Consider the following 72,089-nt stretch of genomic DNA (forward strand, 5'->3'; position numbering starts at 1 on the left):
GGTTTAAGGGGTTATGTATCCATCCATCTAGAAATGTCTATCCAGATTCCCCACAAGGTAATGGTAATCCATTCTCTGGCTCTGCAGGCTGGTTATTTTAGTTAAATGGTTCCATAGTTATAGGAGGAATATATCCAGATTCTAGCCAGTAATTCCCAGTTTTTCAGCAGGTGTCATCATTCATTTATTTATAAATCTCAGCAAATGCATCAGCATAATAATATGTATATTAAAGTAAAAAGTAAATTGTTGTAATAATCACATTGCAGTGGACTAAATGTTATAGAGCTCAACCAACTGTGCATAGAACTGAGGGTGTTGTCTCTAATATTGTTGAGCAGCTGTGTGTGTGACTCTGTGCACAAAAATGAGAGTTATGAACAGCCAGTATTTAGCACATTTATATAAATGCATCTCAATAAGCAAATGACATGGGGAAATATGTATTGATGATTCTAAGGTAACAAATATTTTTTTTCTATTAATGACATGAGTGCATTTACAATTATTACAAAATTAAGGTTGTGAGTGACCTTTGAGCCCCTATTTATGTTTAGTATATGGGCTTCAGTCTTTGTGCATTCAACCAAGTTCAACCCAAATTAGCAGATATGTAAACTACTGACTAATACTGTAATAAATAATCAGTATGGCTGCCTGGAAATGGTCTTTATTAGTGAGCAATTCATACTCAATTATCAATCAGCTGTACATTAATAATGTTTTTAAATAAGGTTAGAGCTGTACGATAGGTTAAATAAAATAGTCTGTTCTATAAGCACTCATTATTTTCTGTCCGCCGCCACAAAAAAATCTGGAATTGACCAGGCTCTGGATCCGCCACTGCCTAAAACCCTATCAGTCTACCTAGGTTTACTCTTCAACAAAGGATACCAAAAGAACTACCCATAATTTATAATGTAAGTAAAATGAAAAGTTGTTTAACACCTTCAGGACTGGGAATTTTAGAGAAAAGCTTGCCCAAAGTACCGGAGAAGTTACAGCATTTCTACAATCACTGTATTTAAACAGAAATATAGAATTTTTTATTTACCTGTCAACACTATATTTATATATTTTTTTAGTAGACATCCCAAGGTATTGATCTAGGCCCATTTTGATATATTTCATGCCATAGTTTCACCACCAAATGTTATTATATAAACAAAAATCGGTAATTTTTTTCACAAACTTTGGGTTTCTTACTGTAATTATTTACATACTGCTTGTACAGTCATAACAAAAATGGTTGTAAATGCTTCTCTGGGATCTCCTTTGTTCAGAAATAGCAGAAATGCATGACTTTGGCATTGTTTCTTGTTAGAAGGTTGCTAATTGCAGCTGCGTACCACACTTTTAATATTCCCAGAAGTGATGGTGTTAATCAAGTAGCTTGTAAGGTTAATTTTAGCTGCAGTGTAGATATTTCCTTCCCACCTGACATCTCCTACCCTCTGATCTCTATCTGATCCCTCCCAAACAGCTCTCTTCTCTCCCTCACCCTCCCGCAGGTCACCACCATCTTAGGTACTGGCAGATGTTTGCAGTGCTGCAGTCGTTGCTGTCAAACCTGACAGCGGGGATGGCAGCACAAGCCAGATGTTTGGGTGTAGGTACTACATCAACAGGGTATACTGGGCAAGGTACTCTATGATGTAATACCTATATCCAAATGGCTTAAGGGGTTTAATTCCATGCTCTAGCAGAATTGACTTTACTGTCCCTTTAAGAGCTGTTTATCTTGCTATGCAGGATTCTGGATATGAGATACTCCAACGTTACAATATAATGCTCGAATCCCCCAAAGATTTTGAGCCTTCTGATAAATAAACTCACCGGCATGGAGAGAAATCTTTTCTTCAGCAGTATATTGAAACATATGTGAGGTCTATTCAAGAGGTGACTGTCAGGCGAACTGAAACATTTAAATTCCTGCCATTAACTATGCATTATCAAGTGCCAAACCCAGTGAGTATCTCCTTCAAGAAGAACTGAGTAAAGCCTACACATTACATAGTTAATGCTGTGTACAATTCACCTAAAATAGGAGAATGTGCAGGGGAATTGTATGCAACATTAATTATGCATTGTGCAGGGCTAACTCAGTTCTCATTACAGGAGATACTCATTGGATTTGGTCCTTAAGAATGCATAGTTAATGAAAGATTTTAAATCATAATTTAGCTCCAGTTCTTCTCTTTGTGAATAGAACCCTCCATAGCTAAATAAACAGCTCTCTTAGGGACCTTGTATTACTGACAAGATAAATTTTCGCCAAAGTGGAGAGCTTTAGATCAAGCCAGTGAGTTATTGCAGAGCCAAGCATACTATTGTCAACTAGTTTGCTGATTATTGTTTTATTTAAACTTTGCCCTAACATTAGTTTCAACAAGCCATGTAATACAAATTACTAATTGTAACTTGTAATATTCATAAACATTTCCAAATATGGAACATTGCCATTATTTTAGACAGCATATCACCTCAAGACATCATATCACCTTTTGAAACAAAACAACAACAAAAAAGACTTGTTTACATATAAGGCAAAAAAAGGACTTACCTTGTTGAAATTCTGGAATTAAGTCTTCAGGAGAGAAAGAATACTCAATAGTCAGACACAGGTTGTAGTCAAAACTGGGAAAGCTGAGTCAGGTGTCAAAACACAAGGAGTATTCAGAATAGTAAGTCAGTAAACAGTTCAGTTACAGTAAATCTGTCAGGAACTAGATATCATGGTAAAGGGAGCAGGCAAAAGGATAGTCAAATGCACAGCCCCAGGGTCAGCAAATCAGAAAGCCAAACAAGGACAAAGCTTGGAACATTAACCAGGATGTATGCAAGGGTCAAAGCCAGGAACAAAGAAGCGTATCAATAACGCCTTTATTTCCATAGAATAACCAAGCACTATAATGACGTAAGGAAAGGCCTTTTAACACTTCCGCAAAGGTCATGGTGCCAAAATTACAGCCAGGTCACTTCCGACATTGAACTTTCAAATAGCGCACCCCAAGCTAACTCCTAAACACAGCCACGTGTCTTCAGCTTTCACCGCACAGCCCAAAATCTTTGGATAAGCATGAACTTTACTGTGCCTAGGTAAGAGTCGTAAGCCCTTTCACTACATCATAAAATTGGGGGCATGAAAACCTTAGTATCAAAGTTGCAGGGGGTACTGATGGGGACCTTATCTTCTACTATCCATTCCTACCTCTGGAATGAGCTCTGGAGATACAAAAAAAGGTTCCATCATGCAAATTAATTTGTGAAGTTTGATGGTGATACTATAATGAATGGGAGTGCATAGCAACCCAAAAGAAATTACACATTTGCATAAATATGTATTTGAAATGTCTAGAGCTTTGTGTACCTTTAAAGGTTTATATAGTGATGCCATACACATATGAATGAAAAAATAGTTCTTGTATTACATAAAATACATTTTATTTCATCAGTTGCTAGCGGTGCCGAATCAATACTTGTTATTTTATTAGGCATTGTCTATGTGGACGTTTCAAGAATAAACAATAATTGAACAAATGTATGTTTCTTCCATTGAAGTTTGAATTAAAAATCAATCCTGTTACTGAGTAGCATAAATGAGGAACTCAGAACAGAACTGAAATGGTAATATAGCTCCAAGCAAAACTGTGACATGGTTGATTTGTCTCAGTCTCTTTCTATCCAAAGATTATTTTTCATAATTTGAAAGTGCTGCTCATTTGTAGCAGAACACTCATAATTAGATGCTTAAATAGAACCAATATGTATATCTGCCATTGTGCATACATTACAATCTCATTTTATTCCCAGGGCCTAATTATGCCCTGATTAAGGTCTAATTAGTATCCATGGGGACCTCACATTATTATTAATATTCTGATCAAACATTCCTAATGACAATAACAAAATATTTCAGCATTGCATGATTTATTGTTTACAGATGGGGCATTATTTACCAGTCTGTATATCTAAGGTTCAGGTCAGAGTAGATCAAAAAGAATAAATATACAGGGAGTGCAGAATTATTAGGCAAGTTGTATTTTTGAGGATTAATTTTATTATTGAACAACAACCATGTTCTCAATGAACCCAAAAAACTCATTAATATCAAAGCTGAATAGTTTTGGAAGTAGTTTTTAGTTTGTTTTTAGTTATAGCTATTTTAGGGGGATATCTGTGTGTGCAGGTGACTATTACTGTGCATAATTATTAGGCAACTTAACAAAAAACAAATATATACCCATTTCAATTATTTATTTTTACCAGTGAAACCAATATAACATCTCAACATTCACAAATATACATGTCTGACATTCAAAAACAAAACAAAAACAAATCAGTGACCAATATAGCCACCTTTCTTTGCAAGGACACTCAAAAGCCTGCCATCCATGGATTCTGTCAGTGTTTTGATCTGTTCACCATCAACATTGCGTGCAGCAGCAACCACAGCCTCCCAGACACTGTTCAGAGAGGTGTACTGTTTTCCCTCCTTGTAAATCTCACATTTGATGATGGACCACAGGTTCTCAATGGGGTTCAGATCAGGTGAACAAGGAGGCCATGTCATTAGATTTTCTTCTTTTATACCCTTTCTTGCCAGCCACGCTGTGGAGTACTTGGATGCGTGTGATGGAGCATTGTCCTGCATGAAAATCATTTTTTTCTTGAAGGATGCAGACTTCTTCCTGTACCACTGCTTGAAGAAGGTGTCTTCCAGAAACTGGCAGTAGGACTGGGAGTTGAGCTTGACTCCATCCTCAACCCGAAAAGGCCCCACAAGCTCATCTTTGATGATACCAGCCCAATCCAGTACTCCACCTCCACCTTGCTGGCATCTGAGTCGGACTGGAGCTCTCTGCCTTTACCAATCCAGCCACAGGCCCATCCATCTGGCCCATCAAGACTCACTCTCATTTCATCAGTCCATAAAACCTTAGAAAAATCAGTCTTGAGATATTTCTTGGCCCAGTCTTGACGTTTCAGCTTGTGTGTCTTGTTCAGTGGTGGTCGTCTTTCAGCCTTTCTTACCTTGGCCATGTCTCTGAGTATTGCACACCTTGTGCTTTTGGGCACTCCAGTGATGTTGCAGCTCTGAAATATGGCCAAACTGGTGGCAAGTGGCATCTTGGCAGCTGCACGCTTGACTTTTCTCAGTTCATGCGCAGTTATTTTGCGCCTTGGTTTTTCCACACGCTTCTTGCGACCCTGTTGACTATTTTGAATGAAACGCTTGATTGTTCGATGATCATGCTTCAGAAGCTTTGCAATTTTAAGAGTTTTAAGAGTGCTGCATCCCTGCAAGATATCTCACTATTTTTGACTCTTCTGAGCCTGTCAAGTTCTTCTTTTGACCCATTTTGCCAAAGGAAAGGAAGTTGCCTAATAATTATGCACACCTGATATAGGGTGTTGATGTCATTAGACCACACCCCTTCTCATTACAGAGATGCACATCACCTAATATGCTTAATTGGTAGTAGGCTTTCGAGCCTATACAGCTTGGAGTAAGACAACATGCATAAAGAGGATGATGTGGTCAAAATACTCATTTGCTTAATAATTCTGCACTCCCTGTAGAAATAAAGGTCTCTTGATAGCAAAAGTGTGTTGGAAACTAATTTAAAATATATTATCATTTAAAATAAAGCTTTACATTTATTCTGCATATGATAGCCAGAGGAAACGGTGCTGTGTCACTGAGAAATGGGTTGCTATTGTTTTAATTGAAGTTTTAATAAACTTTTACACTTCAAACTGCTGCTGTTATCATTCTCTTCTGGATCCACTGTTGTTAATCCAGTTGGGACTCTCTACTCCACTGTCTGCTGCCAGCGTGTTGTGGTTCCCTGGACTCCTTCGATTGTAGGAATAGGATTATCCCTGTTGCTGAGCTGTGTGTGAGTCTGTCGGACGGCTTTTTGGATCCGGCCTGCCTTTTGAGCACTGGTTGTGCTTTCCCCCATGTGAGTAGGATTGATTCACCCTGTTATCTCTACTGTGTAATAAACTGATCTGTACCATGAGGCGCATTTTATTTTTTGTATCTTAGAATCATCTTTGTCTGACATCCTAGAAGAGCTGCCTGAACGTTTTTGGTACCCTTTGCGAACTGGACTGGACACCGTTTTTACTACTTAAGGGACTCTGGTATGTCACTGGACTGCTCATATACCATTTGTTTCTGTGTATTTCATATATATTTTTGTGTTCATTACTTTTGTGTTCATTATATTTTGACATATCAGTGACATATAGATGTGATACTAGTGATCTATTGGTAACCTATTACTGTGTATTAGTGCTTCTCTAGTTTATATATTATATATAGATAATCCTATTGGGTCTCAATCTGATAGTACTCTATCATTTCTTTTATACTTGATTTGACGCCTCTTATTGATATAGCCTTAGATACATTGGTTGTGTGGGCGTATCTTGTTTATCATTGTTTATTCTGCATATTAATGCATGCTAATTTATACGATTAATCACAAACAGTATTTAAAAAAAGAGAAAAGAAAAAAGCTGATGACCCTATAGGGACTTTATTTATCAAAATCAGATTAGATAACCTGTAGGCCAAAGATTCCCATCTAGAGATTATGTACACCCTAAGGGGCCCATTTATCAAGCTTCGAAGCAGGCTCGCCAGAAACACCAGTTATGAAGCAGCGGTCTAAAGACAGCTGCTTCATAACATAGACATTGCTGCAATTCAACCCGATCGAGTACGATCAGGTTGATTGACACCCCCTGCTGGCGGCCGATTGGCTGTGAATCTGCAGGGGGCAGCAATGCACCAGAAGCTCATAAGAACTGCTGGTGCAATGCTGAATACGGAGAGTTTATTGCTCTCCGCATTCAGCGAGGTCTGTCGGACCTGATCCGCACTGTTGAATCAGATCCGACAGACCTTTGTTAAATAGTCCCCTATGAGGTGTCACAGTACTTTTCTAGAGGTGTCATTAAATTAAGCCTAAAGGTGAAAAAAGTCCACATTGAATTCAGTACCTTTTCTGGTACACTCAAACTCTTCAAAAGTTTTTAGAGGCACACATTGTGCCACATTGCTTTATTTATTCTTATTTTTCCATCTGACTGCCCCTCGACCTGTTAAAAGTGCAACTTGAAATCGTATCTTTACAATTGAGGACTAGATTACAAGTGGAGCGCAATCATTCACGCCATAGTGATAAGTGGTATATTGCGAGGGTTTGCGGTCATCGAGCCTACCACTTGTATTACAAGTTGAAAGTAAACGCGATCGTGTGAAAGCAATCAGAATTTACTCTAGAATCATTACCGCAATTTTAGAGCTGTGGTTAACTGGCAAAAATAAAAAGTTGCACAAAACACTTTATAACACTGTCTAATAAAAATTGCTTAAAAAAATATTGCATTAAAAAGTTATAAGGGCTCAAAGATATGAGATCTCGGGTGTTAAAAAAAAAAAAAAAGCTGCCAAAGGGTTTTTAACATAGAGATACATACATATACATGTCTAAAGATGTATTTTATGTATGTTTGTATATATATATATATATATATATATATATATAGGTACATGTATATAGATATACAGTATTGTATATATATATATATATATATATGTACATATGTATTCATGTCTTTATATGTGTATATGTATTTACAGACATATATACACATATAAAAACATAAAAATATATGTATACATATACAGACATTTATATATATATATATATATATATATATATATATATATATATATATATATATATATATATATATATATATATATATATATATATATATGTACATTGGAGCCCTTAGCCGTTAAGTAGATGAAAACATGTAAAAGCATATTTATTTGCTGTAAATATGTCACATTCCAATGTTCTGTACATAACAGAAAACGTTTTAAATATTTATAAATAGTTAATCCTATATATATATCTGTATATATCTATACCTAAAGTATATATTATCATCTATATATACAGTATCTCACAAAAGTGAGTACACCCCTCACATTTTTGTAAATATTTTATTATATCTTTTTATGTGATAACACTCAAGAAATGACACTTTGCTACAATGAAAAGTAGTGAGTGTACAGCCTGTATAACAGTGTAAATTTGCTGTCCCCTCAAAATAACTCAACACACAGCCATTAATGTCGAAACCGTTGGCAACAAAAATGAGTACACCCCTAAGTGGAAGGGGCCTAGTTATCAAGCTGTCAACCTCAAATACGCTGGAATTCCGCAGCGTATTTGTGGCGAGGCTGATTCGCCTTAGTTATCAAAGGCTAGAGACCGGCAAAAGTAGAATTTTGTGACGTAAACTTCGATCCGCCGGACTCAGTCCAACACAGATCGATTCTTACATCATTCCAGATGTTCCGCACACAAGTTCGGCACAATCTGACTACTTTTGCTAGTTATCAAAAAACTAGCAGGTACGCTTGGCACTTTTCCGGTCCAGCGTACCTGGTTTTCAATCCGCCACCCTGGAGGCGGCAGATCCCATAGGAATCAATGGGAGTCTGACCATAGCGAAAGTACAAGTTTGCTGCTGACAGACATCCCATTCATTCCTATGGGAGCTGTCTGCACCTAACACCCTAACATGTACCCCAAGTGTAAACACCACTAATCTGTCCCCCCTACACCGCCACAACTAAATAAAGTTATTACCCCCTAAACCGCCGCTCCCGGAGCCCACCGACACTACTCTATACATATTAACCCCTAAACTGCCGCTCCCGGAGCCCACCACAAGCTACTATTTAATAACTACCTAGCTAAAAGAAATACAAAATTACCTGTAAAATAAATCCTAACCTAAGTTACAATTAAACCTAACACTACACTATCATTAAATTAATTAAATAAATTAACTACAAATAACTACAATTAAATACAATTACATAAACTAACTAAAGTACAAAAAAAAAAGCTAAGTTACAAAAAATAAAAAAAATAGGTTACAAACATTTTAAAAATATTACAACAAGTTTAAGCTAATTACACCTAATCTAAGCCCCCTAATAAAATAACAAAGCCCCCCAAAATAAAAAAATGCCCTACCCTATTCTAAATTAAAAAAGTTCAAAGCTCATTTACCTTACCAGCCCTTAAAAGGGCCTTTTGTGGGGGCATGCCCCAAAGAATTCAGCTCTTATGCCTGTAAAAGAAGAATACAACCCCCCCCAACATTACAACCCACCACCCACATACCCCTAATCTAACCCAAACCCCCCTTAAATTAACCTAACACTAATCCCTTGAAGATCATCCTACCTTGAGTCGTCTTCGCTCAGCCGAGCAGCGATGGAACTGAAGAGGAGATCCGGAGCGACAGAAGTCATCATCCAAGGGGCGCTGAAGAAATCTTCCATCCGATGAAGTGATCCTCCAGTCAGCGCTGAAAAAGTCTTCCATCCAGGCGATGTCATCTTCCAAGAGGCGCTGAAGAAGTCTTCTATCTGGGCGATGTCATCTTCCAAGCCGGGTCTTCAATCTTCATCCCGCCGACGCGGAACATCCTTCTTTACCGACGGACTACTGACGAATGAAGGCTCCTTTAAGGGACGTCATCCAAGATGGCATCCCTTCAATTCCGATTGGCTGATAGGATTCTATCAGCCAATCGGAATTAAGGTAGGAAAAATCTGATTGGAACAGCCAATAGAATGCGAGCTCAATCTGATTGGCTGATCGGAACAGCCAATAGAATGTGAGCTCAATCTGATTGGATGATTGGATCAACCAATCGGATTGAACTTGAATCAGCCAATCAGATTTTTTCCTACCTTAATTCCAATTGGCTGATAGAATCCTATCAGCCAATCGGAATTGAAGGGACGCCATCTTGGATGACGTCCCTTAAAGGAGCCTTCATTCATCGGTAGTCCGTCGGTAAAGAAGGATGTTCCGCGTCGGCGGGATGAAGAGTGAAGACCCGGCTTGGAAGATGACATCGCCCGGATAGAAGACTTCTTCAGCGCCTCTTGGAAGATGACATCGCCTGGATGGAAGACTTTTTCAGTGCCGACTGGAGGATCACTTCATCGGATGGAAGATTTCTTCAGCGCCCCTTGGATGATGACTTCTGTCGCTCCGGATCTCCTCTTCGGTTCCATCGCTGCTCGGCTGAGTAAAGACGACTAAAGGTAGGATGATCTTCAGGGTATTAGTGTTAGGTTATTTTAAGGGGGGTTTGGGTTAGATTAGGGGTATGTGGGTGGTGGGTTGTAATGTTGGGGGGGTTGTATTCTTCTTTTACAGGCAAAAGAGCTGAATTCTTTGGGGCATGCCCCCACAAAAGGCCCTTTTAAGGGCTGGTAAGGTAAAAGAGCTTTGAACTTTTTTAATTTAGAATAGGGTAGGGCATTTTTTTATTTTGGGGGGCTTTGTTATTTTATTACTATTTTTTTTATTTTTTGTAACTTAGCTTTTTTTTTGTACTTTAGTTAGTTTATGTAATTGTATTTAATTGTAGTTATTTGTAGTTAATTTATTTAATTAATTTAACGATAGTGTAGTGTTAGGTTTAATTGTAACTTAGGTTAGGATTTATTTTACAGGTAATTTTGTATTTCTTTTAGCTAGGTAGTTATTAAATAGTTAATAACTATTTAATAACTATTCTAACTAGCTAAAATAAATACAAAGTTACCTGTAAAATAAATATAAATCCTAAGATAGCTACAATATAATTATTATTTATATTGTAGCTATCTTAGGGTTTATTTTACAGGTAAGTATTTAGTTTTAAATAGGAATAATTTATTAAAGTATAGTGTAGTGTTAGGTGTAATTGTAACTTAGGTTAGTTTTTATTTTACAGGTTAATTTCTTTTTATTTTAGCTAGGTAAGCTATTAAATAGTTAATAACTATTTAATAGCTATTGTACCTAGTTAAAATAAATTGAAATTTGCCAGTACAATAAAAATATATCCTAAGATAGCTACAATATAATTATTATTTATATTGTAGCTATATTAGGGTTTATTTTAAAGGTAAGTATTTAGTTTTAAATAGGATTAATTTAGTTCATAATAGAAATATTATTTAGATTTATTTAATTAATATTTAAGTTAGGGGGATGTAAGGTTAGTGTTAGACTTAGGTTTAGGGGTTAATAAATTTATTACAGTGGCGGCAGTGTAGTGGGGGGCAGGATAGGGGTTAATAAATTTATTATAGGTGGCGACGGTGTAGGGGGGGCAGGATAGGGGTTAATAAATTTAATATAGGTTTCTGCAGGGTCAGGGAGCGGCGGTTTAGGGGTTAAACTATTTATTTAGTTGCAGCGAGGTGCAGGATCAGCAGGATAGGGGTTCATAACTTTATTATAGAGGGCGACGGTATAGGGGGGGTAGGATAGGGGTTACTAGGTATAATGTAGGTGACAGCGGTGTCCAGGAGCGGCGGTTTAGGGGTTAATACATTTATAAGAGTTGTGGCGGGGTCTAGGAGCGGCGGTTTAGGGGTTAATACATTTATAAGAGTTGCAGCGGGGTCTAGGAGCGGCGGTTTAGGGGTTAATAACTTTATTTAGTTGCGGGAGGCTCCGGGGGCACCGGTATAGGGGGTAGAACAGTGTAGTTTAGTGTGGGTGCTTAGTGACGGGCTATCAATAAAGCTGTGAAAAAGCCGAAGAGCAGCGAGATCGGATGAGTGATAACTCTCACAGTCCGCTGCTCATCGCCCTGTACTTGGTGCGCAGCTTTTTAACAGCTTTTTTGATAACTTAGGCGAATTTTTGCAGGTCAGCGGCGGCGATGTGAGGCGAGCTTAGGCGGGCGTATTGGGCCGGCGAAGGCAGGAAAAGTAGACACGTTGATAACTAGGCCCCGAAATGTCCAAATTGGGCCCAAAGGTGCTTGGCCAGTCCATCACCTTTACCCTCAGCTTCTTTAGCAAGGCAGTGGTTATCTTGGAAGTGTGTTTGGGGTCATTATCATGTTGGAATACTGCCCTGTGGCCCAGTCTTCGAAGAGAGGGGATCATGCTCTGCTTCAGTATGTCACAGTACATGTTGGCATTCATGGTTCCCTCAATGAACTGTAGCTCCCCAGTACCAGCAGCACTTATGCAGGCCCAGACCATGACACTCCCACCACCATGCTTGACTGTAGGCAAGACACACTTGTCTTTGTACTCCTCACCTGGTTGCCGTCCCACACACTTGACATCATCTGAACCAAATAAGTTTATCTTGGTCTCATGTCCTTAGTCTGCTTGTCTTCAGCAAACTGTTTGCAGGCTTTCTTGTGCATCATCTTTAGAAGAAGCTTCCTTCTGGGAATGACAGTCATGCAGACCAATTTGATGCAGTGTGCGGCGTATGGTCTGAGCACTGAAAGGCTGACCCCCCACCCATTCAACCTCTGCAGCAATGCTGGCAGCACTAATATGTCTATTTCCCAAAGACAACCTCTGGATATGACGCTGGGCAAGTGCACTCAACTTCTTTGGTCGACCATGGCAAGGCCTGTTCTGAGCGGAACCTGTCCTGTGAAACCGCTGAATGGTCTACCATGCTGCAGCTCAGTTTCAGGGTCTTGTCAATCTTTTTATAGCCTAGGCCATCTTTATGTAGAGCAACAATTATTTTTTTCAGATCGTCAGAGAGTTCTTTGCCATGAGGTGCCATATTGAATTTCCTGTGACCAGTATGAGAGAGTGTGAGAGCAATAACACCAAATTCAACACACCTGCTCCCCATTCACACCTGATATCTTGTAACACTAACGAGTCACATGATACCAGGGAGGGAAAATGGCTTATTGGGCCCAATTTGGAAATTTCCACTTAGGGGTGTACTCACTTTTGTTGCCAACGGTTTCAACATTAATGGCTGTGTGTTGAGTTATTTTGAGGGGACAGCAAATTTACACTGTTATACTGGCTGTACACTCACTACTTTACATTGTAGCAAAGTGTCATTTCTTCAGTGTTGTCACATGAAAAGATATAATAAAATATTTACAAAAATGTGAGGGGTGTACTCACTTTTGTGAGATACTGTATATATAGGTATAAATAAATATTTGTTTTTAAAAAAAGATATTTATTTATTTATGAATAAATAGAAAATATTCAGTTACATAAAAAATATTGGAATACAAAATATTAATATTTTCATGTTGAGTTAGCACTAATGAGAATATGCAATGGTGTTTGCGCGAGAGTGGGGTGTTTTTTTCCACTTTTTTTCTCCATTGACTTCTATGGGGGAATACTTGAACGCGCACGTGATATTCTAAATTCTGATTTTTGCACTATTGTCAAATATGACATACGCATTTAAGACCTAGCCCCTCCTTTCTCTAACCTCACCTATTTCAGGCAAGCTTTCCAATCACTCTTTGCTTGATTATTGCAAGCATTTCAAGTATCAGCTTACTCTCATCAAGCTCCAGCCTTCTCTCTGAACCTACTTCTTACCTGCAGCTGCAGTTCAGGATCAACGGACATCTCTTCTTACCGGAGCTCTGCTTTCATCATCAAACTGAGCCTCTGGCTTCCCTGCACCTCCTGTTTGTTGCAAGGCTCTGATTCAACACGGATCACCTCTCTCCCTGTTCCTCCGGTCCTGCACGGATATCCTCTCAGGTCACTGCTCTGGGAACCATCACAACCAAAAGCAAGTATACTCCATACAGAGTCATTCCTTCTTCTTGCACAAAACGGAACTGTTATATTATTGTTGAGCTGAATACTGGAACATTTCTACTTTTTTGTATTAAGTAATATAATTCTGTCTTCTAACTTCAATGTTACTGGAGGTTATTTACCTTTATTTCCACACAGTTATGCTGGATATCATATGAAATTACTCTGTTTGTAGCTATTCATACAAGTTCTCTCCTATCAAATATACTCAGCACTCTCTATTTTAATATACTTCAGCTGATCCCTACCACTCACTGTAGCTGTTAATTTCAGCTCCTCTGTCTCATTATTTTAACTTTGGGAATTCTCCTGTTAGCTTTTCCCTAAGTAAATTCCCTCTGATAAGCAAACCATATTGCTACTAATTGGTTACACGGTTCTTAAACCAATTATTAACTGTTACACTTAATAGCTACATTCCAAACAAGAAAACTCACAGCATATTGTTCTACACTAACTATACAAACTAAGTGTAGTTAAGGTGTTGCACTATAATCAAGCTATAAAAATGTATAGAGAAAGCCATGGATCCAAATGAAGTGGCTAACCATATTGCTACCCTTAATAAAAAAGATGATATATTAGCTCAAGGCTTAATCGAAATACAAGTCCGCTATAGTTCTTTAAAGGATTTGATGAAAGAAATAATAGGAGCAAAAACTTCAGACACTTCTGAACCTCAGGTTAATCCTCCTACACCTTTCTCTGGTAACAGGGCCCACTTCAGGGAATTTAAAAATGCTTGTGTTTTACTATATTCCCTCAAACCCAGAACCTATAACACTGAGAGAATAAAGGTTGGCACTACTATCTTCTACTTGGCTGGAGAGCCTAGAGCATGGGCAAATCGCTTTTTTGAAAGTAGTGATGTGTCAGGGTGCCAGGAATCAGACTGAGACGAGAAGTGCAAAAATAATCACACCTTTATTAATAACAAAAAAATAATAAAAAGTCCACAAGTCAAATAACAAGCCAGGAGTCAAAACCAGAGCTGGTAGTCAGACGAGCTGAGTCAGGAGCCAAAGCAAATAGTCAGATGAGCCTGAATCAGGAACAAGGAAAACAGCAGAGTCAGGAACAAGCCAGGGATCAGGAACCAGGAAAGACGTCAGACAGCCAGGTAATACACAGGAACTCTCACAAACAGGTCTGAGACAATGCAAAGGCAAAGCATACTGAACAGAGGCCCTTTAAATAATAAGTGATGACATCATAATTCTGAGACTGCATCCTGTCTCACACAGATGATGCACACCAGTCTGGCCATAAAAGGAAGTGCAGGAAATGAGCAGCATCCCCCACAATGCACCATAGTCAGCAAGAGAGGTGAGTAAAATGGCTGCCATCAGCACATGGCAAACAAAACAGGGAAAAAACCCTGACAGTACCCTCCCCTCAACGACCCCTCCCCTGCGGGAGGACAAAAGGCTTATTGGGGACACTGGCATGGAAGGCACGGAGGAGGGCGGGAGCATGAACATCAGAGGAGGGAACCCAAGAACTCTCCTCCGGGCCGTAGCCCCTCCAGTGAACCCAATACTGTACACGGCCCCTGGACATACGAGAGTCAATAATGCTGCTGACCTCATACTCCTCATGGTTGTCAACAAAGATACTATGGGGACGAGGCAACACAGTGGTAAACCGATTACAAACCAATGGTTTCAAGAGGGAGACATGAAAAACATTGGAGATTCACTTTGCAGGTGGAAGGTCAAGAGCGTAGGCCACACGATTGACCCATTGGAGTATTCGAAAAGGACCAACATAACGGGGAGCCAGTTTATTGGAAGGCACACAAAGGTTCAAGTTGTGGGAGGACAGCCAAACTCTCTCACCAACCTGGTAGGAAGGCGCGGGCAGACGCCTACAATAAGCCTGGAACTTCTGGCGCTGCATAGAACGATGAAGGCAATCCTGAATCTGCACCCACGTGGAACGGAGTTGCCAGGGATGCTCCTCCAAAACCAGAATACCCTGAGACATGAATGAATCGGGCAACAAGGATGGTTGAAACCCATAATTCAACATGAACGGGGATAACTTGGAGGAAGCATTAATTACACTATTACGAGCAAACTCTGCCCAAGGTAACAGTTCAGACCAATTATTGTGGTGATCTGAGACATAACAACGAAGGAACTGTTCCAGAGCTTGATTAGACCATTCCGCAGCCCCATTGGATTGAGGGTTATATGCCGAGGAGAAGGAAAGCTGGATCCCTATTTGAGCACAAAAGGAACGCCTAAATCTGGAGACAAACTGGCTACCTCGGTCTGACACTATCTCCTTGGGTAACCCATGTAAACGGAAGACCTCCCGGGCAAAAATTGAAGCAAGCTCCTGAGCGGTAGGCAACTTCATCAAGGGAATACAATGTGACATTTTAGAAAACGGTCAAGCACCATAAGGATAACAGTATTGCCATTGGAAACAGGGAGCTTGACAATGAAGTCCATGGAAAGATGTGTCCACGGATGCTCACCATTAGCAATAGGTTGAAGAAGACTGACAGGAAGACGTCGAGGAGTTTTATTCTGTGCACAAACTGAGCAGGAGGCAACATACGCAGCAACATCAGAACGAAGACCTGGCCACCAGAATTGTGGAGTGACAGACCAAATCATTTGGTTCTTGCCTGGTTGACCTGCTGCTTTAGGATAATGGTAAGTGTGCAAAAGTTTAGTTTGAAGATTCTCAGGAACAAAACACTTACCACTAGGTTTCTCAGGAGGTGCATTGGTTTGTGCATCTAGGATCTCCTCCCCCAAGGGAGAAGTCAAATTAGTACGTATGGTAGCTAAAATATGGTCAGGAGGTATAACAGGATTAGGTACAGACTCCTCCTTGGACAGAGGCGATAATTGTCGAGAGAGGGCATCAGCCCTAACATTCTTACTACCAGGCAGGTAGGAGACAACATAATTAAACCAAGACAAAAATAGCGCCCATCTGGCCTGTCGGGGCGACAAACGTTTTGCTTCAGATAGATAAGTTAAATTCTTGTGGTCAGTAAGAATGAGCACTGGCACACTAGTACCCTCGAGAAGATGCCTCCATTCCTTGAGTGCCAAAATTATAGCCAGTAATTCCCTGTCGCCAATTTCATAATTGCACTCCGCTGGAGACAATTTCTTAGAGAAGAAACCACACGGATGCAAGGAACCGTCAGGCATAGGACGTTGAGACAAGAGGGCACCTACTCCAGTCTCAGACGCATCGACCTCAAGAATGAAAGGCAGGACAGGGTTAGGATGAGCCAGAACTGGAGCGGCAGCAAAGGCAGTCTTAAGACTATCAAAGGCCTTAATGGCAGTAGGTGACCAATGGAGTGGATCATTCTCTTTACGGGTCATGTCTGTGATAGGTTTGACCAAGGAAGAAAAGTTTTTAATAAACTTTCTATAGTAATTGGTGAACCCCAAAAAACGTTGAATAGACTGTAGACCAACTGGGCGAGGCCACTGCAGAACTGCAGATAACTTGGAGAACCCTGCAACTGAGATAACATAACGTAGGAAGGTTACTTGAGTCTGATGGAACTCACATTTCTCGAGTTAACAAAACAGGCCGTTCTCACATAGTCTCTGAAGAACCCATGTAACATCAGAACGATGAGCCTCAAGTGTGGGTGAGTGTATGAGGATGTCGTCTAAGTACACCACAACACACTGTTGCAACAAATCTCGTAGGACATAATTAATAAATTCTTGAAAAACAGCAGGAGCATTACATAGGCCAAAGAGCATTACAAGATACTCATAATGCCCGCTCCTGGTGTTAAATGCTGTTTTCCATTTGATCCACTACAGTTTGCATACAGATCTAAAAGATCTCTGGATGATGTGATTAAGCCATTTTTATATTATATTTTACATAATTTGGATAATCCTATGTTTTATGTGTAGATGTCAGCTCTGCTTTTAATTCTATTGTTCCTGATTTACTTTTTGATAAATTCAAACACTATAAACTATAGGGCCAGATTATGTGTGGAGTGCTATTTAGTAAACTTTTTGTGTGCTTTGGGTAACGCTCGTATTACAAAAAGCAAGTTAAAATATTACATGCACGATAACCTATTCCCCCATAAAAGTCAAAGGAGAAAAAAGTGGATAAAAACCTAACACCCTACTTCCATCCTACTTCTAAAATGTGCTAATTCGACATAAAAATATGAATATTTCACATTCCAATGTTCTTCACATAGAAGAATATGTTCTATTTATTCATAAATACATATTTCTACATATATCTGATGCTTATTTGGTACAATATATATTGTATAGATGATTATATATAGGTATAGCTATATACAGATATATATATATATATATATATATATATATATATATATATATATATATATATATATATATATATATAGGCATACTTAGAAAACATTCTGCTATGTGCAGAACATTGGAATATGAAATATTTACTGTAAATACATAGTTAAAACCTTTATTAGATGTAAAGATTGCATAAATACGGCAGCAAAAAAGAGCATAAAGTCCAACACAAGCCTCTTGAAAAAAAAAACATGCAGTACTTTACTTTATAAAATTTAAAAATGTTAAGGAGGTAATGGAATAGAATCCGTAGCAAAGAGTCAGTAAACAGTAAACAGTCTGACCGGTTTCGGTCCCAGAGACTGTAATCATAGACTTAAAATAAGCCATCTGTTCATACCTTATAAAAGAAAGAAAACTCTCTAATTGGTTAATGATAAAAACACGTTGGCTCAATAATTGCACGCAATTAAAGGGAACAATCCTAAATATAACACAGTATATGCTGGAAATACAGATGCAATCCAAACGTGCTTAGAGATAACATGCAAACATACACCTAGATTACGAGTTTTGTGTTAACAGGGGTGCGGTGCTAACGAGCAGTTTTCCCTCACCGCTCACCTACAGACAACGCTGGTATTACGGGTTTTTAGAAACCTGGCGTTAGCCACAGAAATGAGCGGAGAGCAAAATTTAGCTCCACATCTCACCTCAATACCAGCGTTGCTTACGGTAGTGGTGATCTGGCAAAACGTGCTCGTGCACGAATTCCCCATAGGAGTCAATGGGGGAGAGCCACTCTCAAATTATTGCGGGGAGAGCGATTTTCGAGGTCGTCGAGTTTATCCTGCAGGTCTGTGTCCTGACGCTCCAGTCTCTGTATAGTGATAGAGGAGGAATGTTGAGAGTCCTCAACATCTGAGATTCTTTGCTCTGCTTGTTGCATTCTGGTGGAGTACTACTTGATCTCTGATGTGAGGGTATCCATACCCGCTTACAAAGACTCCATCTTCGGCAGGAAGAATGTTTTTAATTCATGTAACAGTGCTTGTGGAGGTTTTGGCCAGGGTCTTTGTCTGGGGGGGCAGATGGGTCCACATGAATCTCTGCAATGTGTCTTTGCATTCTATCTGTGGATTTGTGTTTGCCAGACATGATGGGTATAGCTTGGGAGGCAGTGACTTTAAAATATTTGTCGACTTTCATAAGGTCTGAAAAGAGAAGAGGAACAGGGCTGGTTCATCAGGCTATAAAACAATGTTACAAACACTTGCTACATATAAAGGATAAAGCCAAAAGGGGCTTGGTCCTGAGGAGCAATTAATTAATCAGTAAAGTGTTAACACCTGTGTTGGTAATCAGTTGGTATAGCAACCTCTATATACAAAAACCCTCACAGACAGAATTAAAAACATTTGACAGCATTAATACAATTCAGTCATATATTACTTTCAGATCATTAGAAATTGGCATACATCTCTAAACATTACCTATATAGGTTTGTATCACAATATGCACAAATACATTTTTATACAAAGTACAGCAAATTATACCAAAAGTGTAATAGTGTATATAAATATCGTAGTAGTCTATTGTCTCAAAAGATCCATTCTCTCTCTCCATGCTAGTGCCCTAGAAGTGTTCTAGTTATGTTACCTATGCTTATATTGACTAAATATAAAAAATTGTCTTAATAAAATACCCTTATAGTAATAAGATGCTAACCTTGATAGAATGATACATTAGCTTTTTGATTGATCCGTAATCTCAAAGTGTCAACACCATTACAGATTCCTCTGTTTGAAATCGTCATGTTTTATACCATATAATGGCTGATTTAAAATCCAATAGTATTGATCACAATGTTGATAGTTGTCTTTTTATTTATTTAAAAGACAGATTACCCTGAGTTTGCTGGACTTTAATAATGGACACATTTTTTCATTGTGGTGTCCGTGAGCCCCGCCCACTTGCGTGGCCTAAGGAAACACAACTATTCGTCAGATTACCCGTAGGCCTACGCCCCCCCCTGCGTGACTGCAGGGGAGTGCGTGTGACATTAGGTACTCTTTGGGCCAATCCCAAAGGAACAAATTACAAGACCAGAAACAGTAGTAGATGGACCAAGCCTCCCCCTTGCACCAAGGTGCAACAACACTTTAATGATTAATTAATTGCTCCTCAGGACCAAGCCCCTTTTGGCTTTATCCTTTATATGTATCAAGTGTTTGTAACAATGTTTTATAGCCTGATGAAACAGCCCTGGGGTGGGTGAGAAACACGTCGCTTGTTTTTAAATAAAGAACTTTTTATTATACACTTGCTACTATTATTGTCCTAATTTGTGGGGGCAGAATTTTTTTGTTTGCTGGATTTTTTTATTCAAATTGGGATCACCTTCATCCTGCCGGCTGGAATCCGCAGTGCACTGGGCGGCTGAGAGGTCCCAGTAACGCTGATATTGCACCTGGTGGTGCTTTGCCTCTTGTAAGTGCAACTTTTAAATATTCTATCTTCCTGGCTTAAACGGTACTGGGCTATGTGTTTGTGCCTTCTTCCATTTCCAGGACTTAACCAATAGGCCATCCTAAGGATCACCTGGTTTCGGACCTCTAGCTGGTTGTGACGTGAGCTGGACCACGTATATAGTTCCAGTCTGCTACAATAGCACCATAAGGGTGCGCCTCACTTGTGAGTATATTTCTATCTTGTTGGTCCTGTGTCTTCTGGTGCCCTGACGTTACTAGGCCATGCTTGGCGCCTCTATTCCTCTTCTCTTTTCATACCACGTTACAGCAGGATGACCGTCCTATGACAGAGAGCTGCCTTTATTCCTATTCTAAGATTTGTTGTGGACTTTGTGTGATATCTGCATATATTCATATGCCCTTGATCCACTCATTCGGGTTTGACTTTTCTTATTGATTGTATAAATTGTGTAATTGTTAATAACTTTAGCTATACCTATTGTATTTTTATGCTGCAGGTGTTACACACTAGTTAGGGCCCCCTACAGAGAGTGGTGTGTACTAAGTGCACACCACTCTCTTTTCTTTTTGACTTTCATAAGGCACAGTACTAAGTCCTTGGTGTTCCAAGAGGAGTGCGGATCTGTTTCCCCTGGGCCCTGATCAAATCACCCTCACCGGGTTGCCAGGCCTCCTTTGATGTTTCCAGACAGTATAGTGTGTTTTAGGCACAGAGCTCCAAGATACATGCTGTCCAGGTATGTAGGTGGCGTGTATGTGCTATCTCTGTTCTGGCCTGATCTCCATCTTTTCCACCTGCTGTTTTGAGACAAGTATGAGATGCTTATTTTAAAGATTATTGGATAAGGCAAAAGCAGTATTTTACAGGGTGAGATAGCTTGTTATCCCTTCTTTTTCCTGCCTGTAAATACCAGCCCAGGTATTTTGTCACTGCTCTAGAAGTTGCAATGTTCGGCCTTGAGGTGATATTTTTACCCTCTGTTAAGTTGGATGTGTAGCGCCTGATGCTATGACTCTGGCCTCTAATATGGGATTAGGTGGCACTGTAGTGTATATTCATTAACTGCCAGGGATCCCCCATTGAAAGTGTTCACAGTACAATTAAATGTATCTATGGCCCTGGAGATCATGAGCCTATGTCCATGTGTCCCTTACATTGTGGGCAAGGGAGATCTGTGTCAGTGCAATCTGCACCATGTGCAGTCTCACCCCTCTTCAGCGTGTTCTGTGTTTTTGTCACTATGGTTGAGGTTGTTCCAGGGGCCTATGCTGTTCTATTCTGGTGTCCCTCCAGTGGATCCTCTATGAGGGTTGAGTCGCCTTTAGCGTTGCTGGTCAGGATCTCTGCCCCACAATATGGAGCTGAATGGCCTTTTCGCTCGTTATGTGATTAGCATCTTCACGGGGTAAGAGCGATGAAAACTAGCCCTGCACTCTGTTGAGGGTTTGTAGAGATGTCTTTACACAATAAGGCAGTAGCGTGGGATGACTGGTTGGGCACTTTTGGCTGTGTTATTAGTGCAGAGTTTACGGAGCTCTAACTCCGTGCTGTTGACCAGTAGCTCCGCCCATTAGAAGTCCCACAGAGGATATTCTTACTCTCACATATGTTGCATTTCCTAAAGAACCAAAGAGAAGTGTTTCTTAGTCTGTAAAGTAGAACAACAGGTATAACTGGCACCCAGAGCTGCCATCAGTACCACACAAGTAACCAACATGGGCAGCAATGCCAGCCAGAGTAGAGGGACCGCTAAAGCTTTCATATCCTCTAGGAGCACAAGGTCAGCATCTGTGCTTAGAGGTAGGGATGGGGTATCAGTCAACCGTTGAAGAACTTGGGGAATTATATTCAAGGCTCATTTTGAAATAGATTACCAAAAATAGCAACTTCCTAGAAAATGATCTAGTGCTTCTGCACATAATGCTTAGGGTTCAGTCTGTTTCACAATGTGCCTGCACTGTTGTCAGGAGAGAGTGGAGCTACTTCTGCTGCTACTGGCAGTTTACCTAGAGGGTTTCTTTAAAGTACTACCCTTCTCCCTTTCACAGTATGCCCTTCTTAGCCTGCAGCTTATGCATCTCACTGACAAATTTACCTGGGCAATATTGAGAGTGTTTTAACAGTGGGCTTTTTACTCCAATGTTATGGTTTGGACCATGGAGTGAATTACCCTTTGCTGTCCTAGCAGCTGCTCCAACATTTACAATTAAGAGATCCATCTTGTCAGCACATCTTGAAAAATATGGTGCTGGGGAGATCATAACTTTGTTGCTTCTCCTTGAGCTGATGCATTTCTTTATCTGTGGTAAAATTGCCCCATGATATTTCTATACCGCTTAATTGTGCAAGAAAACATGCCCCCTTTTTTACAAATATGGGCAAAATGTGTGCTGTGCAGCAAATGCCAATAAACTTGCCTTTTTAAAGCCTAAATTGTGTTCCAATAGATATATAGGTACAGATATCTATTTTATATTAACATTAACAGATCTATATATAGAAACATATTTAATAATAAAATTACATTACATGTAAAATATGCATAAGATGCTTTAGGTCTAACATGGTTCCAGGTTAGCAGTGCATAAATAATTAGAAATCTTAAAGTGCGTTCTTGAAATATTAAATATAAAATATTAAAACATTTTCGGCTAGATTACGAGTTTTGCATTATGGCTTTTTCACTACCGCTGGTATTACAAGTCTTGTAGGTATAGCTGTACCGCACACTTTTTTGACTGTAACGCAACGTAACTACCGAGCCTTTCAAAATGTTCCTTTCTTTCATGTAATTAGCAAGAGTCCATGAGCTAGTGACTTATGGGATATTCATTCCTACCAGGAGGGGCAAAGTTTCCCAAACCTTAAAATGCCTATAAATACACCCTTCACCACACCCACAATTCAGTTTTACAAACTTTGCCTCCCGTGGAGGTGGTGAAGTAAGTTTGTGCTAGATTCTTCGTTGATAAGCGCTTTGCAGCAGGCTGGAGCCCGGTTTTCCTCTCAGAGTGCAGTGAATGTCAGAGGGATGTGAAGAGAGTATTGCCTATTTGAATACCATGGTCTCCTTCTACGGGATCTATTTCATAGGTTCTCTGTTATCGGTCGTAGAGATTCATCTCTTACCTCCCTTTTCAGATCGATGATATACTCTAATATACCATTACCTCTACTGATTCTCGTTTCAGTATTGGTTTGGCTATCTACTATATGTAGATGAGTGTCTTGGGGTAAGTAATTCTTATTTCTATTTATGACACTCAAAGCTATGGTTGGGCACTTTATATGTAAAGTTCTAAATATATGTCTATAAACTTATATTTGCCTTGATTCAGGATAATCAGTATTCCTTTAAAATTCAGACTGTCAGTTTCATTATTTGGGATAATGCATTTCAAATAATTTTTTCTTTACCTTAAAAATTTTCATTTGACCATTTTTTCCTGCGTGCTGTTAGGCTCGCGGGGGCAGAAAATTTTTCTTTTTATTGCGTCATTTTTGGCGCTGACTTTTTTGGCGCAAAAATTTGTCATTTCCGGCGCCGTAGTTGACGCCGGAAGTTGTATTCTTTTAACGTCATTTTTTGACGCATGCGTATTCAGATATGTTGTGCGCCAAAAAATGTGGGCGTCGGTTTCGGCATCAGAGGATGTGGCGTCATATTTGGCGCCAAATATATGGGCGTTGTATTTGGCGCCAATAATGTGGGCGTCGTATTTGGCGCCAAAAATGTGGGCATCTTTTTTGTTCCACTTTTTTTCTTCACATTATTTAAACCTCACTTTTTTATTGCTTCTGGTTTCTAGAAGCTTATTATTTTGCATTCTTTCCCATTCCTGAAACTGTAATTTAAGGAATTTGATAATTTTGCTTTAAATTTTGTTTTTTTCTATTACATATTGCAAGATTTCACTGTTCCTGTTTCAAAACACACTAAGGGATTCCGTTGACTGAGTTCAGTCCTACCAAAGATAAGTTCATTTATTTTCAGTGTTATGAATGTTTATCTTTAGCTATGGTTTCTTATAAGTTTCATGTTAAACTTTTATATGCAGAATCCATTAGTATTTATGCTTTATATATTGCTATTCTTTTTACATCTTATGTACAAGAAATACTTAGAAGATTTATAAGAATATATTTCTGATTCTATTTTAAAGGCTTTGTCTGACTTGGTGCCTTCTAATAAAATTTTTAGGTCTTTTTCAAACTTCTTTTTTAATTATTGAAGTTTCAAATGTCCAACAACATACTAATTTATCCTTCTCTGATGATGTTTTTTTTTTTTTTCTCATTCAGAATTTTCTTCATCAGATATTGACACTAACAAATCTAATTTTTTTTATTAAAGTACATTTGTTCTTTGTTGAAAAGGTGTTGATTATTTTGGATATTAAGGTAACTAGTTCTTTTTCAAGACTAGCTAACATTTTATTTCTGCTTATTTATTCTTTTGTGTTTTCAGAGGTTTTTTTCCAGTTCCTCATACTAGGGAATGGAATAGGCTGAGAATTTTCTTTTATTCCTTTTTCAAAGGTTTTAAACTATATTCTTTGCCGGCAGTTAAATTCAATTTTGAGGGTTCTCCAATTTATTGGGGCCAGTGGCGGCTGGTGAATTATGAAGATGGGGGTGCACTTGGCCCCACCTCTGACCACACCCCTTGAAAAGCCCCGCCCCTCAGATGGCTCTCTACACACACACGGAGAGGGGGAGAGAGAGAGAAGGAGAGAGACAGAGAGAGAAAAAGAGAGGGGGGGGGGAAGAGAGAGAGAGAGAGAGAGAGAGAGAGAGAGAGAGAGACAGAGACAGAGACAGAGACAGAGAGAGAGAGTATTTTATTATTCAGATAGATGATACAATTTTTAAACAACTTTTCAATTGACTTCTATAATTAAATTTGCTTCATTCTCTTGGTATCCTTTGCAGAAGGAGCAGCAAAGCACAACTAGCTGAACACTTCTAGTCAATCAATCAAAAAGATAAAGCTACAAAGGTGTCTAGTCAGCAATTACCAGCCAGCTCCCAGTAGTGTAGGATATGTACATATTATTTTTGCAACAAAAGATACCAAGAGAACAAACTACATGTGAAAATAAAATAAATTTTAAAAGTGACTTAAATTTGCATGCTGTATCTGAATCACGCAAGTTTAATTTTTTTCCTATCCCTTTCAATGTCTTATCAAAGGGTATGTCATTGGAGTGTAAACCATATTTTACTAACAAAATGCAGTTTCAATGTTTTTTTAAACATTCAGTTTTCATGCAGATCTTTTGTAATGGAATACTGTATTTATAATATGCACATATATTACACTAATGGGGATAGCTGGTGATTGGTACCTACACACATTTTTCTTTTGTGATTTGCTAACTAGATTTGTTCAGCTGTCTGTAGTGCAATGCTGTTCTTTCAGCAAAGGATAACAAGAGAATGAAGCAAGTTTGATAATATAAGTAAATTGGAAAGTTGTTTTTAACTATTCATGAACACAATAGTTTTAGGAGATTTAAAGGGACAGGAAACCTAAACATTTTCTTCCATGTTCTATCCAAATCATGGAAGAAAATGTTTGAGTTCCCTGTCCCTTTAAATCTCCTAAAACTATTGTGTTCATGAATAGTTAAACAATCCTGAGAAGGCAGTTAGTAAGGGCTCTAAAACAACCCCCCACCCCTTCCCCCTGTCTGTCCACAGCTACACAGCAAGCACACAGATAGTCCACAGAGATGGGCTGGGGGAGGAGGCAACTTACCTGCAGCTACATCTATGCTACAATGACATAGTATAAAGCTAAATCCTGTTAAGACAAATGGTAAGAAACCAATCTCAAACTCTCTTCATGCATAACCAACCCCCCCCCCCCTGCATATCAATATTACCCTGATCTACTCTCTTCATGCATACCCCACTGCATATCAATATCACCCTGGTCTACTCTCTTTATGCATATCCCCCCCTGCATATCAATATCACCATGGTCTACTCTTTTCATGCATACCCCCCCTACATATCAATATCACCATGGTCTCTTCATGCATACCCCCCTGCAAATCAATATCACCATGGTCTACTCTCTTCATGCATAACCAACCCCCCCCTTGCATATCAATATCACCCTGGTCTACTCTCTTCATGCATACCCCCTGCATATCAATATCACCATGGTCTCTTCATGCATACCCCCCCTGCATATCAATATCACAGTGGTCTACTATCTTCATGCATACCCCCCTGCATATCAATATCACCATGTTCTCTTCATGCATACCCCCTGCAATATATTATATAAACATACTTTTACTTCACATATACCCCACCATACTGATTTTATTATGATTGCTGTGTGACAATATATATATATATATATATATATATATATATATATATATATATATATACACATACATACATACACACACACACACATGTATACATACACACACACATATACATATTAACACCCATTTATTAAAAAACTAAATCTGGCTACTAAGTATATTGGTTGGCTCCTAGAGTCCTAGAATAATTTTTTTAAAGGGCCAGTGTACTCTAAAATCATGGATAATATATAATACCAGTAATACATTCCCTAATTAACTAAATTAGATATGTATAGGAATTTTGAAAAGCAATGCATTTAGTACATTTTACTTTTTTATTTCCTGCTCCTGAAATATTCTGGATGGTGCTGGCACTCCCCAAAAAAAGGGCTGAGCTGTGCTTTTGGCATTGCACTCCAGCAACATATAGATAGGCATTAGAAAATACAGCAATGGGCATTGGGCAGAAAAATATAGGTCCAAACAGTGCAACAACCTTTATTAATTTAAACAGAATGTATACTTGAATCAGACCAAGTATTTTACTGCATATGTATGTAACCCCAGTCCATCCTCCATTCCATTTAAACAGATGTCTATCGGTGCCAGACAGAACACTGTGTGTGGAGCAGCTCCATATAAAGAAGACCGGCAATGTGTGTTCTATGCAGCAGCTGCCTATGTCATAAACTCAGATTAGATCATGAAGACTATATCGTGGCCTCCTTGACACCCTACAGTGTAGCAGCGTTCAGTTGCGATGCGTTTCCTCAATTTGAATTATTTGCCTGCCCACACAAATTTACTGTGGATCGCTAGCCGGACCTGAAGCAACTCTACTTGTTTCACTAGATGAAGACTATACTTCACATTCCAGGGCTCCTTGCACAGACCTGCCACTGCATCAGTGCACAGCAATGGGATACCAGTTCAGAGATTGTTATGCTGTGTCAGTACCTGATGTCCGGTATATAATATCTTGTGAGTCACCATGCTGTGTTCTGATGCAGGGGCAGGTCTGTGCAAGGAGCCCTGGAATGTGAAGCAGTGTCTTCATCTAGTGAAACAAGTAGAGTTGCATCAGGTCCAGCTAGCGATTGTGGCAGGCAAATAATCTAAAGGCATGAAGGTGCGCAGACAGAGAAGGGAGTGGGAAGTCAGGGTTGAGGATCGTTTCTAAGCAAGCAGCATGGGTTGGGAAAGCAATGTGAAAAAATATATACACACACTTCCAATAAGTTTACCAATTGACTTACATGTATAGCATGATAGATTAAAAACTTTAGCACACAGAAAACCTGGCTGTATATTATAATGTCTGTTTAAGCACTGACCTTTTCTGCAATCCCTCCACACTTGAGTTCAGGAAGAGAAAAGAAATTGAAAACAGAGGAACGTAGTAACTATTTACACCAAGATGGAACCGAACAGTGACACCTGCAGGTAAACATTAAAAGTGCAGGCATTTTTTTTTAGTCACGTCTGGTCTTTCTGCAGACACACTACAGATTCTGCGATGAGATCAGTGTTCTGCCTTGGGGACAGGGATCTAGGCTGTGTCTGCCGAGTGCTTGTTTTCCTGCTCCCTTTTATTGCTGGCTAACGTTACATCTTTACACAGGAACATTAACTAGTAACTAAACCACCATGCTGCACTTAGAAACTTCCTAAACACAGATATGCTTTCTATACCATGCTCAGAGTCAGCACGGTATGTAAAGCATATCTGTGTTTAGGAAGTTTCTGAGTGCAGCTGCAGCATGGTGGTTTAGTTACTAGTTAATTAAACTTGTTCCTGTGTAAAGATGTAACGTTAGCCAGCAATAAAGGGGAGCAGGAAAACAAGCACTCGGCAGACACAGCCTGGATCACTAATGAGAAGAAGCAGCTGCACGCAGTGGTTAGGACATTACTAACAGTAATAAAACTTGGCCAAACATTTAAAAATTATTAAATGAACACTTCTTCCTACCTTGTCATGCTCTTCCTTCCCGCCGACCTAAAGAAAATCACTCACCGGCTTAACTCTGGCTGCAGCAGTCGGCCCCAGCCCAGATCAATCTGATGCTGCATTGCCGCACAAGTCACATTCACAGTTTACTGACTCAATCTGTCAACGACACCATCTTGGATCTCCACGCTGTGTTTCCCTGAGATGCTCCTCCTCCCACACACACAGGCACAGCTCTTAGGGTGCGAGTGTCACGTGACAGCTGGCTCTCGCACACTAAGAGCTGTGCTCCTTAAGAAGGCTATGGGCTGGCCTGTAGGTGGCACTGCACTCAATGCAGGCTGAAAGTGGAGAGAGCTTTTGCCTATAATTCTGTCTATCGCACTGCTCAGCATGTGCGATAGTCTAGATAGAAGTATACAGCCCTCTCCACTTTCAGCCTTATTAAGAATTAAAAAGTGCAATTTTAATGTTTTTTAGTAAAAACTGAAGTGGAGAATGGAAGATTTTTTTATTTTATCTGCAAAAAAAGGTTTAAAAATGTAAAAAAAAAATATTTATTTTCTCATTCTTTTTTTTTTTTTTTTTTTTTTTCATCAGGGGTCAGTTCAGGTCAGGGGGTTCAGGTCAGGGGGTTCACGTGCTCAAGTGCTCCTATAGAGGAGCCTCCACTGATTGGGGCTATCTATACTCCTACTAATTATGCTATTGTTTCTATAGCAAAATAGTATTTATTTTCCTTTAGATGGTTGTATCTTATTTATGGAAAATTATTTAGTTTCAGGTACTTTTCTTGGACCTGTGATTTATTTGGATGATGTTGCAATTGCTTCATTTTTTCTGTTTACTTTAAGATCAAGTATCAGATTATGATTTATTTTAGCATTGTTAAAAGGACAAAATTTACTAGACTAGGTGCTGTTGCATTTGTCTTGTTGTTTTGCATTTATTGATTATGCAAGTCCAGTATATTGACTGGTCCTTTAACTGGACTATCATGCTAATAATTTCATTTGTGTCTTCATTTTATTGAATATTTTCGCAAATGAGGTTTAATCTATGTCTTTAGCTGATTTAGCTAGAAGAATTTTGTGATTTCTAAAAATCCATATTTCTTTTGTTCTAAGATAATCAATTATTTGTTTTTTAATTGGATTCAATTCTTAACTGTTACTCTTGGCTTCAAGATTGAGTTCTAAGACTTAAACTTTAAGCATATATTAGTTTGGTTGTTCTTATTAACCCCTTAATGACCACAATGTACCCTGTATGTCACTGGTCGTTAAGTGTTTTTTCAGGACATAATAGCACAAGTCTAGAAAGAACACGTTATTAATGCCCTCCCTCCAGCAGGCTTTGTGGAATAGAGCAGTCTCAAAGCTGGTGGCAAGACCGCGCTATAAAACAATCACGTCCCAAAAAAAGGCCAGCGACATACAGGGTACGTCGCTGGTCCTTAAGGGGTTAAGGAACAAATTCCTGAATTCTTTCCCAAGTAACATGTTTTTAATTGGAAATTTTTCAGTTCAAAATCAGCTCCCTAAAATTGCGATGTACGTGCCGTATTCCAGCTCGGCTGGTAAGGGGCAGGTTAAGACTTTTTTTAAATTTATTTGGTTATATTCGGTCCAAATTTCTTTGATTTTGGGTACAGAATAAGTTCAGAATTAACCGTCTGTGAGAAGTCTTTTTTCTCTATTATATTCCAGCTATTCCAGTAAGGCTAACACTTTATTTAAATGTGTTTCGGTCCTATATATTTTGGGTACTGTTGAAGCATGGCTGATCACCAGTGGGGTTCAAGCGCTGCTCAGACCTGGAATCTTCTGGGGTATTTCTTCCAATTCCATTTTTAGGAACTGGGTTTTGGAGTTTTTATTCAAACTATTCTGCCATTTTTCGGTCAGTGATAGCATTATTTGTTTTCATTAGATACAATAAATGCATATTTTCATTTTTCTGTTTTCATTCAGATTATTTTCTAAGGATGCGGAATCTCATATGATTCACTTTGTTCTTCCAAGACATAATTAGAGGATCTTTTTTTCAAAAGCTCTTGATTCCTCACACAAAGGTCACCTTTTTTAGGTTTCCAGATAGTTTGTGTCACTGTCTTTGTCTCTATCAGACAAGGGACAATTTTTATTGGGTTCCGTCTGTCGGTACCTTTAGTCTCTATTATTTCCTTCAGTTGCTATATATGCATAGTCTTATGACCACAGCATTGGATTCAATTCCCTTTGCTCATTTTCAATAGAAAGAACCTTTCCAGTTTTTTATGCTGAATTATGGTGCAGGGATTCTAGGATTTCACATTTTAAATCTTCGAATCCTAATATTTATCTATCTTGATTTGGTGGTTAAGATCACCATCATTTAGTTCTATAGGTCTCTTTGTTTCTTTCAACCTGGACCATGATCTATACAGATGTGAGTCTTTTTGGTTGGGAGGCTGTCTGAGGATCTCTGTCAGCACAAGGGGTTTGGAAATCTCAGGAGGCGAGATTACCATTTGATATTTCAGAACTCCGTGCATTCTCAGAGTTTTTCAGTTAGTTTCTTTTTGAAGAAGAGACGTTTATTGTCTTTCAGACAATATCACAACTATGGTGTATGTCAATCATCAGGGTGGGACTATCAGTCCTTAGGCTGTAACAGAAGTGTCTCTGATATTAGCTTGGGCTAAATCCAGCTCCTATCTAAATTCTGTGTTTTTTTTCCCAGGTATAGATATTTGGGAAGCGGATTATCTCTGTTAATCAAACTTTACATCCGGGAGAATGGTCTCTCATACCCAGATATGTTTTTCAATTTTTTCAGATGTGAGCATTTCTAGAAATAGATCTGTTGGCATCTCATCTGAATAAAGAACTTCTTAGGGGCCTATTCAGGTCCGGGGATCTTCAGGCGGAAGTAGTGTATGCATTGACATTTCTTTGGAATTATCTTTTTGCCTATTTCTTTCCGCCTCTAGTTCTTCTTCCAAAGTGATTTCCAAAATTCTTATGGAGTATTTGTTTGTTCTGCTGGTGGCTCCAGCATGGCCTCTCAGGTTTTGGTATGCGGATCTCATTCGGATGGCCAGTTGCCAACCTTGGACACTTCCGTTTAAACCAGACCTTCTTTCTCAAGGCCCATTTTTTCCATCAGGATCTCAAATCATTAAATTTGAAGGGATGAAGATTGAACGCTTCATTTTTAGTCATAGAGGTTTCTCTGACTCATTGATTATTACTATGTTTCAGGCTCGTAAATCTGTCTCTAGAAAGATTTATTATCGAGTCTGGAAGACCTACTTTTCTTGGCATTCTTTTAAAATTCATAGAATTTTATAATTTTTTCAGGTTGGTTTGGATAAGGTTTTGTCTTCAGTTCTTTGATAGGACAAATCTCTACTCTTTCTGTTCTTTTTTCACAGAAAGATTGCTAATCATCCTGATATTCATTGTTTTGTACAGGCTTTGGTCCGTATCAAGCCTGTCATTAATTCAATCTGTCCTCTTTGGAGTCTCAATATGGTGCTGAGGGCTTTACAGGCTCCTCCGTTTGAGCCTATGCATTCTCTGAACATTAAATTACTTTCTTGGAAAAGTATTGTTCCTTTTGGTTATTTCTTCTGCTAGAAGAGTTTTTGAGTTATCTGCTCTTTTTTGTGAATATCCTTTTCTGATTTTTTCTCAGGATAAGGCAGTGTTACTTCCTGATATTCATCATTTTGTTCAGGTTTTGATTCGTATCAAATCTGACATTAAGCCAATTTCTCCTCCTTGGAGTCTTAATTTGGTTCTGAAGGCTTTTCAGGCTCTCTATTTGAGCATGGAAAGTATTGTTCTTTTTGGACATCTCTTCAGCTAGAACAGTTTTTGAATTATCTGTTCTTTCTTGTGAATCTCTTTTTTCTGATTTTTTCATCAGGATAAGGTGGTTTTTGCTGTCCTCATTTCAATTCTTACCTAAAGTGTAAATTCTAACAACATTAGGGAGGAATTATTGTTTTCCTAAAACTTCTTTGGTGAGATTCTTACTTTCTTTGGATATATTTCCCTAGGCTTAGAGGTTACCATTAGGCGCTGAGGTTTTCTCTATTTTAATTGTATCCCTAGGCTTAGAGGTTACCATTAGGCGCTGAGGTTTTCTCTATTTTAATTGTTTCTTTGGATATGGTAAGAGTTTTTTTAAATTCTATGTTGAAGCTATTCAGATTTCATTTATTTGGCATCTTGCTTAAACTTTTGTTTCATCATGCTTTTTTGGAGTCGGGTGGATTCCCGCCTCGGAGGATTACGGTTCATTCTACTAGGTAAGTTTCTACTTCCTGGGCTTCTTAAGAATGAAGCTTCTGTTGATCAGATTTGCAAAGCAATGACTTGGTCTTCTTTGCATACTTTTACTATGTTCTACCATTTTGATGTTTTCTCTTATTTAGAAGCAGTTTTGGTAGAATGGTACTTCAGGCAGCTGTTTCAGTTTGATTCTTCTGCTTATAATTTCAGTTTTTTTCATTATAAAAATTTAAAAAATTTTTTGTTTTGGGTAGTGGATTAATTTTTCAGCGGAATTGGCTGTCTTTATTTTATCCCTCCCTCTCTAGTGACTCTTGCGTGGAAGTTCCACATCTTCGGTATCTGCTATCCCATACGTCACTAGCTCATGGACTCTTGCTAATTACATGAAAGAAAACATAATTTATGTAAGAACTTACCTGATAAATTAATTTCTTTCATATTAGCAAGAGTCCATGAGGCCCACCCTTTTTTGTGGTGGTTATGATTTTTTGTATAAAGCACAATTATTCCAATTCCTTATTTTTTATGCTTTCGCTCCTTTCTTATCACCCCACTTCTTGGCTATTCGTTAAACTGAATTGTGGGTGTGGTGAGGGGTGTATTTATAGGCATTTTAAGGTTTGGGAAACTTTGCCCCTCCTGGTAGGAATGTATATCCCATACGTCACTAGCTCATGGACTCTTGCTAATATGAAAGAAATGAATTTATCAGGTAAGTTCTTACTTAAATTATGTTTTTTAAAATGGGACTTCCATAGTGCCAGTATTACGAGTTTTGGCTGGGAGGTCAAAAAGTGAGCGGTACAGCCTATACCGTCAAGATTCATACTGCCATCTAAAGTCATTAGTTATGGGTTTTACACTACAAAGCTGTAGAATAAAACTCATAACTAAAGTGTTACAAAGTACACTAACACCCATAAACTACTTATTAACCCCTAAACCGAGGACCTCTCTCATCGCAAACACTAAAATAAAATTATTAACCCCTAATCTGCCGCTCAGGAGATCGCCACCACTATAATAAACATATTAACCCCTAAACCGCCGCACTCCCGCATCGCAAACACTAGTTGAATATTAATAACCCCTAATCTGCCGCCCCCAACGTCGCCGTCGTCACTATACTAAAGTTATTAACCCCTAAACCTCTGGCCTCCCACATCACTAACACTAAATAAATATATTAACCCCTAAACCTAACCCTAACCCTAAGTCTAACCCTAACACCCCTAACTTTAATTAAAATAAATCTAAATAAAAATTACTATCATTATCTAAATAATTCCTATTTAAAACTAAATATTTACCTATAAAATAAACCCTAAACTTAGGCTTTATTTTTATTTCACAGCTAAGTTTGTATTTATTTTAACTAGGTAGACTAGTTAGTAAATAGTTATTAGCTATTTACTAGCTACCTGGTTAAAATAAATACAAATTTACCTGTAAAATAAAACCTAAACTGCCTTAAAGTTAAACCTAACATTAAATGCAATTAACTAAATTACAAAAAACAAACAAACACTAAATTACACAAAATAAAAAAGAAATGATCAAATATTTAAAGTAATTACACCTAATCTAATAGCCCTATCAAAATAAAAAATCCCCCCAAAAATATAAAAAACCCTAGCCTAAACTAAACTGTCATTTCCATTGCCCAAAGTCCCTAGTCCCTAATTGGATCCCCATTGATGTCTATGGGGAAATCGTGCACAAGCACATCAAACCAGCTCAAAGCAGCACAGGTATTTGTGTGCGGTATGGAGCTCAATGCAGCCATATCGCCGTTTTTTTGCAAACCTGTAATAGCAGCGCTATTAAAGGTGAATGGTGACAATAACTTGCAAGTTATTACCAAGCCACTCATAATGCAAAACTCGCAATCTAGTTTATTAATAATAATCATTAAATATTATTATATATACTATACAAAATGCTAAATAATCCATAGAATATATATATATATATATATATATATATATATATATCTACAGTATGTATAATCATTTTTGATAATTATTATTATTTTTTATTTATTTAGTATTTCAAGAATGCACTTTAGGATTACTAATTTTTCATGTGCGTGTTACACATATTTTACATTCCTATGTAATTCACATAGAAAGCAACAGTAATTTTTATTATTAGATATATATTTCTATATACAGTATAGCTAATACTGTTAATGTAAAATAGATATCTACACCTACATATCTATAAGAATATATATAAAGCTATTGTTATATACAGATAAATATAAGAATATATATTTACAATAAAAATAACATTGTACAGTATATATAAATATATATATATATATATATATATATTTATATATACTGTATATATATATATATGCATTTCGATATGTATTTGTATGTATATACTGTATACAATATAGCCCTTTGCAGTCAAACACCTTGTCATATACCTTTTAGCCCTTATAACATTTTTTTAATATTTATATGACTAATTTTTATCAGTGTTTACATGAGTGTAACTGTAATTTTCAATGTATTTATGTTGTGTATAGTGCAACCTTTTTTAATGGACTATCCTTTTAAAGAGGTTTTTATTTGCGCTAACCCGGTGAGCATAAAACGTGATTGTGCTCTTGCATTCACTTTCAACTTGTAATACGAGTGATATTTTCGTTGCGTGCAAAAAGCCTGTATCGCTTGCGCGCAATAGTTAGCATGCTACTTGTAATCTAGCTCATAGTTCTGTGAGAGTTCCCAGTCAGTGTGGCAGTATTTGCCTCTTAGCAAAGCTCAACCACTCACACAAGAGCAGGGGATGTCAATCACCCGAGGTAAAGGTAAACTGAGCTTTTTAGTTTACAGATTTAAAATAAGATATACCAAAAAAATAAACAACACTTGAGACTTTATTATAAGAGGCAGACAATGTCCTTCTAGATGTCACATGGTCAATAAAATAATTGTAATCATATAAGTCATTATATACCTGTAAATATATGCTAGATTTATTATTTATCCCTAAATAAATCCCTGTGGATACTCATGGTGAAAATGTATATAATATTCATTTAGGACATATTTTTTGTTTAGTGTTTTTTAAAATAAATCAGATATAGTTGCTTCCATAGTTTGAGTAAATATCTGCTTTTTTAAAATCATATTCTGATTGGATAACATTGTACAAAAAACCCCATAAATAAATGAATGAAACAATAAAAAAATAACACTGTATTCCATGCAAAAAAAAAGTTAAAAAAACATTTTTTTTTAAAATATATCATTTTGATTCATATTTATTTCCAGTTACCTGAGGTATTATTATTATTAATATTATTATCAGTTATTTCTGGAGTTCCAAAATATTGCACATTGCTAAGTACTGTTTTGTTTGAAATTAACAATAAATGTTCTTAAAATACAAATAATACAGACATATGAAAGTATTTATAATGTACAAACTTACAAAATGACCCTGTAGGCTTATGTTTACCTGGTGCTGGACACTTTTTGATTTTGAAGGAATTATTATTATTCAGCTTCTGAGCATTTTATATCAAAGTATAATCAAAGATTCATGAATCTGTAATGCAATCTTTCTTAGTATTGATCCATCGTGTTAGTTTCAACCAGAAGTCTGTGTTACATGAATTTTCTGTCAAATGTAGTTTCCCTCCGTCATGAATCAATCAGGTACAGTACACTCTATACTTTTCAACTAGAATTTAATTTTCTTTTTAACTTTTTATAATGTGAGAGGTTAAAGGACAAAGTGCATGGCAGCCTCAAAACCAACAGTAAAGGTCATTTAAAAAAATGCATATGGTAATTGTATTTAGCCAAACAGGTAGTAAAATACTTTCTAAAGTTTATTATTACTATTTTTAATGTTGCTCTTTTATGTAAATAGCTGTTTATCAGTTTTACCATAATGCCATCTTGTGTCTGTCAGATTAAAGGCCATTATAGTGTTCAAATTACATTACATTAAGTGATTGTAAAGTTTAACAAATTACTGCCCAGTATCTAAAAATAACTTTAAAAACAGGGGGGCGGGGGTCAAAGCGGGGGATGCTAAGTTGTTGGTCATGGGGTTTAGTTCAGGGTTTCAGATTCCTTTTTTGCCAGAGAGGGGTTGCGGGTGTTGGTTAATTTGAAGTCCGTCAGAGAACATCCAGAGGTGGTCTGCGTAATGGTCTGCGGTTAGCTTCCTTTGATAAAGTGGTGTGTTTGGTGCAATTTGCTCAGGCAGGGGCGCTGATGGCAAAAGTAGATGTGGAGGCTGTCTTTCGGTTACTACTGGTGCATCCTACATGCCACCACTTGCGGGGTTGTTTCTTTGAAGGTAAGTACTTTGTGGACCTTAACCTTTCAATGATATGCTCGATTTCATGCTCCTACTTTGAAAAATGTATCTGTTTTGTGAAATGGGTGGTCAAGCGGGTGTCAGGGCGCAGATCATTGGTCCAATACCTGGATGACTTTTGGTTTGTCTGCCCCCCTCAGTCTGATGTCTGTTTGATCTTGGTGAAGTCTGAAGGCCCCGGGTCAGTTTTGAGCTTTTTGGGTATACAGATCAACTCCGTGGCTATGAAGTGTAGTCTTCTGGTTGAGAAAGTGGTGAACCTTGGGGAGGCATAGAGATCGCCGGTGGGACTTTAAAAGCTGACTTTGTGAGAGATGCAGTTGGTTTTGGGTAAACTCAATTTTGCCTGCCGGATTATTCCAGTGGGGAGAGTGTTTTGCCGTAGGTTGTCCTTTAGTAATGGTGGGGGTAATGGAGGCTTTTCACCACATTTGTGTGACTAGTCAATTTCTGGAGGATTTCAGGGTGTGGTTCCTATTTTTTCAAGAATATAACAGCAGGTTGATGATTCATCGTGTGGGTTTGGGAGCTGAGGTGAAGTTATTCACTGATGTCTCAGGGTCTCACGGGTTTGGAGCCTATTTGAATGGGAGACGGTGTGCCGACACATGGCCGGCCTCTTCATTTGCGGCTGGTTTGACAAAAAAACTAGTCTTCCTGGATCATTGAAAACAAAGAAATGAAGGAATCCGGCACTTCTTGAAACTTAAAGAGCAAACGGCTTTATTGGCAGGTAAAATAGAAAGCAAAAGTAATGCATAGCAACCCCAGCAATTCAGTCATTGCGGCACAGCAAACAACAGATTAGCATGGATGGTGGTCACTAAAGCTGACGCGTTTCGGCATCCCACGCCATAGTCATAGCATAGTTAGTGGCCATCATCCTTAAGTTTAAAAAGGGCACTCTTTCACCTCATTGTTTAAAAGCTAAACACACCTCCAATGTTAAGTTGTTATACTCCTCATCTGTTAAATATCAATAACTAATGTGTGGCAATGTGATAGATAAAGACTTTTGTTTTGTATAATACAGGATTGATAGATTATGAATTGTGACAATATTGGGATTAAGATGAAATTTGTGATACAACATTGCTACTGTATATAATGATTACTTTCAAATAAGTCTGTATGGCTTTTAAAAGTTTTTATTTTTTCTATAGATGTTCAATTTATTTATTGTGTATTTCTTTGTATTCTTTTATATACATAGACATATATTCATTCCACAAATTGTAATATATTTAGTGTAAAAAATAAACATATATCTTTTTCCATATATTACAGACTTTGACTTGGCACAATTTTCCAAATTATAGAAAGAAATATATACAATATGTATACATGTGCATTCCTGGATCATTGTCCGCTATTGGTGTCCTTGAAGTTGTGGGCAGGTGTGTTGAGGGACAGGAAGATCACGTTTTATTTGGACAACATGGGGTTGGTGCTGGCAATCAACAACTTTTCGGCCTCTTATGCCTGTGCCTGTGGCAGGGTGCTTGCTGTTTGAGAAGGTGGGAGGTCAAAGTTTGAACCTCCTGTAGGTTCAGGAGAGGTTATGTTTACTTGGTTGGGTTTTAAGAGTTATTGAACTCCTTTGGAGCAATCACTAATGTGGGTTGTTTTTAGTCAATGAATTGTCATGTGGTTTGTAAGTTATTTATTTGTTTACAAGTTTGATAAATAAATTGGCTGCAGAATTTGTAACCCCAAATTCCATTGTGTGTTTGAATTTATGGGTGGGGAACATAATGGGTTGAAGGCAGTCCTGGATGAATGAATATGAGGGAGGGGATTTTGATCCCAGGGCAGGCCAAAGCAGAGATAGTGGGGTAGCTGGAAGATCAGAGGGAGGTGTTTTGATGTGGGGTACATAAGGAAAAGAGTAGGAAGTGGTATCCTCTTCATTTTCGGACCAGTAGGTAAGAAGAAGCTCCCACCCTCTCTCCCTGTTATTACGACTGGGAAGTGAGTGTTGTGGCAGTGTGCTTGCTGTTTTAGGAGGTGGGAGGTCAAATTTGTTACTTCCTGTTGGTTCAGGAGAGGGTTTTTTTTTTTTTTTTTTTTGTCAATGACTTGTCATGTGGTTTGTATGTTATTTATTTGTTTGCAAGTTTGATGAATAAATTATATATATATATGCAAAAATATCAGGTTTTGTAATACAATTTGGATTATCCTCGTTTGTGAAGGAATAATGAAGATTTTATTAAAGAAACAAGACAAATATTTTTCTCTCCACTAAACCTGTTGCTCTCACTATATTTGTTAAATTGAATTATCTTTTCATTGTAATTACCAACTAATCAACACAATAATCAAGTAAATTTGTACCATTTATCAGAAAACCTCATACTCCAGTAAGTCACACATGGATAAAAAAAACAACTAATTTTCTTTATACTGAGAGCTTCTTCTCAAATCAAAGGGATATAAAACCCAATTTGTTTCTTTCATGATTCAGATAGAGCATGCAGTTTTAATCAACTTTCTAATTTACTCCTATTATCATTTTTTCTTTGTTCTCTTGGTATCTTTATTTGAAAAGCAGGAATGTAATCTTAGAAGCCGGCCCATTTTTGGTTCAGCAAATGGGTAGCGCTTGCTAATTGGTGGCTAATTGTAAATTAGAAAGTTGCTTGAAATTGCATGCTCTATTTGAATCATAAAAGAAAAAAATGGTATTCATATTCCTTTAAAGGGACATTCAAGTAAAAATGATTAATTCCCTCAGACAGATCGAGTCACTGCATCAAACATTTAAAGCATGCACTGTAATTCCCCCATCTTCACTATCTTTTTTACCTCCACCTTGGGGGTTCAAGGGGGGAAGTCCCCCTTGTAAACCTCATTGCCCAAGGTTCACTTGGGGTGGATGCCAGAGGATCGGAGGGGCAAAAATAAAATAAATAAATAGTGTAGATGGGGAAATTACAGTACATCTGGCATTACCCACAGACGAATTACAGTAAATTGGGCTTTACCCACAACTGCTTGGGTAATCCCAGCATTACCCGGGTAATCCTAGGATTACCCGGATTTCTGACTTTACCCTTAACATTTACACTTTTTGAGTCAACAGCTCATATTGAGCATGTGCAAGAATTCACAGAATATACTTATATGCATTTGTGATTGGCTGATGGCTGTCACATGATACAGGAAGAGTGGAAATAAACATATCTTTGAAATTTGTCTGAATAAAATTCTACTACTCATTTGAAATTCAGACTAAGTGCCTTTTAACATGCGGTTGTTGATTATGCAAATCTACTGTATTTACTGGTCCTTTAAGTTCTTCTCAAGTAACTACTTCACAGTTTCTGAATCTCAACCTTCTGTTTTATTATCCTTTGATTAATTAAACTTAGTTTCTTTGTTTTTAACATATCTTATGTGAACATCAAACAAGAAAGAGGAGGTTGGCAAATGTATTGGTCAGTTTATGGGCATTATGACCACTCTGGTCCATTGTTGCTATGTTTTCTAATATAGCCTTTTAATTGGCTGCTTACTTTTGGTCTTTACTTTCTGTTTTAAGGTTTTATTTATCTATTATTGTTAACTTTAAAATGCAGCATTGTCTAAGCAGCAGAGATGGTCGGTCGCATTTTCTGAAGCTCCACAAGGAACTTATAGAACCCGGTTGTTATCTTTGGGACTAAACATCATCTAACTATAATAACTACTAAGCAGATTAGCTACATATAACTTTTATTGCACAAAGGTTTTACAAAAACGGTCTTGGGCTGAATAGCTTAATGATTGCAGCCATCCACAAACTTCATCAATTCCGCTCCCCACCCCCCCAGGCCAGGGTAAAGGGCCACAGTATAACCATGCTTTCGAGGAGAGATCTACACAAATCACTATGCTACATTTTGTTTGAGCTTGAACAAAAAATGCGCCACAATAAGGCTGATCTAATAGCAACGCTGGAAGGGAATGAGCCAGTGGACCTTGTGTTTAATGAGATAGAACAAGAGCCACCCACGCTTCCTAGCACCCAGCTACAGCTGCCCAAAGAGTCACATAACGCTCCGCTAACATTCCCCTTAAACGTTGATATCTTGGAAACAATGAAGGGGAGTGAAACACATGTGTCAAGTATGAAGGGGTTGGATTCATCAGTGACATGTTTTTTAGCTCCAGTGCATCATAAAAATAGCCAAGATGCTGAATTGAGGTCTATAGACAACCAGCAGGAGCGAGCCCACATACTGCAAACTGTGGGTATCACTTTGGAATGTGCAGCCATGCTCATGCAGTCTTTTGGGATGGCAGCCGGGGAGATGCTCAAGGAGGTACTTCAGAAAGTTGCGGTCGAAACCCCCGAGAGTGATGCAGACATTCCTTGCTGTTTATGGCCTTTACCTTAGGCAGCTTCAGATCACTCGAGACACAAAGAATACGTCACTCTGGCTACAGCATGATACACCGCAGCACCGTCTTATGTCTCCAGTTTTGTAAGGCTGCTTCTGGGCATGGTTGTTACAGAGGCACCCATCACAACATTACCTGTGACACTGCTCACCCTAAAGACCCTGTCGCTTGCATTTGTGATAAATACTATGCAGAAAAGATCGGACTCTCAGGACTCTATCTCCCAGAGTGGCATATTTTAAGACTCCTCTGACGCCAGTTGTAAAGTAGCCTTTATTATCAACTATACTCCTAAACTACTTCTCATGTTTAGTTTAACTTATTGCTATTATTAATGCCGTTTGACCTATCTGTTTAATTACTGAAGTTATATATATTGTTTTTCACTAGCTCTTGCCTCACGTATATAACCACCCTGTTGACAGAGCACACTATTGCGGCTCCACTTTAAGCAGTATGAGTAAAGCCTTCCCACTAGTTGCAAGTTATACGTAGCCCAGCAACCCCTCGAGGACAATTGATAAGAACTATATCTCCCCATCGTGTGAACTGTTGGTGTTAGTTAAGGGATCGGGCAGAGGTATTTTTCTAATACATATTCCACAAACTGTGAGAGGGTACATGCCTTCAGAATTTCTTTATGCAGAATATGCCATCAGACTTCCCCTCTCCTATCCCCTTACACATATTTCACATATGAAGACCCTGACTCTCACCAGTCCCTTGACCTCCATTACTTTAGGGGATATTTCTTCCTTATTAGCCCTGGGTAGGGGTATTTGTCCACCCCAGGTACACGCCACAACACATATTCGCTGCACCTGTTATTTCCTGAAGGAGACATTGCTTAAAAGGTAACCTCATCCATAGAATTCCACTTCCATCTTGGTGGAGAACTAAAATGATGTACATATCGCACAGCTCTGTAAGTGCAATAATTGCTCAAAGTTTAATATTTCCTGCACCTGATTTGCGACCCTCTAATTTACCAATCGTAGGGTACCTGCAACATCATAATACTATCTGCACTTACTTGGTAGGTAGGTTCTTGTCCCTAACTTACAGCTAGTATTCGGAGTCTTGCATCATTTCCAAGATTTTAGGGAGTATGTTTTCATCTAGGTTCCCCAAAACTTAGTCCATATCCTGCATTGCTGAACATCGCTGAATCTGTGGTTACGAGCAATAATGTACGTTTCAAACTCACAATATCATAAGTTCTGCTAGGAGGGGTATCCTTCCTCATCCTTCATGTGTCCTTTGTCTCCCTTACGTATGGCCAGGTCCCATTGGGACCATATTTATCATTATCCAAACTATAATTTCCCCAAGCGGTGCTTACCCGCTGATATATTCCGCTTTACGTGAGAGTACACTTTACTTTATCTGAGACCCATCTGGACTCTTCGAATCTCTCACCCATAATATAAGACTAACTGATTTAACCAGTGTTTATTACATCCAAGTGTCCACAGGTGACCAGATAATTAGTCGCACATAAAAGCTATTTGAAAAATTCTAAAACTGAAGTTTCAGACGCTTATACTTTAGTCATCATAGGGCCTTATGAACATGTTGTCATTTCTTTTTCTCTTTTTGCTATAACATTTAGTGGCCTAGATTTAGAGTTTGGCGGTAGCCGTGAAAACCAGCGTTAGAGGCTCCTAACGCTGGTTTTAGGCTACCGCCGGTATTTGGAGTCACTCAAAATAGGGTCTAACGCTCACTTTTCAGCCGCGACTTTTCCATACCGCAGATCCCCTTACGTTAATTGCGTATCCTATCTTTTCAATGGGATCTTCCTAACTCCGGTATTTAGAGTCGTTTCTGAAGTGAGCGTTAGAGCTCTAACGAAAAAACTCCAGCCGCAGAAAAAAAGCAGGAGTTAAGAGCTTTCTGGGCTAACGCCGGTTCATAAAGCTCTTAACTACTGTACCCTAAAGTACACTAACACCCATAAACTACCTATGCACCTCTAAACTGAGGTCCCCCCACATCGCCGCAACTCGATTAAATTTTTTTAACCCCTAATCTGCCGACCGCCACCTACGTTATCCTTATGTACCCCTAATCTGCTGCCCCTAACCCCGCCGACCCCTGTATTATATTTATTAACCCCTAACCTGCCCCCCACAACGTCGCCGCCAGCTACTTACAATATTTAACCCCTAATCTGCTGACCGCAAAGCGCCGCCACCTACGTTATCCTTATGTACCCCTAATCTGCTGCCCCTAACACCGCCGACCCCTATATTATATTTATTAACCCCTAATCTGCCCCCCTCAACGTCGTCTCCACCTGCCTACACTTATTAACCCCTAATCTTCCGAGCGGACCTGAGCGCTACTATAATAAAGTTATTAACCCCTAATCCGCCTCACTAACCCTATCATAAATAGTATTAACCCCTAATCTGCCCTCCCTAACATCGCCGACACCTAACTTCAATTATTAACCCCTAATCTGACAACCGGAGCTCACCGCTACTATAATAAATGGATTAACCCCTAAAGCTAAGTCTAACCCTAACACTAACACCCCCCTAACTTAAATATAATTTACATCTAACGAAATTAATTAACTCTTATTAAATAAATTATTCCTATTTAAAGCTAAATACTTACCTGTAAAATACATCCTAATATAGCTACAATATAAATTATAATTACATTGTAGCTATTTTAGGATTAATATTTATTTTACAGGCAACTTTGTAATTATTTTAACCAGGTACAATAGCTATTAAATAGTTAAGAACTATTTAATAGTTACCTAGTTAAAATAATAACAAAATTACCTGTAAAATAAGTCCTAACCTAAGTTATAATTAAACCTAACACTACCCTATCAATAAATTAATTAAATAAAATACCTACAATTACCTACAATAAAACCTAACACTACACTATCAATAAATAAATTAAATACAATTTCTACAAATAACTACAATTACATAAACTAACTAAAGTACAAAAAATAAAAAAGAACTAAGTTACAAAAAATAAAAAAATATTTACAAACATAAGAAAAATATTACAACAATTTTAAACTAATTACACCTACTCTAAGCCCCCTAATAAAATAACAAAGACCCCCAAAATAAAAAAATGCCCTACCCTATTCTAAATTAATAAATTTAAAAGCTATTTTACCTTACCAGCCCTGAACAGGGCCCTTTGCGGGGCATGCCCCAAGAAAATCAGCTCTTTTGCCTGTAAAAAAAAACATACAATACCCCCCCCCACATTACAACCCACCACCCACATACCCCTAATCTAACCCAAACCCCCCTTAAATAAACCTAACACTAAGCCCCTGAAGATCTTCCTACCTTGTCTTCACCTCAACAGGTATCACCGATCTGTCCTGGCATCCGGTGCTGAAGAGGTCCAGAAGAGGCTCCAAAGTCTTCCTCCTATCCGGCAAGAAGAGGACATCCGGACCGGCAAACATCTTCATCCAAGCGGCATCTTCGATCTTCTTCCATCCAGTGCGGAGCGGGTCCATGTTGAAGCAGCCGACGCGGATCCATCCTCTTCTTCCGGCGTCTCCCGACGAATGACGGTTCCTTTAAGGGACGTCATCCAAGATGGCGTCCCTCGAATTCCGATTGGCTGATAGGATTCTATCAGCCAATCGGAATTAAGGTAGGAATATTCTGATTGGCTGATGGAATCAGCCAATCAGAATCAAGTTCAATCCGATTGGCTGATCCAATCAGCCAATCAGATTGAGCTCAGATTCTATTGGCTGATCGGAACAGCCAATAGAATGCGAGCTCAATCTGATTGGCTGATTGGATCAGCCAATCGGATTGAACTTGATTCTGATTGGCTGATTCCATCAGCCAATCAGAATATTCCTACCTTAATTCCGATTGGCTGATAGAATCCTATCAGCCAATCGGAATTCGAGGGACGCCATCTTGGATGACGTCCCTTAAAGGAACCGTCATTCGTCGGGAGACGCCGGAAGAAGAGGATGGATCCGCGTCGGCTGCTTCAACATGGACCCGCTCCGCACCGGATGGAAAAAGATCGAAGATGCCGCTTGGATGAAGATGTTTGCCGGTCCGGATGTCCTCTTCTTGCCGGATAGGAGGAAGACTTTGGAGCCTCTTCTGGACCTCTTCAGCACCGGATGCCAGGACAGATCGGTGATACCTGTTGAGGTGAAGACAAGGTAGGAAGATCTTCAGGGGCTTAGTGTTAGGTTTATTTAAGGGGGTTTGGGTTAGATTAGGGATATGTGGGTGGTGGGTTGTAATGTTGGGGGGGGGTATTGTATGTTTTTTTTTACAGGCAAAAGAGCTGATTTTCTTGGGGCATGCCCCGCAAAGGGCCCTGTTCAGGGCTGGTAAGGTAAAAGAGCTTTTAAATTTATTAATTTAGAATAGGGTAGGGCATTTTTTTATTTTGGGGGTCTTTGTTATTTTATTAGGGGGCTTAGAGTAGGTGTAATATTAAAATTGTTGTAATATTTTTCTTATGTTTGTAAATATTTTTTTATTTTTTGTAACTTAGTTCTTTTTTATTTTTTGTACTTTAGTTAGTTTATGTAATTGTAGTTATTTGTAGAAATTGTATTTAATTTATTTATTGATAGTGTAGTGTTAGGTTTTATTGTAGGTAATTGTAGGTATTTTATTTAATTAATTTATTGATAGGGTAGTGTTAGGTTTAATTATAACTTAGGTTAGGACTTATTTTACAGGTAATTTTGTTATTATTTTAACTAGGTAACTATTAAATAGTTTTTAACTATTTAATAGCTATTGTACCTGGTTAAAATAATTACAAAGTTGCCTGTAAAATAAATATTAATCCTAAAATAGCTACAATGTAATTATAATTTATATTGTAGCTATATTAGGATGTATTTTACAGGTAAGTATTTAGCTTTAAATAGGAATAATTTATTTAATAAGAGTTAATTAATTTCGTTAGATGTAAATTATATTTAAGTTAGGGGGGTGTTAGTGTTAGGGTTAGACTTAGCTTTAGGGGTTAATCCATTTATTATAGTAGCGGTGAGCTCCGGTCGTCAGATTAGGGGTTAATAATTGAAGTTAGGTGTCGGCGATGTTAGGGAGGGCAGATTAGGGGTTAATACTATTTATGATAGGGTTAGTGAGGCGGATTAGGGGTTAATAACTTTATTATAGTAGCGCTCAGGTCCGCTCGGCAGATTAGGGGTTAATAAGTGTAGGCAGGTGTCGGCGACGTTGAGGGGGGCAGATTAGGGGTTAATAAATATAATATAGGGGTCGGCGGTGTTAGGGGCAGCAGATTAGGGGTACATAAGGATAACGTAGGTGGCGGCGCTTTGCGGTCGGCAGATTAGGGGTTAATTATTGTAAGTAGCTGGCGGCGACGTTGTCGGGGGCAGGTTAGGGGTTAATAAATATAATATAGGGGTCGGCGATGTTAGGGCAGCAGATTAGGGGTACATAGGGATAATGTAAGTTGCGGTGGTTTACGGAGCGGAAGATTAGGGGTTAATAATATAATGCAGGGGTCAGCGATAGCGGGGGCGGCAGATTAGGGGTTAATAAATGTAAGGGTAGGGGTGTTTAGACTCGGGGTACATGTTAGAGTGTTAGGTGCAGACGTAGGAAGTGTTTCCCCATAGGAAACAATGGGGCTGCGTTAGGAGCTGAACGCTGCTTTTTTGCAGGTGTTAGGTTTTTTTTCAGCTCAAACAGCCCCATTGTTTCCTATGGGATAATCGTGCACGAGCACGTTTTTGAGGCTGGCCGCGTCCGTAAGCAACTCTGGTATCGAGAGTTGCATTTGCGGTAAAAATGCTCTACGCTCCTTTTTTGGAGCCTAACGCAGCATTTTTTTGGACTCTCGATACCAGAGTTAATTTTATGGTGCGGCCAGAAAAAAGCCCGCGTAGCGTTAACAGCCCATCTACCGCCAAACTCCAAATCTAGGCCTTAGTGTTTGTTGTTACCATTTTTGTACAAAATCTCAATAAAAGAATATTAAAGAAAAAAAAATGCAGCATTGATCAGTATAAGAAAGAATTAGCAAAATATTCATCTCTGTGTCTTTAATATATATTATTCCTTCACAAAATAAGATAATCCAAATTATTTCATATTTGCTCTAGTTCAGATATCCTGAAAATCTGACCTGTCCGTGTGCCCTAAGGACATAAATTTGACATAAGTATTTAAAAGACACATATAATTTGGGTAAAAGTGTTTTTTTTTTGTGGTAGGGGTCAGACAGTCCTTACTGGATAGTCATTACTACCAACCAGAAGTACCAATTTTATTTAGTTACATAAAAATACAGCACTGTCACAAAATAATACCATAGCTAAGGAAATGAAGCTGATATAAACCAAAATAGCTCAATGCTTTTTATGCTTGTTTTAAATAATTATGCATTTCTATTTCACTGTTCTTATTTATCCTAAGGTGCTTTTAAAATGAAACATTTTCTTGAGCAATAGACAATTGATTTTTAATATAACGTATAAAGCAAAAGTTGCTTAGGAAATTCATTGTTATACAAACGGAAATTATTATGATTTAACAGGTTGTAAATGAAACCATACTGTTATGGAGAATCAATGTATTCACTTTGTTAGAACTAATAAATCATTTTTTAATTATAGGTACAATAGAAAAATGTACTCATTTTTTCTGTTTCACTCAAATTGATTAGCACACCTGCAGAAAACTGGCTTTAACAGCTCATTATCCACCAATTAATATGCAGGTTTAAAAGTAACAACTATTTCACTTACTCATAAATGAGCATTTTTATTGGAGTATTAATAGATATGGGATAGTTGACTTCCACTGTATCAAATGAGGTCAGCAGAAAAAATCTTCCACATACTAACTGCATAGCAAATCTAAAATAACGTTAGCAGTTGCTGTAATTTAAAGCAATCTATTCCCGAAATAAAAGAGATAATTTTAAGTCATCTGAGGCATAAATCTTACTCTTATGATAAGGAACGTATTTTAAAAGCTGCTTGTGAAAAAGGAATGATTATAATTTTAAGTGTAATAATGATTTAACTAAATACATGTAAAATGCCAATGACTATTATCGATGAAAGCTTAAGAGATACTCAAATTTCTTATTTTCAGAAGGTTAGTTACTTAACCCCTTAATGACCACAGCACTTTTCCATTTTCTGACCGTTTGGGACCAAGGCTATTTTTACATTTCTGCAGTGTTTGTGTTTAGCTGTAATTTTCCTCTTACTCATTTACTGTACCCACACATATTATATATCGTTTTTCTCGCCATTAAATGGACTTTCTAAAGATACCATTATTTTCATCATATCTTATAATTTACTATAAAAAAATATATAAAATATGAGGAAAAAATGGAAAAAAACACACTTTTTCTAACTTTGACCCCCAAAATCTGTTACACATCTGCAACCACCAAAAAACACTCATGCTAAATAGTTTCCAAATTTTGTCCTGAGTTTAGAAATACCCAATGTTTACATGTTCTTTGCTTTTTTTTGCAAGTTATAGGGCAATAAATACAAGAAACACTTTGCTATTTCCAAACCACTTTTTTTCAAACTTAGCGCTAGTTACATTGGAACACTGATATCTTCCAGGAATCCCTGAATATCCCTTGACATGTATATATATTTTTTTTAGAAGACATCCCAAAGTATTGATCTAGGCCCATTTTGGTATATTTCATGCCACCATTTCACCACCAAATGCGATCAAATAAAAAAAATTGTTCACTTTTTCACACATTTTGTTACAAACTTTAGGTTTCTCACTGAATTTATTTACAAATAGCTCGTGCAATTATGGCACAAATGGTTGTAAATGCTTCTCTGGAATCCCCTTTTTTCATAAATAGCAGACATATATGGATTTGGTGTTGCTTTTTGGTAATTAGAAGGCCACTAAATGCCACTGCGCACCATATGTGTATTATGCCCAGCAATGAAGGGGTTAATTAGGGAGCATGTAGGGAGCTTGTAGGGTTAATTTTAGCTTTATTGTAGTGTAGTAGACAACCCTAAGTATTGATCTAGGCCCATTTTGGTATATTTCATGCCACCATTTCAACGCCAAATGCGATTAAATAAAAAAAAAAGTAAAATTTTTCACAATTTTAGGTTTCTCACTGAAATCATTTACAAACAGCTTGTGCAATTATGGCACAAATGGTTGTAAATGCTTCTCTGGGATCCCCTTTGTTGAGAAATAGCAGACATACATGGCTTTGGCGTTGCTTTTTGGTAATTAGAAGGCCGCTAAATGCCGCTGCGCATCACACGTGTATTATGGCTAGCAGTGAAGGGGTTAATTAGGTAGCATGTAGGGAGCTTGCAGGGTTAATTTTAGCTTTAGTGTAGAGATCAGCCTCCCACCTGACACATTATACCCCCTGATCCCTCCGAAACAGCTCTCTTCCCTCCCCCACCCCACAATTGTCCCCGCCATGTTAAGTACTGGCAGAAAGTCTGCCAGTACTAAAAAAAAAGCTATCCTTGATAAAAAAAATTTTTAAAAAAAGGCATATTTACATATGCTGCTCTGGAGGATCCCCCCCTTAGCCCCCAACCTCCCTGATACCCCCCAAACAGCTCTTTACCCATCCCCCTCTAACTTATTAGTAGCTGTCTGCCAGTACCCAGTTTATAGTAAAACATGTTTTTATTCTTTTTTTTAAATAATTTTCTGTAGTGTAGCTTCCCCCCCCCAAAAGACCAACCCACCACCCCCTCCCAGATCTCTTAGATCGACATATATTTACATATATTTGGCCCTCACTGCCACTTTTCTCCCATCATTTTTCTGTAGTGTAGCGGTTCCCACCCGCTCCCTACCCCCGCACGCGCGCGCACCCGGCGTTCCCGCCCACGATCCCGCCCCCCTCCACATCATACGGCCCATCGATGGCCGTCCACCCGCCTCCCAGACTGGCTCCCACCCACGAACGAAACCGGCCATCGATGTCCGGTACAGAGAGGGCCACAGAGTGGCTCTCTCTGCATCGGATGGCCAAGGGGGGTTATTGCAGGATGCCTCGATGTTGAGGCATCACTGCAATAACCGGAAAGCAGCTGGAAGCGAGCAGGATCGCTTCCAGCTGCTTTCCAGACCGAGGACGTACGCCATACGTCCTCAGGCGTTAAGTGTATTTTTTTGAGGACGTATGGCGTACGTCCATGGTCGTTAAGGGGTTAAAGGCACACTGAACCCACATTTTTTCTTTTGTGATTCAGATAGAGCATGCAATTTTAAGCAACTTTCTAATTTACTCCTATTATCAATTTGTTTTCGTTCTCCTGCTATCTTTATTTGAAAATGAAGGCATCTAAGCTATTTTTTACTTCAGAACGCTGGATAGCACTTGTTTATTGGTCGGTTAAATTAATCCACCAATCAGCAAGAACCACCCAGTTTGTTCACCAAAAATGGGCTGGCATCTAAACTTACATTCTGGCTTTTCAAATAAAGATACCAAGAGAATGAAGAAAATTTGATAATAGGAGTAAATTAGAAAGTTGCTTAAAATTGCATGCTCTATCTGAATCACAAAAGAAAAGATTTGGGTTCAGTGTCCCTTTAATATAATAATAATTTTCAAAGCCAGTATTTGCATGAAAATATTTTGTATTTTCTACCAAGTCGATCATTCTGTCCCCTAGCCCTGGTAGCCTTTATAGGACATTAAAGGGATATGAAGCCCAAAAAAATGTATTTTGTGATTCAGACCGAGTATACCATTTCAAAAAAGTTTCCAATTTACTTCTATGTTCAAATTTGCTTATTTCACATGATATTCTTTGTTGAAAAGATACCTAGGTAGGTGTCTGGTGTACTACATGTCAGGAAATAGTGATGCAATGTAGTGCTCTTTCAAATGGGTAACATTCTTGCAAAACTGCTGCCATATAGTGCTCCAGACAGAAGCAGACTCTTAAAGGGACAGTCTACACCATAATTTTTATTATTTAAAAAGATAGATGATCCCTTTATTGCCCATTACCCAGTTGTGCATAACCAACACTGTTATGTAATATACTTTTTACCTCTGTGAATACATTTTATCTAAGCCTCTGCAGACTGCCCCCTTATCTCAGTGCTTTTGACAGACATGAAGTTTAGACAATCAGTGCAGACTCCTAAATAACTCCACAGGAGTGAGCACAATGTTATCTATATGGCACACATGAACTAGCAGTGTCTAACTGTGAAAAGATTTCAAAATACTCTGAGCTAAGAGGCGGTTTTCAACGGTTTAGAAATCAGTTTGAGCCTAGCTAGGTTTAGCCCTATCTGAATCATGAATGAATCATTTCATTTTGACTAGACTGTCCCTTTAAGCAAAAATCCTTGCTTTTCAACAAAAATACCAAGAGAATGAAGAAAAATTGATAATATAAGTAAATCAGAAAGTTGTTTAAAATTGCATGCTCTATCATGAAATAAACATTTTCAGTTTCATATCCCTTTAAACTCCTCTTGCTTTTGTGTAAAACTGTTGCGTTCCCCTTACTAAATTTATAACCTCTTTGGGCATTCTAGGGATCAGGGACAAAGCACAGTTTTTACACAGCATCAATAGGTGTTAAAAATCCCTTTAAATTAGTTTATTATAATAATTTGTACTTTATGGTATTGGTTAGATCTGTGTTTGTATGAAGAATCTTTTGGTTAGTTGTTTTGTTTTTGGAAACAAAATGATAAAGAGAAAAGATGAAAACTGAACATGTTATTAGGCAAAAGTCTAAAGTTCTTTTATATTTTAGATTCAAATGAGACCCAGTCTGAGGTTGTTTCTGAGTTTCTCCTTTCATATGAGTACACATGGATGAACAGTTTAAGACTTACCATTTGTTGTTTAAGTCAGTAGTTTAGCTAAATGGATCCTGGGCAAGAAGAATGACTACAAAACTGGATGTAACTTTGGATCTACAGACCCACAGATAGCTCCACCTAAACAGAAGGATAATATGCAAAACTGTCAAGCTCATTGTTGTTGTCCATCCATATATGGACCCAGTGGAACAATTAATGCTGTCTGAATGCACAGCATGGTCAAGGTAAGGCAGTTGTTTGGCAGCACACTAGCAGCAAGGTAGAGAATAATCAAACAGAATGGGAGGTCATGGTCGAGCAGAAAACTTGCAGCACAAAGCACACAAAGAACTCATGTAGCAACCCTCATACACAAAAAGATTAGGGTAACACCCATAGCAACCTAAAGCACCAGCAAAATGTATGTTACCTGTCAATAGGATGCTTTGTAGCAAAAACAGTATGGCCAAGTTTACAATTTGAACCCAAAAATGCAAGTGGTATGGAATGGCAATAATTAGGCATGTGCATTAGTGTAACAAGGAAGGAAACAAATGTCAAATGAGGGAGGTCGCCAGCAGAACTCGGTAATTTTCAGAGGGCTGTATATATTCTTGTGAAAGTGCAACACACTAAGATCTGTGCAAATCCAGATATAAGGGTGTTGCACTTTCACAAGAAGAAATACGGCTCTGAAAATAGCTGAATGCTGCTATTATGCTATTATGGATTAGTTTCCTTCTGAATGACGCAAATGCACTAGTAATTATGCTAGTACGTAATCTATACCACTTGAATTTTTATGGTAAGATTACCAGCCAATGGTTGATACAGTATTTATTCTTGATAACATGGATGCATAATTTCCCTCAGATAACTCACTTAAATGATTTAAGTCAAATAACACGAGCACAAAACCAATCAAGTGCAAAACATCTGCTAAAGTGAAATGTAAGCTCCACTTAAATTAAATCTGGTCCCTTAATACCAGTGAAAGGTATGTAAACTAAACCATTTTAATCTATCTCAATAAGATAAAAAAGAAAATATTTGTCTATTTATTTAAATAAAATAAAAATAGAATCCAGCACATATCAAATAGGTCAAATAGAAAAACCTAGATAATGTATATAAATGGTTCAGTATTCTAGGAATATCTATCTCTCTGACTTGTTCGACTTTGTGGGGGGGGGGGGCGTGTCCTTAAAATACATTTGTCTTGGTAACTCTACTGTATAGCTAAATTACACCCCTAATTTATCAACAGGGCTTTTTACACCACTTTAGGAAATATACACCCAGTCAGTGTTTATGATGGGTACCTAGGGGTTTAAATGAGCTATTTACCAAAGACAAATCGTGCCTATATGTGCTAGAGAAGAGCACATCTGGCAAGTTTAAAATGTTACTCTTTCCAAATGCACTAAATAACCTAATAACCCATTAGAATATTGATCACAAAACAAATAATAAATGTTTAATGCCAAGACATATTAGTGTCCACTCTAAATACCCAAATAAGTATTAGTTATCTTGAATGTCATTTTACATAGTAAACAAAAAAGCTAAAAGAAAAATAATAATTTTGTAGTACCGTCAAAATATCTCTTCCCCTAGTTAGGGTAATAACAATTACCTAATCTTCACAATATTGAGTCTTCAATAAAACAATGCCATTCATACTACTGAGTTACCTCCCCAGGGAAGAAAACTAGAGCTAGTGCTTTGTTGTGTAAAAAAATATCCTACATAATAAAAGGCCAAGTGTGTGTGTCCGAAGCTGTCATGCGCAGTAGAGACTGCGCGTGAGAATAAACACACCTGGCCTTTCAACTGATCTGGCGTGTGGTGGAGTGGGTGTGGCTGGGTGGGTGCAACGTGGGGGCGGCTGGATGGGTGTGACGTGGGCGTGGCTGGGTGTGATGTGGGCGGGCCCAGGCGTGACACAGGCGGGGCCGGGCGGGCCAGATGCTGGGACCGACTGCAAAGACAGGAGAGCTCTAAAGAGGGGGGATAAAGAGACTAGAGCAGAAGAGGTGGGATAAAGAGAGAGGGAGAGAGACAGCAAAAGAGAGGGGGGAGAGCACAAAAGAAAGGGGGGAGTTAGCACAAAAGAGAGAAGGGAGAGAGCACAAATGAGAGGGGGAGAGAGCACAAAAGAGAGGGGGGAGAGAGCACAAAAGAGAGGGGGAGAGAGCGCAAAAGAGAGGGGGAGAGAGCACAAAAGAGAGGGGGAGAGAGCACAAAAGAGAGGGGGAGAGAGCACAAAAGAGAGGGGGGTGAGAGCACAAAAGAGAGGGGGAGAGAGCACAAAAGAGAGGGGGGAGAGAGCACAAAAGAGAGGGGGGAGAGAGCACAAAAGAGAGGGGGGAGAGAGCGTAAAAGAGAGGGGGAGAGAGCGCAAAAGAGAGGGGGGAGAGAGCGCAAAAGAGAGGGGAGAGAGCGCAAAAGAGAAGGGGAGAGAACGCAAAAGAGAGGGGGAGAGAGCGCAAAAGAAAGGGGGAGAGAGCGCAAAAGAGAGGGGGAGAGAGAGCAAAATAGAGGGAGAGAGACAGCAAAAGAGAGGAGAGAGAGAGCAAACGAGAGGAGAGAGAGAGCAAACGAGAGGAGAGAGAGAGCAAACGAGAGGAGAGAGAGAGCAAATGAGAGGGGAGAGAGAGAGCAAACGAGAGGAGAGAGAGAGCAAACAAGAGGAGAGAGAGAGCAAACGAGAGGGGGGAAAGAGAGAGCAAAAGAGAGGGAGAGAGACAGCAAAAGAGGGGGAGAAAGACAGCAAAAGTGGGGGAGAGAGAGAGAGCAAAAGAGAGCGAGAGAGACAGCAAAAGAGAGGGGGAGAGAGAGAGCAAAAGAGAGGGGGAGAGAGAGAGCAAAAGAGAGGGGGAGAGAGAGAGCAAAAAAAAGGGGGAGAGAGAGAGCAAAAGAGAGGGGGAGAGAGAGAGAGCAAAAGAGAGGGGGAGAGAGAGAGAGCAAAAGAGAGGGGGGAGAGAGAGTAAAAGAGAGGGGGAGAGAGCACAAAAGAGAGGGGGAGAGAGCACAAAAGAGAGGGAGGAGAGAGCGTAAAAGAGAGGGGGAGAGTGTGCAAAAGAGAGGGGGGAGAGAGCGCAAAAGAGAGGGGGGGAGAGCGCAAAAGAGAGGGGAGAGAGCGCAAAAGAGAGGGGGGGAGAACGCAAAAGAGAGGGGGAGAGCGCAAAAGAAAGGGGGCGAGAGCGCAAAAGAAAGGGGGCGAGAGCGCAAAAGAGAGGGGGAGAGAGAGCAAAAGAGAGGGAGAGAGACAGCAAAAGAGAGGAGAGAGAGAGCAAATGAGAGGGGAGAGAGAGCAAATGAGAGGAGAGAGAGAGCAAATGAGAGGGGAGAGAGAGAGCAAACGAGAGGAGAGAGAGAGAGCAAACAATAGGAGAGAGAGAGCAAACGAGAGGGGGGAAAAGAGACAGCAAAAGAGGGGGAGAAAGACAGCAAAAGAGGGGGAGAGAGAGAGAGCAAAAGAGAGCGAGAGAGACAGCAAAAGAGAGGGGGAGAGAGAGACCAAAAGAGAGGGAGACAGAGAGAGCAAAAGAGAGGGGGAGAGAGAGAGAGCAAAAGAGAGGGGGAGAGAGAGAGAGCAAAAGAGAGGGGGGAGAGAGTAAAAGAGAGGGGAGAAAGAGAGAGCAAAAGAGAGGGGAGAAAGAGAGGGCAAAAGAGAGGGGGGATAGAGAGAGAGCAAGGGGTTGGACCACTGTACTGTAATAAATGGCCCGTATAAACGGACTTTAGGACTAGTATATTATAAATAACAATGTCAAATGACTTTACACTGCGGAGTATGTGGTATTGTTTTTCCTCCGGTGTCTGCCACTGTTCAAAGTCATTCTCTTATTTTAACCCCTTACAAGTATAAGCTAGTGAAGCACTGCATCTTCACACTGGGCGCCGCCATCTTGAAGCTTATATGTGTTATATAACTTTTAAACTGTGCAAAAAATTGCAAAGATGTAACACTTCCGCATAGATTTAGAGTTTTGTCGGTAACGACCCGCGTAGCTAACGCTGGCTTTTTTTTCCCCGCACCTTTTAAATACCGCTGGTATTTAGAGTTCACAGAAGGGCTGCGTTAGGCTCCAAAAAGAGAGCGTAGAGCATAATTTTCTGCCACTGCAACTCTCAATACCAGCGGTGCTTACGGACGCGGCCAGCTTCAAAAACGTGCTTGTGCACGATTCCCCCATAGAAAACAATGGGGCATTTTGAGCTGAAAAAAAACCTAACATCTGCAAAAAAGCAGCGTTCAGCTCCTAACGCAGCCCCATTGTTTCCTATGGGGAAACACTTCCTATGTCTGCACCTAACACCCTAACATGTACCCCGAGTCTAAACACCTCTAACCTTACACTTATTAACCCCTAATCTGCCGCCCCCACTATCGCTGACCCCTGCATATTATTATTAACCCCTAATCTGCCGCTCCGTACACCACCGCAACCTACATTATACCTATGTACCCCTAATCTGCTGCCCATAACACAGCCAACCCCTATATTATATTTATTAACCCCTAATCTGCCGACCTCACCGCTACTATAATAAATGTATTAAACCCTAATACGCCTCACTCCCGCCTCACTAACCCTATAATAAATAGTATTAACCCCTAATCTGCCCTCCCTAACATCGCCCACACCTAACTTCAAGTATTAACCCCTAATCTGCCGACCGGACCTCACCGCTACTCTAATAAATGTATTAACCCCTAAAGCTAAGTCTAACCCTAACACTAACACCCCCCTAAGTTAAATATAATTTAAATCTAACAAAATAAATTAACTCTTATTAAATAAATTATTCCTATTTAAAGCTAAATACTTACCTGTAAAATAAACCCTAATGTAGCTACAATATAAATTATAATTATATTGTAGCTATTTTAGGATTAATATTTATTTTACAGGCAACTTTGTAATTGTTTTAACCAGGTACAATAGCTATTAAATAGTTAATAACTATTTAATGGCTACCTAGTTAAAATAATTACAAAATTACCTGTAAAATAAATCCTAACCTAAGTTACAATTAAACCTAACACTACACTATCAATAAATTAATTAAATAAACTACCTACAATTATCTACAATTAAACCTAACACTACACTATCAATAAATTAATTACATACAAATACCTACAAATAAATACAATTAAATAAACTAAATTAAATAAAACTAAAGTACAAAAAATAAAAAAGAACTAAGTTACAAAAAATAAAAAAATATTTACAAACATTACAACAATTTTAAACTAATTACACCTACTCTAAGCCCCCTAATAAAATAACAAAGCCCCCCCAAAATAAAAAAATGCTGTACCCTATTCTAAAATTAAAATAGAAAAGCTCTTTTACCTTACCAGCCCTTAAAAGGGCCCTTTGCGGGGCATGCCCCAAAGAATTCAGCTCTTTTGCTGTAAAAAAACCCCATACAATACCCCCCCAACATTACAACCCACATACCCCTAATCTAACCCAAACCCCCCTTAAATAAACCTAACACTAAGCCCCTGAAGATCTCCCTACCTTGTCTTCACCACACTGGGTCCCGATCGGTTCAGAAGAGCCTCCAAAGTCTTCATCCAAGCCCAAGCGGGCTTGGACGCCATCATCCAAGATGGCGTCCGTCGAATTCCGATTGGCTGATAGGATTCTATCAGCCAATCGGAATTAAGGTAGGAAAATTCTGATTGGCTGATGGAATCAGCCAATCAGATTCAAGTTCAATCCGATTGGCTGATCCGATCAGCCAATCAGATTGAGCTCACATTCTATTGGCTGTTCCGATCAACAATAGAATGCAAGCTCAATCTGATTGGCTGATCAGATCAGCCAATCGGATTGAACTTGAATCTGATTGGCTGATTCCATCAGCCAATCAGAATTTTCCTACCTTAATTCCGATTGGCTGATAGAATCCTATCAGCCAATCGGAATTCGACGGACGCCATCTTGGATGATGTCCCTTAAAGGAACCTTCATTCATCGTCTAGTCGTCGGAAGAAGAGGATGGATCCACGCCGGAGGTCTTCAAGATGGATCCGCTCGTCATCGGATGGAAGAACATAGAAGATGCGGCTTTGATGAAGATGTTTGCTGGTCCGGATCTACTCTTCTGCCCGGATAGGATGAAGACTTCTGCCCGAAGATGGAATTCTTTAGCCGCCGCTTGGATCAAGACTTCAGCCGGAGGATGGACGTCACTCTTCAGCCCCCGCTTGGGCTTGGATGAAGACTTCGGAGGTTCTTCTGGACCGATCGGGACCCGATGTGGTGAAGACAAGGTAGGGAGATCTTCAGGGGCTTAGTGTTAGGTTTATTTAAGGGGGTTTGGGTTAGATTAGGGGTATGTGGGTGGTGGTTTGTAATGTTGGGGGGGTATTGTATGTTTTTTTTTACAGGCAAAAGAGCGGAATTCTTTGGGGCATGGCCGCAAAGGGCCCTTTTAAGGACTGGTAAGGTAAAAGAGCTTTTCTATTTTAATTTTAGAATAGGGTAGGGCATTTTTTTTATTTTGGGGGGATTTGTTATTTTATTAGGGGGCTTAAAGTAGGTGTAATTAGTTTAAAATTGTTGTAATATTTTTCTAATGTTTGTAAATATTTTTTTATTTTTTGTAAGAGTTCTTTTTTATTTTTTGTACTTTAGTTAGTTTATTTAATTGTATTTATTTGTAGGTATTGTATTTAATTAATTTATTTATTGATAGTGTAGTGTTAAGTTTAATTGTAGATAATTGTAGGTATTTTATTTAATTAATTTATTGATAGTGTAGTGTTAGGTTTAATTGTAACTTAGGTTAGGATTTATTTTACAGGTAATTTTGTAATTATTTTAACTAGGTAGCTATTAAATAGTTATTAACTATTTAAAAGCTATTGTACCTGGTTAAAATAATTACAAAGTTGCCTGTAAAATAAATATTAATCCTAAAATAGCTACAATATAATTATAATTTATATTGTAGCTATATTAGGGTTTATTTTACAGGTATTTAGCTTTAAATAGGAATAATTTATTCAATAAGAGTTAATTTATTTTGTTAGATTTAAATTATATTTAACTTAGGGGAGTGTTAGGGTTAGGGTTAGACTTAGCTTTAGGGGTTAATACATTTATTATAGTAGCGGCGAGGTCCGGTCGGCAGATTAGGGGTTAATACTTGAAGTTAGGTGTCGGCAATGTTAGGGAGGGCAGATTAGGGGTTAATACTATTTATTATAGGGTTATTGTGGCGGATTAGGGGTTAATACATTTATTATAGTGGCGGTGAGGTCCGGTCGGCAGATTAGGGGTTAATAATTGTAGGTAGGTGGAGGCGACGTTGGGGGTGGCAGATTAGGGGTTAATAAATATAATATAGGGGTCGGCGGGTGTTAGGGGCAGCAGATTAGGGGTACATAGGGATAACGTAGCTGGCGGCGGTGTGTGGTCGGCAGATTAGGGGTTAAATTTTTTTAATAGAGTGGCGGCGATGTGGGGGGGCCTCGGTTTAGGGGTACATAGGTAGTTTATGGGTGTTAGTGTACTTTAGAGCACAGTAGTTAAGAGCTTTATGAACCGGCGTTAGCCCAGAAAGCTCTTAACTACTGACTTTTTTCTGCGGCTGGAGTTTTGTCGTTAGATTTCTAACGCTCACTTCAGCCAAGACTCTAAATACCGGCGTTAGAAAGATCCCATTGAAAAGATAGGATACGCAAATGGCGTAGGGGGATCTGCGGTATGGAAAAGTCGCGGCTGCAAAGTGAGCATTAGACCCTTTCCTGACTGACTCTAAATACCAGCGGTAGCCCAAATCACAAGCCCCCCACATCGACATAAACTAAATTAAGCTATTAACCCCTAAACTTAACAAGCTGATAACTGAATACATTAAAACTTAGTTGTAGAATTAAAATAAACTATTTTTAAACTATTAATTACATATTAAATAAATAATATTACATATTAAAAAAACCCTAACCCTACTCAAATTATTTAAATATAATATAATATAATTTAATATAATATAATATAATATAAATATAATATAATATAATTTAACCTTATTAAAAATTACTAAATTACAAAAAATAAAAAACACTAAATTATGAAAACAAACAAACCACATTATCAAAAATAAAAAAGAATTATACCTAATCTAATAGCCCTATCAAAATAAAAAAGCCCCCCCTAAATAAAAAAAAACCTAGCCTACAATAAACTACCAATGGCCCTTAAAAGGGCCTTTTGTGGACAATTTCCCCAAAGAAATCAGCTCTTTTACCTGTAAAAAAAAATACAAACACCTCCAACAGTAAAAGCCACCACCCCCACAACCAACCCCCCCAAATAAAAGCCCTATCTAAAATAACCTAAGCTCCCCATTGCCCTGAAAAAGGCATTTGTATGGGCATTGCCCTTAAAAGGGCGTTTAGCTCTTTTACCTGCCCAGACCCTACTCTAAAAATAAAACCCACCAAAAATCCCTTAAATAAACCTAACACTAACCCCCGACGATCCACTTACAGCTCTTGAAGTCCCGCTTGAAGGATCCATCCAGCCGGCATCCGGGCGGCCTCTTCCATCTTCATCCAGCCGGCAAAGTCTTCATCCAGACAGCATCTTCTATCTTCATCCATCCGGTGTGGAGTGGGTCCATCCTGAAGACATCCGGTGCGGAGCTCCTCTTCAATATGGTCGCCGCCGTAAACTGGAACTTGAATGCAAGTGACGTCATCCAAGATGGTGTCCCTTGCATTCCTATTGGCTGAAAGGTTCCAATCAGCCAATAGGATTTGAGCTGCTAAAATCCTATTGGCTGTTCCAATCAGCCAATAGGATTTGAGCAGCTCTCATTTGGTAGTCCTTTTATTTAATAGATAGACACGATCCACACAATGCCCTCACCTCCTTTTTTCAAATTGTTATGAAAAGAGTAACAGATGCAGTCAAAGGCCCATTGTTCATTGGAGATGATTTTAATTTGCCCCATATCCTAGCCTCAACACATCTACTGACCATTCCCATCTCTACAAGAACACTATTAATTCTGTGTGGAAGGCTTCCCTAACCATTCTAATTTTTAATACCTGGCGCACCTTGCATACCACCAAATGAGACAACAGGGCCAAATTATCATGCTCCGAATGGAGCTTGATGCCCCTGTTTCCGTGCGAGCCTTCAGGCTCGCCGTAAACAGCAGTTATGAAGCAGCAGTCTAAAGACCGCTGCTCCATAACTTGTCTGCCTGCTCTGAGGCTGCAGACATCAATCCGCCCGATCCTATATGATCAGGCTGATTGACACCCCCCTGCTTCTGCAGGGGGTGGCATTGCACAAGCAGTTCACTAGAACTGCTTGTGCAATGATAAATGCCGACAGCATATGCTGTCGGCATTTATCGATGTGCGGCGGACATGATACGCTACATCGTATCATGTCCGCTCGCACTTTAATAAATCGCCCCCTTCATCTTTTTCTCCTCTCCCCACAAGCATTGACTATATATTCATGGAACATTCTGCTCTCGCATTAATATCTAAATCTCATATTTCCCATATTACGTGGTCTGACCATTCCTCTATGTCTTGCTCTATTAATTGTCCCACAACTTTAGCTAATAAATATATTTGGAGACTAGATGACATTATTTTTTAAACCCTCAGACAACCCAACATATACTAACCTAAAGGAATTTTTTTCTATAAATATGCCGGCAGACACATATTACTTTAATCATTAGATTGGCCACAAATGCACTATAACCAATGAATTAATCAAAATAAAGGACATTTTAAATAAAAAGCACAGACAGTATTTTACTAATCTCAACACGCTAGCTCAAAAGTTGAAAAGCAGCACAAACTACACCCCACTAATGAAGGTCTTGATTTAAAGGTTCAAGAAGCAATTCAGTATTAGATTATCTCAATCTACAAAATAATAATTGAAAGCTTGGCATCCATTCCAAGATTCATCTCAAGAGCAATAAATCTGGCAAACGTTTAGCCAGACATCTCAAGAAGAAGAAATTTAAATCTGTTGTTCATTCTCTGAGCTCTAAAATTAAGATTTTTGGCAAATTATACTGCTCTGGCATTTACCCGTTCAATATATGAACCCCCACCTACACTTTCTGAATACCTCCAACAAAGTTACTCCCCTAAGCTTTCTATAGAAGACAGGAAAGCTCTAGATGCACTTATCACAGGGTCAGAGGTGTTACACGTCATCAATAATTACCCTATAGATAAAGCCCCAGGTCCGGATGTTTTCACTGTACACTATTACTCACGATTCAAATATATCCTTGCAGCACCACTTACTGATATGTTTAATTCCATTTATAGACCCTACCTGTTCCTTCAGTCTATGTTAGGGGTGCATATAGCTTTCATCCCTGAGCCTGGTAAATCTCCATTACTCCCACAGAATTATAGACCAATATCACTGATCAATACTGATATAACAATGTATGCTAAGATACTCGCTCATCATCTAAATAGAATCCTCTTGCTCCTAACACTAAATAAAAAAGAAACCAATATATATTTTGTTATGATTTCCATTAGATTGTAACAACAGAGGTCTCCGTGGTCTCTATTGAGACTGAGCCCATGTCTCCAGGTGGGGCATTTGTATGCAGCATTATGTAGTGGCATCACTCCACCCACAATCATATCTGGCCCCCCTATGTGCCTCCCTGCAAACTAGGCTCAATGTTTAAAAAAAAATATGGGTTTGTTTTTACCATATTTATTGCACATTTCCTCTAGCACACACTTACCAAGGGGGAAGCTGACTCACTTTTATAGATAGGCAGCTTCTCATTTCTTATAAGGATGCTGGCTCATCTTCTGCTGATTGCAAATAGCCAGAAAGAGCACTGTTGAATTGGGACACCCCACCACAGACTTTACCCTAGGATCCAGCAATGTCTAGTTAAGCCCCTTGTTATTATTATACAGTATTATACAGGATATTAAACATGAACTTAAAGGGACATTGTTCTCTAAATTGTCTCCCCTATAATGTGTTCCCAATGGTCCATTTTACCTGCTAGAGTGTATTTAACTGTTTGCAAACCGCTACTTTACTTTTTTTTTGCTATATGAAATAGCTTTTTTTGCAATACCTCATACATTTAATTGTCTGCAGTAAGTATACGAAGCCATTTGGAACATATTAATGGGAAACTAATTTTATAGAATAGTGTCCCTTTAAGTGATTTTTTTTTTAATGCAGATCTTTTTCTTTACCACATGTCTTGACACCTGCCCAAGGTTTTGCAATGCCAGTAACCTGTGATGACCGAGTAATAATGATCACTAAGTTGAAAGATTTTGTAATGGAATTCTGTTTTTTTTTTATCTGCATAGAGTAGATTCAATACTTTAAGAATATATGATATACTTATTTCTGATTTGTATTCCAGTAAGAACTGAGATACATCTCTTTGTATCCCTCATCCTCTTGATCTTTACGCATTTTCTTCATACCTGATGTAAACATCTCAGACTGCAGATCTGCTTCATAAAAAATTTCCTTTAATCTGTGAATCCTCAGATTTGCACTTGCGTCTGAGTTCGTTGCAGGTGAATAAATCATTACTGGGTGGTCGATAAAGCTTTTTTTTTTTACAGCTATTACAAGGGACTACTTAATATCAAAAACTAAATTATTAATTAATAATATATTATGAATTACATAAAATATTAGTAATAACTGTTGTAATAACTTGCAAGGTTTACGTATATCAGTTCCATCTTAAGTATTGAAATTGAAAGAATATGAATTAATTAATATTGTGTTCAACGTATGTGCTGTGTTAGAGCACATTATTATGGCGCTATTACTTGTATTTAAAAAGCGGATTGATAACAACTAGGGGCTCCATTACATATGTGGCGTCGCCCGCAAAAGCTTGCGCCGCCGGTTTTTACGCGATTTTGGTATTGCATATACGGCGTAGCACACAAGTTACGCGCGTATATTTCACCCGTTGGCCGTATTTTTCTCTCCCATAGATTAACATAGAACAGCCGCACAATTTGGTATCCAATATACAGCGTAAGGACTTACGCGCACAGAATTCAGAGAATCTACTCCATTCTCATCTCGGCACACATTCCAGGCGCAGCAACCCTTGCACTGACTATAAAAACAATGTTACTCCCTGGAAGCCTTAACAAACACATACATTTAAGCAACATCTCAAATATTTAAAGGGACAGTATACTATGAGATTTGTTTTTTAATCTTTATTTGTGTATTTGAAATAGCTGATTTTGTATTTTGAAGCCACAACCTTATCAAATGCATGGAGCTTGTAGGTATAATTAGATCTCATTACTTTATCACATTGTGTACATATACTTGCTTATTTACTTTATATTTCTTCTTAAAACAATCACCAATACTTGGAGAGAACAATGGGCAATCATAATTGTATTACCTTTATCTCTTTAGAACCCATTGGGAGTGTAATTAATTATACTGTTAACACAGCTTGGCATTGATGCTACAATGGGACAGTCAAGTCCAAATAAAACCTTCTTGTTTCAAAGACGGCATGTCATTTCAAACATTTTTCGAACTTAATTCTAACACCAATTTCTCCTGTTAAGTGTAGTCAGTCCACGGGTCATCCATTACTTATGGGATTATATCTCCTCCCTAACAGGAAGTGCAAGAGGATCACCCAAGCAGAGCTGCTATATAGCTCCTCCCCTCTACGTCATACCCAGTCATTCTCTTGCACCTAACTAATAGATAGGACGTGTGAGAGGACTGTGGTGTGTTAAACTTAGTTTTTATTTCTTCAATCAAAAGTTTGTTATTTTAAACGGCACCGGAGTGTGTTGTTTCTTCTCAGGCAGCATTAGAAGAAGAATCTACGTGAGTTTGTCTATGATCTTAGCGGTCGTAACTAAGATCCACTTGCTGTTCTCGGCCATTCTGAGGAGTGAGGTAACTTCAGAACAGGGGATAGCATGCAGGGCCCACCTGCAAGGAGGTATGTGCAGTAAATTATTTTCTAAGGAATGGAATTGACTGAGAAAATACTGCTAATACTGATGTAATGTAAGTGCAGCCTTAAATGCAGTAGTAGCGACTGGTATCAGGCTGATATGTATGTATGTATACTCTGAGGTATTTCTGGGGAATGGAATTTCACTAAGAAAATACTGTCTATATTAAAGTAATATTTGAGCCTGCACTGCAGTGAAAGCGACTAGCAGCAGGCTTATTAATAACACTTCATAATTTTCATTTTTAAAAACGTTTACTGGCATGTTAATCGTTTTTTCTGAGGTACTTGGTGATAAAACTTTATGGGCATGATTTTTACCACATGGCTGTCGTTTGTTTGTGAATAAAAACAGTTTACTGAGCTTCCCCACTGTTGTAATATGAGTGGGAGGGGCCTATTTTAGCGCTTTATTGCGCAGTAAAAATTTAGTCACAGTCTTCCTATTTCTTCCTCCATGATCCAGGACGTCTCTAAAGAGCCCAGGGGTCTCCAAAACTAGTTTTGAGGGAGGTAATCAGTCACAGCAGATCTGTGACAGTGTGTTTGACTGTGATAAAAAACGTTTATTATTTCAACTGTTATCCGTTTTGGGTATTAAGGGGTTAATCATCCTTTTGCTTGTGGGTGCAATTCTCTGCTAACTTTATAAATTTTCTGTTAAAATTTGGTTGTTTTAACATATTTGGTTCATCGTTAATTCAACTGTGTCACATTTTTATGTTTCTTAAAGGCGCAGTAGCGTTTTTTATATAGCTTGTAAATTTATTTAAAGGGTTTTTTTTTCCAAGCTTGCTAGTGTTATTGCTAGTCTGTTTAAACATGTCTGACACAGATGAAGCTGTTTGCTCACTATGTTTAAAGGCCAATGTGGAGCCCAATAGAAATTTGTGCACTCAATGTATAGATGTTACTTTGAATAAAAGTCAAACTTTATATGTGAAAAATATATCACCAGACAACGAGGGGGAAGTTATGCCGACTAACTCTCCTCACGTGTCAGTACCTTCGCCTCCCGCTCAGGAGGTGCGTGATATTGTGGCGCCAAGTACATCAGGGCGGCCCATACAAATCACTTTGCAAGACATGGCTAATGTTATGACTGAAGTACTATCTAAATTGCCAGAATTTAGAGGTAAACGCGATCACTCTGGAATAAGAACAGAGTGCGCTGATAATAATAGAGCCATGTCTGATACTGCGTCACAATTTGCAGAACATGAGGACGGAGAGCTTCATTCTGTGGGTGACGGATCTGATCCAAGTAAACTGGATTCAGACATTTCAAATTTTAAATTTAAGCTTGAGAACCTCCGTGTATTACTAGGGGAGGTTTTAGCGGCTCTGAATGATTGTAACACGGTTGCAATTCCAGAGAAAGTATGTAGGCTGGATAAATATTTTGCGGTACCGGCGTGTACTGACGTTTTTCCTATACCTAAAAGGCTTACAGAAATTGTTAACAAGGAGTGGGATAGACCCGGTGTGCCTTTTTCACCCCCTCCTATATTTAGAAAAATGTTTCCAATAGACGCCACCACACGGGACTTATGGCAGACGGTCCCTAAGGTGGAGGGAGCAGTTTCTACTCTGGCTAAGCGCACCACTATCCCGGTGGAGGATGGCTGTGCTTTTTCAGATCCAATGGATAAAAAGTTAGAGGGTTAAGAAAATGTTTGTTCTGCAAGGTTTTATATTACAACCCCTTGCATGCATTGCGCCTGTCACTGCTGCGGCGGCATTCTGGTTTGAGTCTCTGGAAGAGACCCTTAGCACAGCTCCATTGGATGAGATTATAAACAAGCTTAAAGCCCTTAAGCTAGCTAATTCATTTATTTCTGATGCCGTAGTACACTTAACCAAACTTACGGCTAAGAACTCCGGATTCGCCATTCAAGCGCGTAGAGCACTGTGGCTTAAATCCTGGTCAGCTGATGTGACTTCTAAATCTAAATTGCTTAATATTCCTTTCAAAGGGCAGACATTATTCGGGCCCGGTTTGAAAGAAATTATCGCTGACATTACTGGAGGTAAGGGCCATGCCCTGCCTCAAGACAGGGCCAAACCAAGGGCTAAACAGTCTAATTTTCGTGCCTTTCGTAACTTCAAGGCAGGAGCAGCATCAACTTCCTCCGCTCCAAGACAGGAAGGAACTGTTGCTCGCTACAGACAGGGCTGGAAACCTAACCAGTCCTGGAACAAGGGCAAGCAGGCCAGAAAACCTGCTGCTGCCCCTAAGACAGCATGAAGTGAGGGCCCCCGATCCGGAAACGGATCTAGTGGGGGGCAGACTTTCTCTCTTCGCCCAGGCTTGGGCAAGAGATGTCCAGGATCCCTGGGCGTTGGAGATCATATCTCAGGGATATCTTCTGGACTTCAAAGCTTCTCCTCCACAAGGGAGATTTCATCTTTCAAGGTTATCAGCAAACCAGATAAAGAAAGAGGCATTTCTACGCTGTGTACAAGACCTCTTACTAATGGGAGTGATCCACCCAGTTCCGCGGTCGGAACACGGACAAGGGTTCTATTCAAATCTGTTTGTGGTTCCCAAAAAAGAGGGAACCTTCAGACCAATCTTGGACTTAAAGATCCTAAACAAATTCCTAAGAGTTCCATCGTTCAAAATGGAAACTATTCGAACCATCTTACCCATGATCCAAGAGGGTCAGTACATGACCACAGTGGATTTAAAGGATGCCTACCTTCACATACCGATTCACAAGGATCATTACCGGTATCTAAGATTTGCCTTCCTAAACAGGCATTACCAGTTTGTAGCTCTTCCCTTCGGATTAGCTACGGCTCCAAGAATCTTTACAAAGGTTCTGGGCTCTCTTCTGGCGGTACTAAGACCGCGAGGCATAGCGGTAGCTCCGTACCTAGACGACATTCTGATACAAGCGTCAAGTTTTCAAACTGCCAAGTCTCATACAGAGTTAGTTCTGGCATTTCTAAGGTCGCATGGGTGGAAGGTGAACGTAGAAAAGAGTTCTCTATTGCCACTCACAAGAGTTCCCTTCTTAGGGACTCTTATAGATTCTGTAGAAATGAAAATTTACCTGACGGAGGACAGGTTATCAAAACTTCTAAATGCTTGCCGTGTCCTTCATTCCATTCAACACCCGTCAGTGGCTCAGTGCATGGAGGTAATCGGCTTAATGGTAGCGGCAATGGACATAGTACCTTTTGCGCGCCTGCATCTCAGACCGCTGCAATTGTGCATGCTAAGTCAGTGGAATGGGGATTACTCAGATTTGTCCCCTCTGCTAAATCTGGATCAAGAGACCAGAGATTCTCTTCTATGGTGGCTTTCTCGGCCACATCTGTCCAAGGGGATGCCCTTCCGCAGGCCAGATTGGACGATTGTAACAACAGACGCCAGCCTTCTAGGTTGGGGCGCAGTCTGGAATTCCCTGAAGGCTCAGGGATCATGGACTCAGGAGGAGAGACTCCTTCCAATAAACATTCTGGAATTAAGAGCAATTTTCAATGCTCTTCTGGCTTGGCCTCAGTTAGCAACTCTGAGGTTCATCAGGTTTCAGTCGGACAACATCACGACTGTGGCTTACATCAACCATCAAGGAGGAACAAGGAGTTCCCTAGCGATGATGGAAGTCTCAAAGATACTTCGCTGGGCAGAGTCTCACTCTTGCCACCTGTCAGCGATCCACATCCCAGGCGTGGAGAACTGGGAGGCGGATTTTCTAAGTCGCCAGACCTTTCATCCGGGGGAGTGGGAACTTCATCCGGAGGTGTTTGCCCAACTGCTTCATCATTGGGGCAAACCAGATCTGGATCTCATGGCGTCTCGCCAGAACGCCAAGCTTCCTTGTTACGGATCCAGGTCCAGGGACCCGGGAGCGGTTCTGATAGATGCTCTGACAGCACCTTGGGTCTTCAACATGGCTTATGTGTTTCCACCCTTCCCGATGCTTCCTCGATTGATTGCCAGGATCAAACAGGAGAGAGCATCGATGATTCTAATAGCGCCTGCGTGGCCACGCAGGACCTGGTATGCAGATCTAGTGGACATGTCGTCCTGTCCACCATGGTCTCTGCCTCTGAGACAGGACCTTCTGATTCAGGGTCCTTTCAAACATCCAAATCTAATTTCTCTGAGGCTGACTGCATGGAGATTAAATGCTTGATTCTATCAAAGCGGGGATTCTCGGAGTCAGTGATTGATACCTTAATACAGGCTAGGAAACCTGTTACCAGGAAAATTTACCATAAAATATGGCGTAAATACTTATATTGGTGCGAATCCAAGAGTTACTCATGGAGTAAGTTTAGGATTCCTAGGGTATTGTCTTTTCTACAAGAAGGTTTAGAAAAGGGTTTATCTGCTAGTTCGTTAAAGGGACAGATTTCAGCTCTGTCTATCCTTTTACACAAACGTCTGGCAGAAGTTCCAGACGTTCAGGCTTTTTGTCAGGCTTTGGCTAGAATTAAGCCTGTGTTTAAGACTGTTGCTCTGCCGTGGAGCTTAAACTTAGTTCTTAACGTTCTGCAAGGTGTTCCGTTTGAACCCCTTCATTCCATTGATATCAAGCTGTTATCTTGGAAAGTTCTGTTTTTAATGGCTATTTCCTCGGCTCGAAGAGTCTCTGAGTTATCGGCCTTACATTGTGATTCTCCTTATCTGATTTTTCATTCAGACAAGGTAGTTCTGCGTACTAAACCTGGGTTCTTACCTAAGGTAGTCACTAACAAGAATATCAATCAAGAGATTGTTGTTCCATCATTGTGCCCTAACCCTTCTTCAAAGAAGGAACGACTTCTGCACAATCTGGACATCGTCCGTGCCCTGAAATTTTATTTGCAGGCAACTAAAGATTTTCGTCAAACTTCTTCCCTGTTTGTCGTTTATTCTGGACAGAGGAGAGGTCAAAAAGCTTCGGCTACCTCTCTCTCTTTTTGGCTTCGTAGCATAATACGTTTAGCCTATGAGACTGCTGGACAGCAGCCTCCTGAAAGGATTACGGCTCATTCTACTAGAGCTGTGGCTTCCACTTGGGCCTTTAAGAATGAGGCCTCTGTTGAACAGATTTGCAAGGCTGCAACTTGGTCTTCACTTCACACTTTTTCAAAATTTTACAAATTTGACACTTTTGCTTCTTCCGAGGCTGTTTTTGGGAGAAAGGTTCTACAGGCAGTGGTTCCTTCCGTGTAAAGATCCTGCCTGTCCCTCCCGTCATCCGTGTACTTTTAGCTTTGGTATTGGTATCCCATAAGTAATGGATGACCCGTGGACTGACTGCACTTAACAGGAGAAAATATAATTTATGCTTACCTGATAAATTCATTTCTCCTGTAGTGTAGTCAGTCCACGGCCCGCCCTGTTTTTTTACGGCAGGTCTAAATTTTAAATTAAACTCCAGTCACCACTGCACCCTATAGTTTTCTCCTTTCTCTTTTGGTTTCGGTCGAATGACTGGGTATGACGTAGAGGGGAGGAGCTATATAGCAGCTCTGCTTGGGTGATCCTCTTGCACTTCCTGTTAGGGAGGAGATATAATCCCATAAGTAATGGATGACCCGTGGACTGACTACACTACAGGAGAAATGAATTTATCAGATAAGCATAAATTATATTTTTGCTTTGTTCTCTTGGTATTCTTAGTTGAAAGATAAACCTATGATGGCTCATATCATTTGTAAGAACTTGAAGGCCACCTCTTTGCAATTGTGTTAAACAAATCACAAACAACACAACCTCTCACTTGCAGCCTTAAAACACCAGATAATGCACACCTATCAGTAACATCAGTATTATATATTATACCCATGTGTCAATTTATATTGGATGTGAGATACATTGATTTACATCTTAGAAGTGAATATTACTATATGTACCCTTCATAAACAACTATTGTGGATGTGAGTTATAGTACAAGAATATGTCATAAACATTATAATATTACTTGTTGTTATTGCCATTTCCACACAGGTCATATTATAGGTTTTAACAATATTAGTGTAATAAAACACACCTTACAGGAACGTGTATGACAATGACATGGTAAATAACAGAGGACAAGGTTTATGGTGAACTATAATAATATATATATTTATTTTTTGAGGGGTTCTTGGATGAGAGAGCTGAGGTGCTTGTAGTGGATTGCCTTGTTCTCCTGGTTTGAGAAGATTCTGATGTTTAAGCTGGAGGCAGTGTCCTGCTGGTGTGTAAAGTGCTCAACCAACACACCCAAGAGTTGATTTTGTTCTCTCCACCTGCATCTGCATATCAGACAGAATTCACGACATCTGTGACTGGTTCTGAACACTTGCACTTAACGATGCTGCCATGTCCCTATGCAGCTCTATGCTACGTTGTTGTATCCTCTCTTACCTCCTGAAGAACCTCTCTTGGCCTCTTTTTATGCTCTCAGTGCTTGTTATGAGCCTCCTCTGGAGTGCAATGTATTCCTCACCCAGAGGTGAATACAATGCATCCACAGGCTCTTGAGCAACTGTGCTTCTA

Source organism: Bombina bombina, chromosome 1, assembly GCF_027579735.1.
Source record: "Bombina bombina isolate aBomBom1 chromosome 1, aBomBom1.pri, whole genome shotgun sequence".
In the NCBI taxonomy this organism is placed as follows: domain Eukaryota; kingdom Metazoa; phylum Chordata; class Amphibia; order Anura; family Bombinatoridae; genus Bombina; species Bombina bombina.